The 63,889-nt window shown below is 41.2% G+C and overlaps 2 protein-coding genes across 4 annotated transcripts; one reads left to right on the top strand and one right to left on the bottom strand.

The window, feature by feature from the left end:
- Positions 1-3,391: 3,391 nt before the first annotated feature.
- Positions 3,392-5,121, top strand: LOC135532694 (zinc finger protein 271-like). The gene has a single exon (XM_064960164.1). It carries the CDS (start codon positions 3,476-3,478, stop codon positions 4,712-4,714), a length of 1,239 nt encoding a protein of 412 aa, XP_064816236.1. The 5' UTR covers positions 3,392-3,475; the 3' UTR covers positions 4,715-5,121.
- Positions 5,122-19,810: 14,689 nt separating this feature from the next.
- LOC135532690 (zinc finger protein ZFP2-like) lies at positions 19,811-60,179 on the bottom strand. Of its 3 annotated transcripts, none has more exons than XM_064960160.1 (4): positions 58,873-59,401; positions 51,414-51,659; positions 39,211-39,456; positions 19,811-21,571 (listed from the first exon to the last, which is right to left on the bottom strand). In XM_064960160.1, the coding sequence occupies exons 1-4, from the start codon at positions 58,973-58,975 to the stop codon at positions 20,646-20,648; spliced, it is 1,521 nt and encodes a 506-aa protein (XP_064816232.1). In that variant the 5' UTR covers positions 58,976-59,401; the 3' UTR covers positions 19,811-20,645. The 3 variants fall into 3 exon arrangements, with proteins under 3 accessions (XP_064816232.1, XP_064816233.1, XP_064816231.1); XM_064960161.1 differs by lacking the exon at positions 19,811-21,571 and adding an exon at positions 30,124-30,376; XM_064960159.1 differs by lacking the exons at positions 19,811-21,571; positions 39,211-39,456 and adding exons at positions 44,959-49,092; positions 60,114-60,179 and having other exon boundaries at positions 58,873-59,121.
- Between the last annotated feature and the right edge of the window lie 3,710 nt (positions 60,180-63,889).

Below are 63,889 nucleotides of genomic sequence, written 5' to 3'. Positions count from 1 at the left end.
GATCTCTCTGTATCTTGCTCCTTTCATCTTTCCACTCGATCCTGATTAGTCACCTCCCTGACCAAGGCCCTTCTCCCCCGAGCTCAGTTTGGCCGGACGGCCAGCTCTAGAAAGATTATTGGTGGTTCCAAACTTCTTCCATTTTAAGAATGATTGAGGCCTTTCGATCATATCCTTGGACTAAAATGATTGTCACTCACATGCAAGCCTAACATCATGTGCAAAGGGCCTCTGGGTAACGTAGCACATTATTCAATGGTATCGCTTTTTCTACACAGGCTGTTCATTTCTGATCTTTGATACTTTCTTGGTTTATTAAGGTATCATGGTGTATATATATACTACGTTAACGCTATATATGTATGGACCATTTTGTTACTTAGTATTGTTAGGTTCTAATTCTCAGAGTAAAAACTCAACGGACTCTATGAAAGCTCAAACCAAGTTTATTCTTCCCAGAGGATCAATACAGCTGCATTAGACAAAGACATTGTTCACACAAGCACTGATATTTAACCCTTTCTCCTAGGCTGAGTCTCCTCCTACACATTTAAACAAATATTGTATCTAAACTGCCATGCAGGAAACTAAGTGATACAGACATAAACGTGTCTTTTCCCCTTAAGATCAGATGTTTCATTGATTAGAACATTTGCAGAATGTCGCCCAAAATCCATCTTCTCTCACTGCCAGACATTGGGCTTCCTCTCAATACCCAATACCATATTTGGTAGTGAGTGGAAACACTAAGCAGATGCTTCACATTCCTACATCCAGTGAAATATCTGTCTCGTTGTTCTATCTGTGGCTGCACTGTGGTAGTGGGAGAACAGTAAGTTCCAGGCAGGCACGCACCATTCTTCAGAATAAAGAAAGAGCCAGAACTGTGATGTCAAGAACCTTTGTGTTGGTTTCTATTTATTACTACAGGTATGTAATAGCCGGTTTAAACTTCCTAATATCAAAACAACATGTTATACCATGCTAGGTAACATCTGTTAACGTATTATCTCGTTTGGTAAAGGTTTGATGTGTTGTGTCAAAGTGAGTGAAGAACGTGATAAACTATTTTACAAGTCACATAACTAACGTTAGATACTTTGGGTTTTGTGGTGGCATATTTCTGCTTTACCAAATGAGGAGAGTTAAACTTCACACACAGTCAGAGTTATACTTAAACTACATCTTTAATAATAAGAGCTTTGCAATAGCCTTTGACTTTCAATGATGCGCCATCTCTAATGAACCATCGAAAAGTCACAACAGAAAAGTACAAAGAACTTTTATAGCCAAGATACACCCCTCTCAACTTACATGACAAACCACAGATCTTATGAACAGTTCACAAAGAAAGACTTTTACTTGAGAGAGAGGAGTATCCCATAGCCAGATAGCATTCGCTATTAATTATCGTTCAGTTTGGTCCCTAAGATGAGGTTCTAATCTCGTTCCTGGTACTTCATAGCACAAATACATTACCTCATGTTATCTGTAATGCTCTTTAGGTTTTATCAGAAGGTGAATTCACCAATTTGTAAGTCGCTCTGGATAAGAGCGTCTGCTAAATGACTTAAATGTAAATGTAAATCGCCCAAAGACATTGTAAATCTCCTCTGTCAGTGCTCTATCATAGAGGCCCATCCTCAGTGGAACACACACAATAGTTAACAGAATACTCTATTCTGTCGAATAAAACAACCATTATAGTGCAATACAAGCATTATAACAATCTTGCAATTTTCCACGACAGTTTGTCTGAGGAAATTATGTACATCCATTCAATCAATTTATTTGAGATATCTGAGCTTGTTTAGCATGTTATTGGTTTTGTGTCAAATTCACAAGCTGGTAAAATGGTGGCACCCACTCTGTCTGTGTCAACAGACTTCAGTGCAGGCAGTGTTGGTGCAGAGTCAATTTCACGGTCACACTACAGTTTTAAAGCTGAATGTAATGATGATCAGTTTTCTACATGTGTACTAATATTCAGACACATGAAGATGTTTCTATATCTATAAATGTTACTATGGTGTGAATGTGAAATAAAATTGTTTTTTCATTGAAATAATACAGTAAAGACAAGGTTATTCAGGAAAATAGTACATAGTGATGCCTAAAACATATACTGCAACTTTGTACTAAATGGTTTTTAGTCATTTATGCAAATTTGGGAAACTCTACTCTTGGTTAAGTACATTTACGTTGTGTAGACAAATTTTAAAGCAGGTACTTTGTCTAATTGCAATGAATTCATGTTTTGTTCTAAATGCTTATCTACCAGATCTATTGAAATGAGATCAGTGTTTGACCTGCACCTAAAAATGACCACCTATTTCAGTCCAAGTCCAGCACTGAAATAGATCATTTAACAAGAAGAAATATATATATATTTTTAGAATATAGTGCCAGAACTGTCAAGACAACTTTCTGTCTGTTTCTCAATGTTACTACAGGACAACTGGAATTAAGTCTGAGGCCGGTAACATCAACAGTGAGGACAAACCCAGCCTGCCTCTCTCCTTCCACACTGATTCCAAACCTACTGTCACTGGGTCCTAAATGTGACAGTGGAGCCCAGTTTGCACTGCAGGATCCAGAGATGACATCAGTGAAGCTGGAAGATTGCAGTCAAACACTGGAGCTGAATGTCAACATTAAAGATGAAGAAGAGAAGATTGAGAAATCTCTTTCTCAAGGTAAGAGAATACCAATATTGTGCAATACTGTCATCAAGGCAAAGGGTGGCAATTTGAAGAATCTCAGTTATAATGTATTTTGAATTGTTTAACAACTTTTTGTTTACTACATGATATGTGTTATTTCATAGTTTTGATGTCTTCACTATTATACAATGTAGAACATAGTCAAATAAAGAAAAACCCTTAAATGAGTATGTGTTCTGAAACTTTTGACCTGTAGTGTATATCACACAACTGATTGGTTCTTCTGATGTTGTTCTCACAGGAGACCATGTTGAGACATTCTCTACATCCAGAGAGAAACAGCAGGAAGATCACAGAGCTAAGAGGTCTCACCACTGCCCACATTGTGAGGAGAAGTTTTCAATTCTATCAAAGCTAAAATTACATGTACAAATACACATAGGAGAGAATCTGTTTTCCTGTACTGACTGTGGGAAGAATTTCACAACCTCAAAGGCTCTGACAGTTCATCAGAGAGGACACAGAGGAGAGAAGTCATACCCCTGCTCTGACTGTGGAAAGAGTTTCTCTCAACTGTGCACCTTAAAAAGACATGAACATATACATACAGGAGAGAAGCCTTACTCCTGCTCTGACTGTGGGGCGAGTTTCTCTCAACTGTACAACTTAAAAAGACATGAACGCATACATACAGGAGAGAAGACTTACTCCTGCTCTGACTGTGACAAATGCTTCAAAAGATCAACTGCTCTAAAGGTTCATCAGAGAACACACACAGGAGAGAAGCCTTACTCCTGCTCTGACTGTGAAAAATGCTTCAAAAGATCAACTGCTCTAAAGGTTCATCAGAGAACACACACAGGGAAAAGCCTTACTCCTGCTCTGACTGTGGAAGGAGCTTCTCTAAACTGTACAACTTAAAAACACATGAACGTGTACATACAGGAGAGAAGCCTTACTCCTGCTTTTACTGTGAAAAAATCTTCAGAACATCATCTGATCAAAAAGTTCATCAGAGAACACACACAGGAGAGAAGCCTTACTGCTGCTCTGACTGTGGAAAGCGATACTCTCAACTGGGCCACTTAAAAACACATGAACATATACATACAGGAAAGAAGCCTTACTCCTGCTCTGACTGTGAAAAATGCGTAAAAACATCAGCTGAGCAAAAAGTTCACCAGAGAACACACACGGGAGAGAAGCCTTACTCCTGCTCTGACTGTGAAAAATGCTTCAAAACATCAACTGATCGAAAAGTTCATCAGAGAACACACACAGGAGAGAAGCCTTACTCCTGCTTTTACTGTGAAAAATGCTTCAAAACATCAACTGATCGAAAAATTCATCAGAGAACACACACAGGAGAGAAGCCTTACTCCTGCTCTGACTGTAAAAAATGCTTCAAAAGATCAACTGCTCTAAAAGTTCATCAGAGAAATCACACAGGAGATAAGCCTTACACCTGTTCTGACTGTGGAAAGAGTTTCTCTCAACTGGGCGACTTTAAAACACATGAACGTATACACACAGGAGAGAAGCCTTTCTCCTGCTCTGACTGTGAAAAATGCTTCAAAACATCAACTGAGCAAAAGGTTCATCAGAGAACACACACAGGAGAGAAGCCTTACTCCTGCTCTGGCTGTGGAAAGAGATTCTCTCAACTGGGCCACTTAAGAAGACATGAACTTATACATACAGGAGTGAAGCCTTACTCCTGCTCTGACTGTGGAAAGAGTTTCTCTCAACTGGGCGACTTAAAAACACATGAACGTGTACATACAGGAGAGAAGCCTTACTCCTGCTTTTACTGTGAAAAAATCTTCAGAACATCAACTGAGCAAAACGTTCATCAGAGAACACACACAGGAGAGAAGCCGTACTCCTGCTCTGACTGTGGAAAGAGTTTCTCTAAACTGGGGGACTTAAAAACACATGAACGTATACACACAGGAGAGAAGCCTTACTCCTGCTCTGACTGTGGAAAGAGTTTCTATAAACTGTACAACTTAAAAAGACATGAACGTATGCATATAGGAGTGAAGCCTTAATCCTGCTCTGATTGTGTAAAATGTTTCACAACATCAACTGACCTAAAAGTTTGTCGGAACACACACTGGAGAGAAGCCTTACTCCTGCTCTTAATGTGGCAAGAGTTTCTCCCGATTGGGAAATGTAAAGACACACCAACGGATACATAGTTGACCGAAGCCTTATCAAAGCACTGACTGTGAGAAGATATTCTACAGATCGGGCCATTTAAAAAGACACCAATGTATACATAAAGGAGAGAAGTCTCATCAGTTCTCTCAGACCAGCTAAGATTAGACACTCCACTTAATTCTCATGTCATTAAATAATTGGCAACATTGAATTGGATCAAATGAAGCGTAGAACACTGTATTGTAAAAATAATAAATAAAAAAACATTTAAGGACACCTGCTTTTTCCATAGCAGAATAGGTGGGCTAAGGAATGAAAAGACTGGACGCTGGAGAATTTGAAAAACATACTGCCTGGTCTGATGAATCCCTGTTCCTGCTGTTTCATGCTGATGGGAGGACTGGGGTATGGAGGAAACCACGAGTACATACATCCAGTGGTGGAAAAAGTACCTAACTGTCAGACTGAGTGAAAGTAATGAAACCTTAATAGAAAATTACTGAAGTCAAAGTGAGTCACCCAGTAAAATACTACCTCAGTAAAAGTCTAAAAGCTTTTGGTTGTAAATATAATTATGTATTAAAAGTAATTGCTAAAATATACTCCATCAAAAGTAAAAGTATGAATAATTTCAAATTCCTTAAATTAAACAAACCAGACTGTACAACTGCGTTGTGTTTTTTTAATATTACAGATAGCCAGATAGCCAGGGGCTCAAAACTCAGACATAATTTACGAATGGTGCATTTGTGTTTAGTGAGTCTGCCAGATCAGAGGCAGTAGGAATGACCAGGGATGTTCTCTGTTTAGTGAGTCTGCCAGATCAGAGGCAGTAGGGATGACCAGGGATGTTCTCTGTTTAGTGAGTCTGCCAGATCAGAGGCAGTAGGGATGACCAGGGATGTTCTCTGTTTAGTGAGTCTACCAGATCAGAGGCAGTAGGGATGACCAGGGATGTTCTCTGTTTAGTGAGTCTGCCAGATCAGAGGCAGTAGGGATGACCAGGGATGTTCTCTGTTTAGTGAGTCTACCAGATCAGAGGCAGTAGGGATGACCAGGGATGTTCTCTGTTTAGTGAGTCTGCCAGATCAGAGGCAGTAGGGATGACCAGGGATGTTCTCTGTTTAGTGAGTCTACCAGATCAGAGGCAGTAGGGATGACCAGGGATGTTCTCTGTTTAGTGAGTCCACCAGATCAGAGGCAGTAGGAATGACCAGGGATGTTCTCTTGATAAGTGCGTGAATTGGACCATTTTCTGTTCTGCTAATCATAAAAAATATAACAAGTACTTTTGGGTGTCAGGGCAAATGTATGTAGTAAAAAGTACATTTTGTTTAGGAATGTAGTGAAGTAAAAGTTGTCAAAAATATAAATAGTAAAGTACAGATACTACTAAAACTACTAAAGTAGTTCTTTAAATAATTTTTACTTCAGTACTTTACACTGCATGCATCCATGCCATGTGTCAGCATTTCAGGCTGGTGGTGTGTTTTCAGGGCTCACATTGGGCCCCTTGATAAAAGTTGAGCAATGTTTGAATGCCACGGGATATTGTGAGAGCAAAATTGCAAGATTATGTTATATTTGTTTAATTTTATCAAATGGTTGTTTTGTGCAACAGAATAGAGGGTTCTTATGACTATGGTTTCTGTGTGAACTGAAAAGTGGGCCTCTGGGAGATTTAACACTGACAGAAGATTTACATTGTCTTGGGTTGATAAACCTAACAAGACCGCATTCCATAGCATGAGTTAATGTTTCTGTCCTGAGGTACCAGGGGGAGATTGCTCCAATGTGGAGTTGGGGGGCCAGACCCTGGTCTCTACACAATGAGAAATTAGTATATTTCATACAAATCCTTACCTTGTGGCCCATTTCATAAAGCTGTTGTTTGTAATGAACATCCAGGAGGATGGACTTTGCTATAAAATGCTGTGGCTTTAGTCCTGCTGGTTGGGCTCTCAACGAATCACCTACGGCACGGTCATTGACCAGCTCCATTACTGCAGTAATTAACTAATAAAGTTAGATTGTTTTGAAGAAATGTATAAGTCGCTCCTTTTGATTACAATAATTCCACCACAATATCTAAACATCATTGCCAATCAGGTGCATCCCTTCATGGCGGCAGTTTATCCATCTGCAAATTGATTTTCTTTTCATTAGGATTATGCCACAAGGCTTGTCCAGGAATGGTTCCCAGAACAGCTCACTGAATTCCCTGTAATTGTACATCTGTGGGAGGAGATGGAACGAGCTATTCGGAGAAGATCCACTCCCAGCCAACTTGACACGATTGTAGGAAGCATTGGAGTCAACATGGACCAGCATCCCTGTCGAACGCTCTCAACACCTTGGACAGTCTATGCCCGAAGATTTTAGGCTGACATTCTAGATGATTCTGTGTATCGTAAGTTCAAATAAAGTTCACATAATAATAATTTCTAAAATCTAACAATTTGATGAAATTATATCCTATTTGGTAATGACAGTCATGACACACTTTTTTTTTAAACTGGTGCATTAAATATTTTTAAAGACTTTTGGAAGTGTGATACATAGAATAATGTCAAACGTCTGGGTGTGAGAATGCTTTATAAAATAAAACATTTTAAAAGCTGAAAAAAATAGTGAGGTTATTTAGTATCTACTTAATGGATGTGAGATAAACATATCTAAATTAAAGTCTTCAAGACTATTTACATAATCAACTGGGCATTGCAACAGTCTGACCCTCTATATAGTCTTGGGTATATATTGAGCTCTAACAAAGGTGTGTTGAAATGAATACTGTAGTGGTGTGAGAAAGGTAACAAACTTCTTCTCTGGTTCCATTCCCCAATACTAACTGGGTCATTATTGAATTGCATGGGTAATGCAGTTTCTTGGCTTTGGTACGCTATAAAACACTTATTTAATAAGAAAACACAAGCACTTTATACTGATTAACATCTATTTGTATGCACTGTAGACATTACTGGTGCCTAACGGATGGGCTTGTCACCATGGTGATGTGTAGAGATGTAGTGACATGAATTAAACTAAGACATTCAGTAGATCAATAAAACTGCAGTAGTGTATCTGGTCTCAAAGCTGATGCTGAAAAACCCTGTCAGTACTGAGGTCAAATGTAATGCTCATTTACATTTCCTGTTTCAGCTTCATACAAACAGGAATTATTTAGCTTAAAATAGTTTTTAGTATTTAATGATAGAGAAGAGATTGAGCAGCAGAAATTCATTTTATTTTATATTGTCAGATCAATTAAGTTCAATTGAGTAATTCAATCACGTTCATAATAAAATACAATTGAATAAACATGTAGTCATTTCATAGCCTGTGCATCAATAGTAAAATGTATCTACCCAAACTAGTGGTGAAAACTGATCATCACACCATCTCTGATACATGTAGTGTCTACCAGCTCATTCTCACAGAAAGCTGAAAACAGCATTTCCTATCCACCCTCCCCCAGATCATTGTGACAACTGTAATACAATGACAGAGGGGGATTTCTTCCTTCACCCTCATACCGGAAAGTACATGTATGTCAGGGGTTGAATTTCCTGTAAAACAACACGTGTGGTATATTTCCTGGCCATGTGGTTATTATTTTAGAAGGTATAATACTCCACCCACAGATGAACAACTGGATTGAGATCTGGTGACTCGTCAGGCCACTGCAGTAAACTGAATCCACTGTCATGTTCTTGGGACCATTCCTGGACAAGCGTTGTGGCATAGTCCTGCAAAAAAATATATATATATTTGCAGATGGATACACTGCTGCCATGAAGGGAGGCACCTGATTGGCAGTAATTATTTAGATATCCTGTGGCATTCAAACATTGCTCAACTTTTATCAAGAGGCCCAATGTGTGACCTGAAAACACACCCCAACCATCACACCACCAGCCTGCAAAGATGACACACAGCATGGATACATGTACTCATGGTTTCCTCCATACTCTAGTCCTCCCATCAGCATGAAACAGCAGGAACAGGGATTCATCAGACCAGGCAATGTTTTTCATATTCATTCACCAGTGTCCAGTCTTTTCATTTCTTAGCCCACTGCAACTGCAGTCTTGTTTTCTGCTGAAAGCTAATGGGGATCCATAATAAATCCATAATAAAAACTACATTAAGGATTATAGCTTTCACCTGGGTTCACCTGGTCAGTCTATGTCATGGAAAGAGCAGGCGTCCTACCAGCTCATTCCCACGGGAAACTGCAGAGGGAAGCACTACCACCCAGTCAACCATCGGACTCTATTGTGAGACACCTCACAGAGGATATTCAACCCTAAGGGCAAATCCAAGGTCATCTCAATATCTTTACAGTAGAAGCTAACACACACTGATCAGTAAAGAGAGGCTAACATTCTATAACGCTCCCTTTCCTCTGTACAGTTCTCTCACAGTGAGAAACAATTGGATTACAATAGTGTTCTACACTTTCTTCATTTGATCCAATTCAACGTTGCCAATTATTTTATGAGATTATGAAGTGGAGAGTCCTATCTTAGCTGATTTGAGAGAACTGATGAGGCTTCTCTCCTTTATGTATACATTGGTGTCTTTTTAAATGGCCCAATCTGTAGAATCTCTTCTCACAGTCAGTGCAGTGATGAGGCTTCTCTCCTGTGTGTATACATTCATGTCGTTTTAAGTGGCACAGTAGAGAGAAACTTGATGCACAGTCAGAGCTGATGTAAGGATTCTCTCCTATGTGTGTTGTCATGACGTTGCCCTCTTTGGGTACAGCAAGCCCCACCCCCTCTCCCTGTCTCCTACACCTAGGCTGCTGTGGTCAGAGAGAGTCATAAATTCCTGGAGGAGATTATCTCCTCATGGCCACAGTATAGAGAGAGAGAGGGAGTTTTCATAGAAGAGAACAAAGGAATTTCTTCCACCTTACAGAACTTGAGGTCCGAACAACATATATGTTCTGGAGAAGGTATAAAAGATCGGTGAAGAATCCAGCTACAAACTGGTCCATTTTGTACAATTTGGTGAAACTCATGGGAGCCAACATGGCCACATTACCATAACTCTGTTTATATAATAGCCTCAGATATGAGGTTTACATCTAAGATGAATGGGTGAGGATGATACTGTTTGTAAAATTGTGTAATGTGATTTTGGACTGTTTAATGAAGGAAACTTGAATTCCCTTTTGAGTTTAACTAAATCAGAGGACCGCCCATGAGCACAGTTTTGACCTGGCGTTATGAGACAGCCTTTTTCTGCTCCCCCGAATAAAACCCCCACTTTGAGAATTTCTCAACAGACCATGTTTCCCTCAATTATGAGAGGACAAAGGTTGCAGACCAGCTTACCTCGATAAGAGGGCCAAGGTTTGAGTAGATGGCTGAATCTTTTAACCATACCACGTGCTTAACCTCTTAGACTATCGATACCAACAGAATAAGAACAAGTCTTTGATATTAATTACTAGTCTGCAGCTTGGAATTCAGTATCATTGAACGCGAAGACCGACAACCGCCGAAACATCTATCCATAACGACATGAATGAATGTCACTCTGAACTATCCATTCTAACCACGACAGAGAGGGCGGACAGACTCTCCAACAGAAACAAACTTTTCAACAGAGATCCCAACAACACACTGAGTGTAAATATGTATATTGATTGCAATTGTTCCCGAATTAGTGAGCGTTCATGTGCAAAGGATTAGCATTTCAATTGTTATAATTATCAACTGTGTGTTTTCTTATCTCAGTCAATCCCCACTTCCCTTTTGTACACCAAGCCGCGATAATGGTATATCCCACTAGGGAAACTCTGTTTAATTTCCTTGTAACTATCAACTGTTTGTTTATGCATTTCTCTGAATTTCTTAGTTAGTAAATAAATTATTTAAGACAATTGATGTATGGATGACTCATAGGGAAGACTGGGTTTGTGCAGATAACCAACAATTAACTATGTTTGGAATGAGACTAACGTGAGGTAAAGTAAATAATTCATTAATTCGAAGACTAATTGATCAGATATAAAATATCTGAAAGTTATATTAGGAAAATTATAACTTTGTAATCTGAATATTTTCCTTGGTGCCCCGACTTCCTAGTTAATTACAGCTACATGATTAATCAGAGAATCTTTGATAAAAACTAAAAGTCTTCATTTAATGATAGTAAAGACATGACAACAGCTACAGCACTCACCAGTTTTCTTCCCAGAAGTCCATAGGTCATCCCTGTAGACTGCCCAAAACTAGTGCCTTACAGCTGTAGACTTATCATATAGTTATCAACTTAGGATAGTGCCTAAGCAACACACCAAGTAGGAAAGCCCTAGATATAACATTAGACAATGCCATGACAGGGCCATTTTGCCAAGACCTTGGACGTATATAGAATACAGTCCAATTAGATGATTAATGAGGCATAACTATATTTTGTTTTGTTTATGCTTTCATTCATTTTGTTTCATTTTCTTCGGCACTTAGAAAGTGATAGAGCCATAAACAACTCCCCAATACAACCATCAGTTAGTGCCACAACTCCGCTCGTTTGGGAGGAAATGTAATGATATATTTTGTGTGTGTGTGCGTTGTTAACATCTGCCTAAGTTACTGCCCAGATCTTCTAGTCTGGACGGAACGCCGATCCCAATCCGGACATCCGCTGCCCAGCCATGGAGCGGACTTCTTCATTCACAGAAACCCTACCTGGGTCGACCACCAGAGAGGGGGACTGCAACAGCAATCAACTGGACATCTGCTGCCCTGCCTTGGTGCGGACTTCTTCATTCGCAGAAACCCTACCCGGATCGACCACCAGAGGGAGACCACAACCAGGACAACCCACAGTCATTTTTATGTTGCTTTGCAACGTGCAGGTTAATCGCAAGATTGAACCCAACATGAGAGGACTGTCATGACGTTGGCCTGTGGGTAAGATTTATGACCCCCCACATAAATACATTTCTCTCTTGACTTGACCGAAGGACTCTTGAAAAGCCTTTGTTAAACATTGAGAGTCGGGGAACATCAAAAGGTGGGGGAAAGGGACCATATTTCAGTAATCCAACCAGTTAAAAATATGCGTTGGTACTTCTTATGGCTGCAATCCCGTTAACGGGGTCGATATGATAACAGCCAGTGAAAGTGTAGGGCACCAAATTCAAAACAACAAATCTCAAAATTAAAATTCCTCAAACATACATGTATTTTATACCGTTTTAAAGGTAATCTTGTTGTTAATCCCACCACAGTGTCCGATTTTCCAATATGCTTTACGGCGAAAGCACCACAAACGATTATGTTAGGTCACCACCAAGCCACAGAATAAGCACAGCAATTTTTCCAGCCAAAGATAGCAGTCACAAAAAGCAGAAATATAAAAAGCAGATCAAATGAATCACTAAACTTTGATGATCTTCATCAGATGACACTCATAGGATTTCATGTTACACAATACATGTATGTGTTGTTTGATAAAGTTCATATTTATATAAAAAAACCTGAGTTTACATTGTTCACTAGTTCCAAAAACATCCAGTGATTTTGCATAGCCACATAGATTCAACAGAAATACTCATCATAAATGTAGATGATAATACAAGTTATACACATGGAATTATAGATATACCTCTCCTTAATGCAACCGATGTGTCAGATTTCAAAAAAACTTTATGGAAAAAGCAAACCATGCAGTAATCTGAGACGGCACTCAAAAATAACCAAATTAGCCACCATGTTGGAGTTAACAGAAACCATAAATTACATGATAAATATTCCCTTTGAAGATCATCAGAATGCACTCCCAGGAATCCTAGTTCCACAATAAATGTTTGATTTGTTCGATAATGTCCGTTATTTATGTCCAAATAGATCCTTTTGTTAGCTCGTTTGGTATACACATCCAAACGCTCCTTCAGGTCGAGGATTACTTCGGACAAAAACTTCCAAAAGTTCTATTACAGGTCGAAGAAACGTTTCAAATTAAGTATAGAATCAATCATTAGGATGTTTTTATCATAAATCTTCAATAAAGTTCCAACCGGAGAATTCCTTTCTGTCTTGAGGACTAATGGAACGCAGGTGGATATCATGTGAAATGCACGTGACCAGGAAATGGCTCTCTGCCAGTAACCTGACTCATTCAAATCAAATCAAATGTATTTGTCACATACACATGGTTAGCAGATGTTAATGCGAGTGTAGCGAAATGCTTGTGCTTCTAGTTCCGACAATGCAGTAATAACCAACAAGTAATCTAACTGACAATTCCAAAACTACTGTCTTATACACAGTGTAAGGGGATAAAGAATATGTACATAAGGATATATGAATGAGTGATGGTACAGAGCAGCATAGGCAAGATACAGTAGATGGTATCGAGTACAGTATATACATATGAGATGAGTATGTAAACAAAGTGGCATAGTTAAAGTGGCTAGTGATACATGTATTACATAAGGATGCAGTCGATGATATAGAGTACAGTATATACGTATGCATATGAGATGAATAATGTAGGGTAAGTAACATTATATAAGGTAGCATTGTTTAAAGTGGCTAGTGATATATTTCCGTCATTTCCCATCAATTCCCATTATTAAAATGGCTGGAGTTGAGTCAGTGTCAGTGTGTTGGCAGCAGCCACTCAATGTTAGTGGTGGCTGTTTAACAGTCTGATGGCCTTGAGATAGAAGCTGTTTTTCAGTCTCTCGGTCCCAGCTTTGATGCACCTGTACTGACCTCGCCTTCTGGATGATAGCGGGGTGAACAGGCAGTGGCTCGGGTGGTTGATGTCCTTGATGATCTTTATGGCCTTCCTGTAACATCAGGTGGTGTAGGTGTCCTGGAGGGCAGGTAGTTTGCCCCCGGTGATGCGTTGTGCAGACCTCACTACCCTCTGGAGAGCCTTACGGTTGAGGGCGGAGCAGTTGACGTACCAGGCGGTGATACAGCCCGCCAGGATGCTCTCGATCGTGCATCTGTAGAAGTTTGTGAGTGCTTTTGGTGACAAGCCGAATTTCTTCAGCCTCCTGAGGTTGAAGAGGCGCTGCTGCGCCTTCTTCACGATGCTGTCTGTGTGAGTGGACCAATTCAGTTTGTCTGTGATGTGTATGCCGAGGAACTTAAAACTTGCTACTCTCTCCACTACTGTTCCATCGATGTGGATAGGGGTGTTCCCTCTGCTGTTTCCTGAAGTCCACAATCATCTCCTTAGTTTTGTTGACGTTGAGTGTGAGGTTATTTTCCTGACACCACACTCCGAGGGCCCTCACCTCCTCCCTGTAGGCCGTCTCGTCGTTGTTGGTAATCAAGCCTACCACTGTTGTGTCGTCCGCAAACTTGATGATTGAGTTGGAGGCGTGCGTGGCCACGCAGTCGTGGGTGAACAGGGAGTACAGGAGAGGGCTCAGAACGCACCCTTGTGGGGCCCCAGTGTTGAGGATCAGCGGGGAGGAGATGTTGTTACCTACCCTCACCACCTGGGGGCGGCCCGTCAGGAAGTCCAGTACCCAGTTGCACAGGGCGGGGTGGAGACCCAGGGTCTCGAGCTTGATGACGAGCTTGGAGGGTACTATGGTGTTGAATGCCGAGCTGTAGTCGATGAACAGCATTCTCACATAGGTATTCCTCTTGTCCAGATGGGTTAGGGCAGTGTGCAGTGCGGTTGAGATTGCATCGTCTGTGGACCTATTTGAGCGGTAAGCAAATTGGAGTGGGTCTAGGTGTCAGGTAGGGTGGAGGTGATATGGTCCTTGACTAGTTTCTCAAAGCACTTCATGATGACGGAAGTGAGTGCTACGGGGCGGTAGACGTTTAGCTCAGTTACCTTAGCTTTCTTGGGAACAGGAACAATGGTGGCCCTCTTGAAGCATGTGGGAACAGCAGACTGGTATAGGGATTGATTGAATATGTCCGTTCACCATGTGCAAAACACGCCTATTCCCCTCTTAATCAGTCCCACACCACAGTAGAAGCCTTATTCAACTTTCTAAAGACAGTTGACATCTAGTGGAAGCCCTAGGAAGTGCAACCTCATCCATATCTCACTGTGAATTCAATAGGGCTTGGGTTTAAAATCCCCCAACCTCAGATTTCTCACTTCCTGTTTGGATTCCTTCTCAGGTTTTTGCCTGCCATATGAGTTATGTTATAATCACAGACATCATTCAAACAGTGTTAGAAACTTCCATGTGTTTTCTATCCAATGCTAATAATATGCATATATTAGCAACTGAGACTGAGGAGCAGGCCGTTTACTCTGGGCACCTTTCGTCCAAGCAAACTCAATACTGCAGCCATAAGAAGATAACCTCTATGGGAATGCTGTCCCTAAACTGGGACGGTTGTTGCTTAACGTGTCCTAATGTGACTAGAATGACTGTATACAACAGCCAACTTTCCGGGACAGACATGTCTTTATGTGGGCAAAAAGCTTAAATTCTTGTTAATCTAACTACAGTGTCCAATTTTCAGTGGCTATTACAGTGAAAAAATACCATGCTATTGTTTGAGGAGAGTGCATAACAACAAATAATTATCACGGCAACTTGTTTAATAAATTCCTCTCTGAAGGTAAATAATGTTCTTACATTCAGAATCTCGCTCTGATTCGTCGTCCTGATGGCCTCAGAAATAAAATGTAGCATAGTTTTGTTTGATCAAATCATTTTTATATTAAAATGTAGGAACTGGGTTCTACAGTTTGAACCTCTGACATCTCTGGCCCCACACCCACCCCACCCAGCCATCTAGATGTGTGAAGGTTAGTGTATTTTCTGTAGGGATCCATCGTCTGACATTCCTGGGAGTGTGTAAACTTAACATTTCTTTATTGCCATAGCATTTTTGTATGTTTTCTATAGTTATGTACTTGAAAATGTATCAATTGACCAATCCGGCACATTTGGGCAAACTCCTGACAGACTTGATACAAAATATTGTGTAGTAATGTAGTTCTTCACTGGATCAGTCTGAAACTTTGCAAACACACTGCTACCATCTGGTGGTCAATCTAAATTCCACGTAGAATTCATCACTGGCCTTTCTCTTGCATTTCAAAGAAAATGGAACAAAAACTTCATAGAAAAAGCATGTTTTTTTTGTATGTATTATCTTTTACCAGATTTAATGTGTTATTCTCCTACATTAATTTAGCATTTCCAAAACCTTCAAAGTGTTTTCTTTCAAATGGTATCAATAATATGTATATCCTTGATTCAGGTCCTGAGCTAAAGGCAGTTAGATTTGGGTATGTCATTTTAGGGGGGGGGCGGATAGTATGATCCTTGAGAGGTTTTAAGGGAAGTGTGAGCTGAGACAAAGACAACATCTTTAAAAAAAAGATAAAGATAAAGCTTTAAAAAAAATCAAATCAAAAGCCTTTTCATGTGAAAAACCTGAATCCTACTCATGACTCCAAGTGTTTTGTTTGGAGCCGAATGAGCTTTGGGCTTTGAATGTGGCACCTGGCCAAAAATAAAACGAATGCCATCAACTTTCACCATGTGCAAAACACGCCGATCCGGGAGCCCAGGTAAGATTAATCAAATCCCCTCAATGCCGCTGTGCATACTGTCACAGACACTATAATGACACAGATACAAAGATGAGTCCTCTATCTATCTCTATGGCCGTGTACCATTGTTCAGAATATGTGCTGTGAAGATGATGCTTTTTGTCTCCGTTTCTATTTATTACTACAGGTAGGTAATAGCACGTTTAAACTATTTAAAATCAAAAGAACATGTCATACCATGATAGGTTACAAATCTGTCAAGGGATTGTCAGGTTCAATGTGTGAAAGAGCGGGAAGACTGAGGAACAAAAGGAGAAGCTATGCTATCGTAAATACAGTATCTCATGCATTCTAAATTACCTCCCATTTGAAAAAGGAGAACGCAATAAATATTTACACTGAGCTGCGCTTCGGTAGGTTGGTCGTAGATCCTGGCCGTGTTGCCCAACAGAGATCTTCCTTGTCCACTGAAGGATTTCTTTGGTGGTGGTGTTTGATATTTCAGATCCTTTGTCCGTCCTTTCCTAGCCCACGTTTACAGCAGCTTGGAGGTATCACTTCTGGAGAGAATAAGAGTTCAAAGTTCATACCAAGTTGCCATGCTATAAGCTCATGCTATATTCTGGTTGGTATTGTCAAAATTGAGCCTCCGGGGTGGCGCAGTGGTCTAAGGTGTGCCACCTGAGATTCTAGGTTCGAGCCCAGGCTCTGTTGTAGCTGGCCGCGACCAGGAGGCCCATGGGGCGGCGCACAATTGGCCCAGCATCATCTGGGTTAGGCCGGCATGGATATCCTCGTCTCATCATGCACTAGCCACTCCTGTGTCGGGTTGGGTTGCAGTGCACGCTGATCAGGTCACTGGGTGTACGGTGTTTCCTCCGACACATTGCGGGTTGGATGTGCGTTGTGTCAAAGAAGCAGTGCGGCTAGGTTGGGTTGCGTTTTGGAGGACGCATGGCGTTCGACCTTTGCCTCTCCTGAGTCTGTACGGGAGTTGCAGCAATGAGACAAGACTGTAACTACTACCGATTGGATACCATGAAATTGAACTCGATGCCAATTGCGTTAGGTTCTTGCTGTTTAACTCAGGTCTTTAGGTGATCTGAACCCTTTTGACATCAGGAAGTTACATTATATAGTGGTAGCAGAGAGGGCATGTTTCATAGTTTACAACCAATGTCTCTTCACATGGGTGGGCCACTGAGTGAGCAGGGCTTTAACCTTATGAAGACCCAATTCTCTCATTTGGAAGCTAAAATTACATTTAATCTTTTCAAAAATAGTTTCATATTTCAACATTTAAATTGCACAACAATTCCATGTGAATCTGATAACTATAATGTGTAGACTTTCCTAAATACAGTTTGTCATCCTATCATTAATAAGAATGTCTCAGATGACAACCGAACTGAGATCATATTCATTATGAACCCATTTTGAGATTCATTATTTTATTCTAGAATATAACACTAGAGCTTTGTGTGTGCAATAGTTTGAAGATAAATAAATGGATTCATAAATACAATTTCACGATCTAAATTACACTGATAAAAAAAGACGCTTCGATTATAACGGTATAATTATTATTTTATTAGAATTTTTCAAACTGATGTAAACCACACATACAACTAAACAAAGTGTATATAGTGCATAACACAGCACCAAATTAAACATGTATTAAAATAACTCCATATTCATTGTATTATACAGTAAACGAGTGTTTTTCCAATGTCGTAGCTGGCATAATATGTGCATGTTAGGCTTTGCCATGTTAATGACAATGGATTCGAGATCTACTAGTAGCATACATCTGAAAAGAAGTCTACCAGACATTTTTACAGGCAATTTATAGGTTAAATGCTTTGACATAGCGGTCATCAAAGTATACTGTAATGTCACTAATTTATTTTAAAAACGATAAAGAACGTGGAGATAGATCATGTTGTTATTTAACACTTGTGTACACTCTCGTTAATCAAATACAACAAAAACACATTGTGCGTGTGTGTACTGTGCTTGCATGTCGTAACATTAAACACATTGTTTTAACTCAACATTTGCTAAACAGCACTCCCGTTAGGCTACTGCAGCCTCACTGTACCCATGATGTAGCTATCACCTCCATATGTCCTCCACAGCCTCACTCTACCCATGATGTAGCTATCACCTCCATCTGTCCTCCACAGCCTCACTCTACTCATGATGTAGCTATCACCTCCATCTGTCCTCCACAGCCTCACTCTACCCATGATGTAGCTATCACCTCCATCTGTCCTCCACAGCCTCACTCTACCCATGATGTAGCTATCACCTCCATCTGTCCTCCACAGCCTCACTCTACTCATGATGTAGCTATCACCTCCATCTGTCCCAGCTTTTCGGGCAACATTTTTCCAGGAGGCAAGCCGAAGTCGGCAACCAAAGGGAGGGGGAGGGGGGGTCATTGGTCAGCAGTAGGAATTCTTCAAAGAGTCTTTGTCATTAAACATGAGGAGACTCGTTTTCATGCGGATTTTTGTCAGATGTAAAATTGCACGACAAAAGATCTCCTCGGCAAAACGTCAACATTAATGACAGATTTGTTTCCTTATCTTACTATTTTGTTTATCTGGATATTCTGGAAAGGATCCCAGTCCTTAATAGAAGTCTGGGATCAATGTTTTGTGCATGTCACACCCGCTCCCATTGTACTGTATGTATGAATGCTGTGGTGCTTACTAACACAATAGGAAATGTTGTGGTAGACGTGGGCCATCACAGGAAAGTTCACAGCTCTTTCACTCTGAACATTCATATCAATGACTCACCCTCAAATGGACCATCAATACCAGAGTTCTACAAGATTATTTACATAATCAACTGGGCATTACAACAGTGTGACCCTCATTATAGTCTTGGGCATTACAACAGCGTGACCCTCATTATAGTCTTGGGCATATATTGAGCTCAAAGACAGGGGTGTGGAAAAGGTCTGTTGAAATGAATACTGTAGTGGTGTGAGAAAGGAAACACAAGCTTCCTCTCTGGTTCCATTTCCCCAATAGTAACTGGGTCATTATTGGATTGTGGTGGTAATGCTGTCCCTGGACATTGGTACCTTTTATAAAACATTTATTTAATAAGAAAACACATGCACTTTATACTGATTAACATCTATTTGTATGCACTGTAGACATTACTGGTGCCTAACGGATGGGCTTGTCACCATGGTGATGTGTAGAGATGTAGTGACATGAATTAAACAAAGACATTCAGTAGATCAATAAAACTGCAGTAGTGTATCTGGTCTCAAAGCTGATGCTGAAAAACCATGTCAGTGCTGAGGTCAAATGTAATGCTCATTTACATTTCCTGTTCGTTTCAGCTTCATACAAACAGGAATTATTTAGCTTTAAATACTAGAAACTGTTTTATGATACAGAAGAGAAGAAGAGATTGAGCAGCACAAATTCATTCATTCAATTCTAACTTTATTGTCAGCTCAATTAAGTTCAATGGAGTTATCCAAACACATTCCTCATCAATGACTAAAATAACAAATTTAGTTTTAAAAGAGAATTGAATAAACATGTAGTCATTTTATAGTCTGTGCATCAATAAACAAAAGTCTATGTAGTAAAATATGTATTTACCCAAACTAATGGTGAAAACTGATCATCACATCATCTTGATCTGATACATGTTGGGTCTACCAGCTCATTCCCACAGAAAACTAGAGGGAAGCAGTACCACCCAGTCAACCATCAGACTCACTTGTTTCTAGTGAACAGCACCGATATGGAGAACCATTATCGATAGATTGATTTTTTGAACTTTTTATTTGATTTATTAGGATCCCCATTACGACAAAGGAGAAAGCTAGTCTTACTGGGGTCCAACATATAACAAAAAATACATTAGACACAAACTGATAAGGTGCACACTGATCAGTAAAGAGAGGCTAACATTCTATGATGCTCCCGTTCCTCTGCACAGTTCTTTCACAGTGAGGAACTATAGGATGACTATAGTGTTCTACACTTTCTTCATTTGATCCAATCCACTGTTACCACTTATTTTATGAGATGACAATTAAATGATGGAGTGACTAATCTTAGCTGTTCTGACAAAACTGCTTAGGCTTTTCTCCTTTATGTATACTTTTGTGTGATTTTACGTTGCCCAATTGGGAGAAACTCTGGCCACAGTAAGAGCATAAGTAAGACTTCTATCCTGTGTGTGTTCTTCAATGACCTTTGAGCTCAAATGTTACACAGTCCTTGCATACTTTCAGGTATTTAAGTCGCTCAGTCGAGAGAAGCTCTTTCTTCAGTCAGAGCAGGAGTAAGGCTTCTTTCCTGTGTGTGTTCTCTGGTGAACTTTTAGCTCATTTGATGTTGTGAAGCATTTTACACAATTAGAGCAGGGGTACAGCTTCTCTCCTCTATGTTTACGTTCATGTGTTATTAAGTCGCCTAGTTGATTGAAACTCTTTCCACAGTCAGAGCAGATGTAAGGCTTCAATCCTGTATGTATACGTTCATGTGTGTTTAAGGTATACAATCGAGAGAAACTCTTCCCACAGTGAGAGCAGGAGTAAGGCTTCTCTCCTGTGTGTGTTCTCTGATGAGTTTTTAGGTCAGTTGATGTTGTGAAGCATTTTACACAATCAGAGCAGGAGTAAGGCTTCTCTCCTGTGTGTGTTCTCTGATGAACTATTAGATAGGTTGATGTTGCGAAGTACTTTCCAATGTCCAAACAGGAGAAAGGCTTCTCTCCCGTATGCATACGTTGGTGTATTTGTAAGTTTCCCAGTTGAGAGAAACTCGCCCCACAGTCAGAGCAGGAGTAAGGCTTCTCTCCTGTGTGTGTTCTCTGATGAACTTTTAGCTGATTTGATGTTGTGAAGAATTTTACACAATTAGAGCAGGAGTACGGCTTCTCTCCTCTATGTTTACGTCCATGCGTAATTAAGTTGCCCAATTGATTGAAACTCTTTCCACAGTCAGAGCAGGTGTAAGGCTTCTCTCCTGTGTGTATTCTCTGGTGAACTTTTAGCTTGGTTGATGTTGTGAAGCTCTTTCCACAGTCAGTGCAAGGATTCAGATTTCCCCTTGTGTGTATTTTTAGGTGCCTTTTTAGCTTTGACAGAAATGGGAAAATCTCCTCACAATGTGGGCAGTGATGAGACCTCTTAGCTTTGTGATCTTCCTGTTGTTGCTCTCTGGATGTAGAGAATGTCTCAACATGGTCTCCTGTGTGAACAACAACAGAAGTACCAGTCAGTTGGTGTGATAATACATGTAAATTAAAATGTATTTAATGAAGCCCTTTTTACATTAGCTGATGTCAAAGTTCTTTATACAAAGCCAGCCTAAATCCCCAAAGAGGAAGCAAAGCAGATGCAGAAGCACAGTGGCCAGGACAACTCCCTAGGAAGCAGGAACTAGGAAGAAACGTACCCCGTGATCATTGGTAGGAAAGGTATACCTAATTGTCATACTTGAGTAAAAGTAACAATACTATAATATAAAATAACTCAGTAAAATTCTACCTGAGTAAAAGTCTATAAGTATTTGGTTTTATACTTCAGTATCAAAATTAAATGTAATTGCTCAAACATATTTAAGTATTAAAAGTAGAAGTAAAAATAATTCAAATGTCCTTATACTAAGCAAACCAGACAGCACAATATTCTTGTTTTAAAAATGTACGGATGGCCAGGGGCACACTCCAACACTCAGACATCATTTACAAACCAAACATATGTGTTTAGTGAGTCCGCCAGATCAGAGGCAGTAGGGATGACCAGGGATGTTCTTGGACCATTTTCCTGTTCTGCTAAGCATTCAAAATGCAATGAGTACTTTTGGGTGTCAGGGAAAATGTATGGAGTAAAAAGTACATCATTTTCTGTAGTGATGTAAAAGTTGTCAAATATATAAATAGTAAAGTACAGATACCCCAAAACAACTGCTTAAGTAGTTCTTCAAAGTATCTTTACTTAAGTACTTCACACCACTGTACATGACATATGACTTCATATCTGTAGGCTGGTACTGTATCTATTAACATCTGAAGGCTGGTACTGTATCTATTAATATCTGAAGGCTGGTACTGTATCTATTCATATCTGTAGGCTGGTACTGTATCTATTCATATCTGTAGGCTGGTACTGTATCTATTCATATCTGAAGGCTGGTACTGTATCTATTCATATCTGTAGGCTGGTACTGTATCTATTAACATCTGAAGGCTGGTACTGTATCTATTAATATCTGAAGGCTGGTACTGTATCTATTCATATCTGTAGGCTGGTACTGTATCTATTAATATCTGTAGGCTGGTACTGTATCTATTCATATCTGAAGGCTGGTACTGTATCTATTCATATCTGTAGGCTGGTACTGTATCTATTCATATCTGAAGGCTGGTACTGTATCTATTTATATCTGTAGGCTGGTACTGTATCTATTAATATCTGTAGGCTGGTACTGTATCTATTAATATCTGAAGGCTGGTACTGTATCTATTCATATCTGTAGGCTGGTACTGTATCTATTCATATCTGAAGGCTGGTACTGTATCTATTCATATCTGAAGGCTGGTACTGTATCTATTAATATCTGAAGGCTGGTACTGTATCTATTTATATCTGTAGGCTGGTACTGTATCTATTCATATCTGTAGGCTGGTACTGTATCTATTCATATCTGAAGGCTGGTACTGTATCTATTCATATCTGAAGGCTGGTACTGTATCTATTCATATCTGAAGGCTGGTACTGTATCTATTCATATCTGAAGGCTGGTACTGTATCTATTCATATATGTAGGCTGGTACTGTATCTATTCATATCTGAAGGCTGGTACTGTATCTATTCATATCTGAAGGCTGGTACTGTATCTATTCATATCTGTAGGCTGGTACTGTATCTATTCATATCTGAAGGCTGGTACTGTATCTATTCATATCTGAAGGCTGGTACTGTATCTATTCATATCTGAAGGCTGGTACTGTATCTATTCATATCTGAAGGCTGGTACTGTATCTATTCATATCTGAAGGCTGGTACTGTATCTATTCATATATGTAGGCTGGTACTGTATCTATTCATATCTGAAGGCTGGTACTGTATCTATTCATATCTGTAGGCTGGTACAGTATCTATTCATATCTGTAGGCTGTACAACACAAAAAGGGAAAAAACTTTTCTAAACGTGGGTAAGAGTTGGAAAGCTAAATGGGCAAAAGGAGTGAAAATTATGCACCATATAATCCTCCACTCACTATCACAAGGGTTAGTAACTACAGACTCATTTCATATCATCATCCACTCACTATCACAAGGGTTAGTAACTACAGACTCATTTCATATCATCCTCCACTCACTATCACAAGGGTTAGTAACTACAGACTCATTTCATATCATCCTCCACTCACTATCACAAGGGTTAGTAACTATAGACTAATTTCATAGAACTTTAAAACACAGGCAGTTTGTCTACTTCACTTCTTTAGTCTCCTCTCTGATCACTCCAGACAGCTCAGTGAATAAAACAAATACTGACAAAACTGGTGTCAAGCCATGCAAGTCTCAGTAGCATGAAATAACATCTACCTTCTCATTGAAACAGTTCATCATGAAACAGTTCTACTGCAACTTTTCATACACCGTGGGAAGTCAGAACGAACAACAAACTTAGAACCTGCTCTTACCATGAGAACCAGATGTCCCAATCTCCTCCTCCTCTTCTTCATCTTTAATGTTGACATTCAGCTCCAGTGTTTGACTGCAGTCCTCCAGCTTCACTGATGCCATCTCTGGATGCTGCAGTGCAAACTGGGCTCCACTGTCACAATCAGGACCCAGTGACTGTAGGTTTGGACTCAGTGTGGAAGGAGAAAGGCAGGCTGGGTTTGTCCTCACTATTGATGTTACGGACCTCAGACTTAATTCAAGTCGGCCAGTAGTAATAAAGAGAAAGGGACACAAAATCACACAATGGAAGAGCACTTAATCTATAGTACATTGACTGAATTCACATAAATGACTCAAAAACCATGTAGTACAAGGTGTATTTTAGGCAGAACTATGTAATATTTTCTTGAACAACCGCGTCTTCACTGTATTATTTCACATCAAAAACCAATAGTATTTCCGATCATACCAAAGTAACAGTTATAAAGATAGAAACAACTGAATGTGTCTGAATATTCGTACACATGTAGAAAAAGTATCACGTTCAGCTTCCAAAACAATAGTGCAACGGTAAAATTGTCTCTCTCTGCTGCACCCTCACTGTCTGTACTGAAGTCCGTTGACGCAGAGTGGGCGCCGCCATTGTACCAGCTCGTGAATATTACACAAAACCAATAATGCAAAACGAGCTCGGAAATCTCAAATGAAAACTATGTACATCCAATCAGACAAAACCAACGTCTCAAGCTATGTTACTTGTAAAATATTTTCACGTTCTTCAGTCGGTTTGACACAAAAAAATACATCAAATCTTTACCAAACGTGATAATACCTTAACAGATTTGTTAACTAGCATGGTATGACATGTTCCTTCGCTATTAGAAAATTTGAACTTGCTATTACACGTTTCAATTTATTACTAAAGGTATGTAACGGACACAAAGGTTATCTTCTTGACGACACAGTTCTGGCGCTTGCCAGGAACTTCCTATTCCCGCCTTACAGCGCCACCAAAGATGCTTTATGACTAAACCAAGATATACCACCGCTTGTCGTTTCCAATGGGAACAAATTAGTCATAGAGGACAGACAAAGGAGGTGGGCTGAGCCAAACGCATTCTAGCATAATCTGCATATTTCCATTAGGAAAAGCCTAATCTGTGAAGTGCTCGTGGGCAATAACTCAATATACCTTTGCACTCTTTCTAAACAGCGCAATTGTTTTTTACAACTTTACAAAACTTAGTCCACATTGTATTGAAAAACTGTGTTGAGATCAAATGTTTAATTGATGAGTAAATGTGCAAAACTTCGGCCAAAATCCATATTGTTCTATATTGTTTTCGCTCCTCCCTTGTACTTGATTGATCAATTGAGGTCACTAATTCGTGAGGAACTGCCAAACCTGATTGTCTCGGTTTCAATTGTAAGGAAAAAACAAAAACCTGCAGACACAAGGACCTCCATGGAATACGATTGACATCCCTGGTCTAAATAATATAGCACCTCATCTAGTGTAGCCAGTAAAACCAGATTGGAAGAAATTAAAAAGCTATTAACTGAAATATTCTTTAAGTTTTAATGTATTATTTTTTAGCAGCAGAGGTCAAACATTGAGCAGGCCTTCATCATTTTGATGGATAATGTCACATTGTTGTATTGATTCTTTATTTCTTTACAATCAATCATTATTCGCAATCATTATTTAAAAATATTATTGACAATAATTATTTATATTCCTTATTTACAGTCATTACTCACAATCATTATTACAGTAATTTTCTCCTGTTTTCCACAAGAGCTTCAAAAGAAGGATAATAAACAAAGAAAATCACACCTGTTGATCACAGGAAGCAACCTAACCACAACATCATCTGACCTAACAGTTCACCAGAGAACACACACAGGAGAAAAGCTTTTTTCCTGCTCTGACTGTGGGGGCAGATTCTCTCAGAGCAGTTTAAAAATACACCATATACACACAGCCTTACTTCTGCTCTGACTGGGAAAAGTTTCTCCCTATTGGATACCTTAAAAGCACATGAACGTGTCATACAGGAGAAAAACCTTACTCCTGCTCTGAATGTGGGAAGAGTTTCTCTACAGAGCAGGGAAAATCACACCAATACAGTGCCTTGCGAAAGTATTCGGCCCCCTTGAACTTTGCGACCTTTCGCCACATTTCAGGCATCAAACATAAAGATATAAAACTGTATTTTTTTGTGAAGAATTAACAACAAGTGGGACACAATCATGAAGTGGAACGACATTTATTGGATATTTCAAACTTTTAACAAATCAAAAAATGAAAAATTGGGCGTGCAAAATTATTCAGCCCCCTTAAGTTAATACTTTGTAGCGCCACCTTTTGCTGCGATTACAGCTGTAAGTTTTCAGTTCTTTCCACAGATTCTCGATTGGATTCAGGTCTGGACTTTGACTTGGCCATTCTAACACCTGGATATGTTTATTTTTGAACCATTCCATTGTAGATTTTGCTTCATGTTTTGGATCATTGTCTTGTTGGAAGACAAATCTCCGTCCCAGTCTCAGGTCTTTTGCAGACTCCATCAGGTTTTCTTTGAGAATTGTCCTGTATTTGGCTCCATCCATCTTCCCATCAATTTTAACCATCTTCCCTGTCCCTGCTGAAGAAAAGCAGGCCCAAACCATGATGCTGCCACCATCATGTTTGACAGTGGGGATGATGCGTTCAGGGTGATGTGCTGTGTTGCTTTTACGCCAAACATAACATTTTGCATTGTTGCCAAAAGGTTCAATTTTGGTTTCATCTGACCAGAGCACCTTCTTCCACATGTTTGGTGTGTCTCCCAGGTGGCTTGTGGCAAACTTTAAACAACACTTTTTATGGATATCTTTAAGAAATGGCTTTCTTCTTGCCACTCTTCCATAAAGGCCAGATTTGTGCAATATACGACTAATTGTTGTCCTATGGACAGAGTCTCCCAACTCAGCTGTAGATCTCTGCAGTTCATCCAGAGTGATCATGGACCTCTTGGCTGCATCTCTGATCAGTCTTCTCCTTGTATGAGCTGAAAGTTTAGAGGGTCGGTCAGGTCTTGGTAGATTTGCAGTGGTCTGATACTCCTTCCATTTCAATATTATCGCTTGCACAGTGCTCCTTGGGATGTTTAAAGCTTGGGAACATTTTTTGTATCAAAATCCGGCTTTAAACTTCTTCACAACAGTATCTCGGACCTGCCTGGTGTGTTCCTTGTTCTTCATGATGCTCTCTGCGCTTTTAACGGACCTCTGAGACTATCACAGTGCAGGTGCATTTATACGGAGACTTGATTACACACAGGTGGATTGTATTTATCATCATTAGTCATTTAGGTCAACATTGGATCATTCAGAGATCCTCACTGAACTTCTGGAGAGAGTTTGCTGCACTGAAAGTAAAGGGGCTGAATAATTTTGCACGCCCAATTTTTCAGTTTTTGATTTGTTAAAAAAGTTTGAAATATCCAATAAATGTCGTTCCACTTCATGATTGTGTCCCACTTGTTGTTAATTCTTCACAAAAAAATACAGTTTTATATCTTTGTTTGAAGCCTGAAATGTGGCAAAAGGTCGCAAAGTTCAAGGGGGCCGAATACTTTCGCAAGGCACTGTATATATACACAAGAGAGAAGCCTTACTCTTGCTCTGACTGTAGTAAATACTTCCCAACATCAGCTGCGCTAAATGTTCATCAGAGAACACACACTGGAGAGAGGCTTTACTTCTGTTCTGAGTGTTGGAAGAGTTTCACTCGGCACAGCAGCTTAAAGAATCACCAACGTATACACACAGGAGAGAAGCCTTACTCCTGCTCTGAATGTGGGGCAGAGCAACTTAAGCACACCAATGGATAAAAACGAGCGAAGCCTTTTGCAGATTAATGACGTATTTTTCGCTGGATTGACAATGGACCCCTGTTTAAACTAACCTACCTTTTTGGTAACAAAAGGAGAGAAACTTCATCAGTTCTCTCAGACCAGCTAAGAATAAAGTCACTCCATCACTTACTTCTCATCTCATAAAATAAGTGGTAATAGTGAATTGGATCAAATGAAGAAAGGTTAGAACACTTTATTGTTGTCCTGTTGTTTCTCACTGTGGAGAGATCTGTGAAGAGGAATGTCAGCTTCTCTCTACTTTACTGATCAGTATGCACCCATGTCAGATTTGGTTTTGTTAGCTTCTACTGCAAAACAATATTGAGATGACATGTTGTCTGACAGTTGAAATCATGAATCCACATAATCTTTATGGATATATGCAAAGAAATGTCCATTTAAAAACAGGTCAAAGGAAATTATTCTAGCTTCATGGTTTGATGTGCCTGTTAATTTTAGTTGGCTAGCTAGCAGGCAAGGGATAAGAGTGTTGCCAGACAGGGGATAAGAGTGTTGCCAGACAGGGGATAAGAGTGTTGCCAGACAGCATGACAACGGAACATTTAGAACTGATGGATTCTATTAAAATGTAACATGTTTCAAGTTAAACTGTAGTTAGTGTGTATCCTGTTTAGTGAATGATTACTGTGAGGATTAATGGAGTTTAGGACATGAAACTGTGTGTATGCTAATTTAGAAATGTTGACCCAATCAGAGAAGATGAAATTGCTTAGGATCAGAGAGCAGGGTCAGGCTCAGAACAAAAGATGGAAGGGTTGTGATTCTGACATCTGGCTAAACAAAGAGAGGACCATGGACATTCCACAGGGGAAAAGAGGGAAACTCATTTGGGGCCATAAAATGTATAGCTGGGGAGGTGATGCCTATAAGGGAAGAGTATAAAATGTGTTGTGAGCTTTCTAAATGCATGCACTCAGCTGACTGTATCATTGGTATTAAACACTCTTAAAATTCTCTTGAGCTTTTGGTCTCAATTCCTTATTGCAAAGAGGCTACAATAGCATTTTTCTTTTTAACACTATCAAAGCTAAAAATACACACAGGAGAGAATCTGTATCCCTGCTCTGCCTGTTGGAAGAGCTGCAAAATATCAAGGGATCTGACAGTTCATCAGTCAACACTGGAGAGAAGCCCTACTCTTGTTCTGACTGGAAAAGTTTCTCTCAGCAGAGCAACTTAAAAGGACACCAATCTATAAATGTGAGATTCCTCATCTGTTCTCTGACTGGCTAAGATTAAAATCATCCCATCACTTAATTCTCAATACATTGTTGCACAATCTACTGTAATCCTATTGTTTCTCAGTGTGAGAGAACTGTGCAGAGGAAAAGGAGCATAGAATTTTAGCCTCTCTTTACTTTTCTGATCAGTGTGCACCTTGTCAGTTTTGGTGTGTTTTGTTAGCTTCTACTGTAAAGATATTGAGATGATCTTGGATTTGCCCTTAGGGTTGAATATCCTCTGTGAGGCTGGTTAACTGGGTGGTATAGTGCTTCCCTCTGCAGTTTTCTGTGGTAATGAGCAAGCAGACCCTGCATGTATCAGATAGAGATGGTGTGATTATCAGTTATTACCATTAGTTTGGGGGGAGACATTTTTTACTACATAATCTGTACATCAACAAACAAAAGAACGTGTTTGTTAAATGTTATTTTAAAACTATATTAGTTAGTTGAGCCATTGATGAAGAATATGTTTGGACAGCTCCATTGAAGCCGGCTTAATTGATTTTCCCATGAAAATAAAGTTTGTACGTGAAATTGTACTGGTCAAACAAAAAAAACATATTTTAAGTGAAACATTTTATGTTTTTCTGAAGCTGAACAAGACAAGAAGTTTAAATGAGCATCACAAAGCTAAATCTGACCTATTCTCTAACATGTTTTTGCATCTGAGACCTTTAATTAATGAGTTCACAAGAACAAATTCTTAGTTACAATGATGACTTATACTGGCCAAACCCGGACGATGCTGGGCCAATTGAGCCTGGATTCGAACCACAATGTCTGTAGAGACACCTCGAGCACTGAAATGCTGTGCCTTAGACCGCAGTGCCATTCGGGAGCCCTGCTAGAGAACTGTAACTTTATTGATCTACTGAGTCATTGTAGTTTTTTTTTTTTTTTGGGGGGGGGGGGGATTTTTACAGTAAATATAATGCTTTTGTTTAATTCAAGGCATTCAAAATCATATATATCTGTATTTATCTACTCAATACATGTCACGACACCAGTATACATTGGGACAAGCCAAGTTGCAAGTCACCAATATTCTCTACATCAAATCAAGGATGACTATTTAACAGTCTTGTGGCCTGGAGATAAAAGCGGTTTCATGCTCCTGTCCTGTCTCCGGCTGATGGTAGCAGAGTGAACAGGCCGTGTCTCGGGTGGCGGAGGTTCTTGATGATCTTCTTGGCCTTCCACAGAGATCATCTACAATACATATGTTATGGGTTGAAAAACGTAGACACTAAAACAGACACCACTTTAGTTTTTTAAACCAAGGTTTATTTGTCTCGCTAATCAATCTCACTTTTATATTCTACATGCTTTAGCAGTAGTTAGTCGATCAGTCCAATAGATGTCGCTGTTGTACTGTGGTGGTGGGGGAGGGGGAACCGGAAGTTCCGGTAGGCGCACGCCATTCATTACAGTTAAGAAAACGCCAGCACTGTGCTGTCATTTTGTCTTTATTACTACAGGTATGTAATCGCACTTTTAAATGGTCTACTATCGAAATAACGTTATGACATGTTAGATAACAAACCAATCAAGGTATTATCACGTTTGGGAAAGGTTTTGTGTCAAACCGAGTGAGTGAACGACGTGATAAAAATAAAAAAAATCACACGGCGCGGGGTCCACAACACGTTCATTTGTTAGGCTTTGCAGTTTCGTACTTAGCTCAGTGGGTTTCGCCTGGGGATGTTCAGTACAAAAATGTTGTGGAAAGTTGCAGATAGAAATGCCATGAATAGAATTGAGATGATTCCTTAGAATCAGAGGCATGTTTATTCTACATAATACATTTATATCTGAATGTGGCCAACATCTCCGTCCTCCAGCTGGACATAGGCCTGGAACCCGCTTGTCCCCATATGAAGCTAACCACAATAGTGGATAATGTGGTTCGCACTCAAAATAAAAGTCTCTCTCTGAAAGTGATAAACTGATACAAAATAGTGACATCGAAACGCAAAACATGGTTCCAATGTTACTTAATTTACAAAAAATAAACTGAAAAAAACTGAAATCCCACTGTGGGTGTATTAGACCACATCATTGTATTGGGGGTATTCTAATATGACTTTATGAAACGAGTTGGACTGTGCACCCATGAAACAGGTGACACCAACAGAAAACTATTATCAACAGTTTACACAAATATTATCTTCTTAGCTCTTATTGTATGACTTTGACTGTGGAACACCACCTTCCCAGTCAGTCTATTGCAGGATAACTCCTGATAAAGTTGGGGAGCTGATGGTCCTATTCAGAGCTTAAATAGACAACATGATTAGTCACAGGAACCAGGACTAATAAAGCCAATGCAACTGACTGTTTTACTAACGGTAGGTCTTCCACATGGGTGGACATTCATAGAGTTATAGGCCGACGCTGTAGGATACACCCCAGTACAGTAAACACTGTAGGATACACCCCAGTAAACACTGTAGGATACACCCCAGTAAACACTGTAGGATACACCCAGTGGAAACACTGTAGGATACACCCAGTGGAAACACTGTAAGATACACTCTAATTAAACACTGTAGGATACACCCCAGTAAACACTGTAGGATACACCCCAGTAAACACTGTAGGATACACCCAGTGGAAACACTGTAGGATACACCCAGTGGAAACACTGTAAGATACACTCTAATTAAACACTGTAGGATACACCCCAGTAAACACTGTAGGATACACCCAGTGGAAACACTGTAGGATACACCCCAGTAAACACTGTAGGATATACCCCAGTAAACACGGACCGATGTCTTTTTTGGACTTAGCCCAAACATTAGACCGGACCAAATCTGAACCAATCACTCAGACATCATTAGGCAGGTTTCCATTGACTCAAAGTTCAACGGGCAGATTTTTTTTGTCAATGTTTCTTTATTTCGACGAGAGGATAGAAAGTGTGTTTTTTTAATAAATGATGATTGCTGACTGTATTGTACTTTCCTCTAATGTTCTCCATTAGGGCTGGGTGATATGGGCCAAAAAATCATACAGCTTTATCTTGAGTTTTCAAACTTCTAGGTGATTCCAATGCTTTTCTTTAGGCTTGTTTTGGACCTAAGCTTGTCCCCTGCCTTTCCACCTTTGGGACACCGACTCCCATTGTCAGGGCGGAGACAGCGAGGAAGAGACAGACTCACGTTTTAGCATGGGTCTGTGTCATCCATAGAAATGGAGAGAAGACTCCACCTCTATGTAACCCGTTTTAGGATGGACATTGCCATTGAGGGCTTCTACCATTTTAAAGTAGTCAACTGTGTGGGGATTCCTATGGGTTATGAGCAATCAGCCAATTATCAGAGCATTGCCTTCTTCAAATTGGGTGCTATGGTTTATAAATGTCTTTAATCCCACCATCTAGATTATTCAGGAAAATCGTGATAGTGCTGCCTAAAACAACTGCAACCATGTACTAAATGGTTTTGGAGTCATTTATGTGAATTCGGGAAATCTACTGCAGGTTATGTGCACCTGCGTTGTGTAATTTAAGGTGTGCACTTTGTCTAATGGGAAATTAATAAATGGTCTGTTGTCAAAGTTTAGCGACCTGATCTAACATATTTTTAGAGAATAAAGTGTCATAACTGTCAAGAATAACAGTCCGTTTCTCTTTATTACTACTGGCAGACTCAGATTAAGTCTGAGGCCGGTAACATCAACAGTGAGGACAAACCCAACCTGCCTCTCTCCTTCCACACTGAGTCCAAACCTACAGTCACTGGGTCCTGATTGTGACAGTGGAGTCCAGTTTGCACTGCAGGATCCAGAGATGGCATCAGTGAAGCTGGAAGACTGCAGTCAAACACTGGAGCTGAATGTCATCATTAAAGATGAAGAAGAGGAGGAGAAGAATGGTAAGAGCTTTGAATTCCATGCTGTCACAGTTACCAGCCCTTTCAAGCTTAACATCCTTATCATTTATCGCCCTCCAGGTTCCCTCGGAGAGTTCATCAATGAGCTTGATGCCTTGATAAGCTCCTTTCCTGAGGACGGCTCACCTCTCACAGTCCTGGGCGACTTTAACCTCCCCACGTCTACCTTTGACTCATTCCTCTCTGCCTCCTTCTTTCCACTCCTCTCCTCTTTTGACCTCACCCTCTCACCTTCCCCCCCTACTCACAAGGCAGGCAATACGCTCGACCTCATCTTTACTAGATGCTGTTCTTCCACTAACCTCATTGCAACTCCCCTCCAAGTCTCCGACCACTACCTTGTATCCTTTTCCCTCTCGCTCTCATCCAACACTTCCCACACTGCCCCTACTCGGATGGTATCGCGCCGTCCCAACCTTCGCTCTCTCTCCCCCGCTACTCTCTCCTCTTCCATCCTATCATCTCTTCCCTCTGCTCATATCTTCTCCAACCTTTCTCCTGATTCTGCCTCCTCAACCCTCCTCTCTTCCCTTTCTGCATCCTTTGACTCTCTATGTCCCCTATCCTCCAGGCCGGCTCGGTCCTCCCCTCCCGCTCCGTGGCTCGATGACTCATTGCGAGCTCACAGAACAGAGCTCCGGGCAGCCGAGCGGAAATGGAGGAAAACTCGCCTCCCTGCGGACCTGGCATCCTTTCACTCCCTCCTCTCTACATTTTCCTCCTCTGTCTCTGCTGCTAAAGCCACTTTCTACCACTCTAAATTCCAAGCATCTGCCTCTAACCCTAGGAAGCTCTTTGCCACCTTCTCCTCCCTCCTGAATCCTCCTCCCCCTCCCCCCCTCCTCCCTCTCTGCAGATGACTTCGTCAACCATTTTGAAAAGAAGGTCGACGACATCCGATCCTCGTTTGCTAAGTCAAACGACACCGCTGGTTCTGCTCACACTGCCCTACCCTGTGCTCTGACCTCTTTCTCCCTCTCTCTCCAGATGAAATCTCGCTTCTTGTGACGGCCGGCCGCCCAACAACCTGCCCGCTTGACCCTATCCCCTCCTCTCTTCTCCAGACCATTTCCGGGGACCTTCTCCCTTACCTCACCTCGCTCATCAACTCATCCCTGACCGCTGGCTACGTCCCTTCCGTCTTCAAGAGAGCGAGAGTTGCACCCCTTCTGAAAAAACCTACACTCGATCCCTCCGATGTCAACAACTACAGACCAGTATCCCTTCTTTCTTTTCTCTCCAAAACTCTTGAACGTGCCGTCCTTGGCCAGCTCTCCCGCTATCTCTCTCAGAATGACCTTCTTGATCCAAATCAGTCAGGTTTCAAGACTAGTCATTCAACTGAGACTGCTCTTCTCTGTATCACGGAGGCGCTCCGCACTGCTAAAGCTAACTCTCTCTCCTCTGCTCTCATCCTTCTAGACCTATCGGCTGCCTTCGATACTGTGAACCATCAGATCCTCCTCTCCACCCTCTCCGAGTTGGGCATCTCCGGCGCGGCCCACGCTTGGATTGCGTCCTACCTGACAGGTCGCTCCTACCAGGTGGCGTGGCGAGAATCTGTCTCCTCGCCACGCGCTCTCACCACTGGTGTCCCCAGGGCTCTGTTCTAGGCCCTCTCCTATTCTCGCTATACACCAAGTCACTTGGCTCTGTCATAACCTCACATGGTCTCTCCTATCATTGCTACGCAGACGACACACAATTAATCTTCTCCTTTCCCCCTTCTGATGACCAGGTGGCGAATCGCATCTCTGCATGTCTGGCAGACATATCAGTGTGGATGACGGATCACCACCTCAAGCTGAACCTCGGCAAGACGGAGCTGCTCTTCCTCCCGGGGAAGGACTGCCCGTTCCATGATCTCGCCATCACGGTTGACAACTCCATTGTGTCCTCCTCCCAGAGCGCTAAGAACCTTGGCGTGATCCTGGACAACACCCTGTCGTTCTCAACCAACATCATGGCGGTGGCCCGTTCCTGTAGGTTCATGCTCTACAACATCCGCAGAGTACGACCCTGCCTCACACAGGAAGCGGCGCAGGTCCTAATCCAGGCACTTGTCATCTCCCGTCTGGATTACTGCAACTCGCTGTTGGCTGGGCTCCCTGCCTGTGCCATTAAACCCCTACAACTCATCCAGAACGCCGCAGCCCGTCTGGTGTTCAACCTTCCCAAGTTCTCTCACGTCACCCCGCTCCTCCGCTCTCTCCACTGGCTTCCAGTTGAAGCTCGCATCCGCTACAAGACCATGGTGCTTGCCTACGGAGCTGTGAGGGGAACGGCACCGCAGTACCTCCAGGCTCTGATCAGGCCCTACACCCAAGCAAGGGCACTGCGTTCATCCACCTCTGGCCTGCTCGCCTCCCTACCACTGAGGAAGTACAGTTCCCGCTCAGCCCAGTCAAAACTGTTCGCTGCTCTGGCCCCCCAATGGTGGAACAAACTCCCTCACGACGCCAGGACAGCGGAGTCAATCACCACCTTCCGGAGACACCTGAAACCCCACCTCTTCAAGGAATACCTAGGATAGGATAAGTAATCCTTCTCACCACCCCCCCTTAATAATTTAGATGCACTATTGTAAAGTGGCTGTTCCACTGGATGTCAGAAGGTGAATTCACCAATTTGTAAGTCGCTCTGGATAAGAGCGTCTGCTAAATGACTTAAATGTAATGTAAATGTAAGTTCTATATATCTATAAGTTATCTTCATAAATTAGACCTCAGTAAGTTATGACTCAGTCTATTGACAGGTTGAATTCTGTAATTCTGACATCACACATCCCTGAACAACTGGGTTATCTGGAGTGTTCAGAGAGGAGACTAAAGAAGTGGAGTAGACAAACTGACAGTGTTTTAAAGTCCTATGAAATGAGTCTGTGTAGTTACTAACCCTTGTGATAGTGAGTGGAGGACGATATGAAATGAGTCTGTAGTTAATAACCCTTGTGATAGTGAGAGGAGGATGATATGAAATGAGTCTGTGTAGTTACTAACCCTTGTGATAGTGAGTGGAGGATGATATGAAATGAGTCTGTGTAGTTAATAACCCTTGTGATAGTGAGTGGAGGACGATATGAAATGAGTCTGTAGTTAATAACCCTTGTGATAGTGAGTGGAGGACGATATGAAATGAGTCTGTAGTTAATAACCCTTGTGATAGTGAGAGGAGGATGATATGAAATGAGTCTGTGTAGTTACTAACCCTTGTGATAGTGAGTGGAGGATGATATGAAATGAATCTGTGTAGTTAATGACCCTTGTGATAGTGAGTGGAGGATGATATGAAATGAGTCTGTGTAGATACTAACCCTTGTGATAGTGAGTGGAGGATGATATGAAATGAATCTGTGTAGTTAATGACCCTTGTGATAGTGAGTAGAGGATGATATGAAATGAGTCTGTAGTTAATAACCCTTGTGATAGTGAGTGGAGGATGATATGAAATGAGTCTGTGTAGTTAATAACCCTTGTGATAGTGAGTGGAGGACGATATGAAATGAGTCTGTAGTTAATAACCCTTGTGATAGTGAGTGGAGGATGATATGAAATGAGTCTGTAGTTAACCCTTGTGATAGTGAGTGGAGGACGATATGAAATGAGTCTGTAGTTAATAACCCTTGTGATAGTGAGTGGAGGATGATATGAAATGAGTCTGTGTAGTTAATAACCTTTGTGATAGTGAGTGGAGGACGATATGAAATGAGTCTGTGTAGTTAATAACCCTTGTGATAGTGAGTGGAGGATGATATGAAATGAGTCTGTGTAGTTAATAACCCTTGTGATAGTGAGTGGAGGATGATATGAAATGAGTCTGTGTAGTTAATAACCCTTGTGATAGTGAGTGGAGGATGATATGAAATGAGTCTGTGTAGTTAATAACCTTTGTGATAGTGAGTGGAGGATGATATGAAATGAGTCTGTGTAGTTAATAACCCTTGTGATAGTGAGTGGAGGATGATATGAAATGAGTCTGTGTAGTTAATAACCCTTGTGATAGTGAGAGGAGGATGATATGAAATGAGTCTGTGTAGTTAATAACCTTTGTGATAGTGAGAGGAGGATGAAAATACAAATAATTTTCAGCCCTTTTGCCCCTTTTTGCCTTTGACTGTTGAAAAGCTTTTAGAACTGAGACCCCATTTAATCAACTGGTAGATTGTTTGGTCGATACATAGGCTGTTGGTCAACCAGGCGTTTTTTAGTCAAGCAGTGGCAAATATATATACAGTATATATAAAATATGTATGGCACACGAGTCATCTGTCTGATTCACGGCTGTCTGAGTGGACTAATCCATTGCCTGTCTGAGTGGACTCGTCCATTGTCTGTCTGAGTGGACTAATCCATTGCCTGTCTGAGTGGACTCGTCCATTGTCTGTCTGAGTGGACTCGTCCATTGTCTGTCTGAGTGGACTCGTCCATTGTCTGTCTGAGTGGACTCGTCCATTGTCTGTCTGAGTGGACTCGTCCATTGTCTGTCTGAGTGGACTCGTCCATTGTCTGTCTGAGTGGACTCGTCCATTGTCTGTCTGAGTGGACTCGTCCATTGTCTGTCTGAGTGGACTCGTCCATTGCCTGTCTGAGTGGACTCGTCCATTGCCTGTCTGAGTGGACTCGTCCATTGCCTGTCTGAGTGGACTCGTCCATTGCCTGTCTGAGTGGACTCGTCCATTGCCTGTCTGAGTGGACTCGTCCATTGCCTGTCTGATTGGACTCGTCCATTGTCTGTCTGAGTGGACTCGTCCATTGCCTGTCTGAGTGGACTCGTCCATTGCCTGTCTGAGTGGACTCGTCCATTGCCTGTCTGAGTGGACTCGTGCATTGCCTGTCTGAGTGGACTCGTCCATTGCCTGTCTGAGTGGACTCGTCCATTGTCTGTCTGAGTGGACGCGTCCATTGCCTGTCTGAGTGGACGCGTCCATTGCCTGTTTGAGTGGACGCGTCCATTGCCTGTCTGTGTGGACGCGTCCATTGCCTGTCTGAGTGGACGCGTCCATTGCCTGCCTGTGTGGACGCGTCCATTGCCTGCCTGTGTGGACGCGTCCATTGCCTGTCTGTGTGGACGCGTCCATTGCCTGTCTGAGTGGACTCGTCCATTGCCTGTCTGAGTGGACTCGTCCATTGCCTGTCTGAGTGGACTCGTCCATTGCCTGTCTGAGTGGACTCGTCCATTGCCTGTCTGTGTGGACTCGTCCATTGCCTGCCTGTGTGGACTCGTCCATTGCCTGCCTGTGTGGACTCGTCCATTGCCTGCCTGTGTGGACTCGTCCATTGCCTGCCTGTGTGGACTCGTCCATTGCCTGCCTGTGTGGACTCGTCCATTGCCTGTCTGTGTGGACTCGTCCATTGCCTGTCTGAGTGGACTCGTCCATTGCCTGTCTGAGTGGACTCGTCCATTGTCTGTCTGAGTGGACTCGTCCATTGCCTGTCTGAGTGGACTCGTCCATTGCCTGTCTGAGTGGACGCGTCCATTGCCTGTCTGTGTGGACGCGTCCATTGCCTGTCTGTGTGGACGCGTCCATTGCCTGTCTGTGTGGACTCGTCCATTGCCTGTCTGAGTGGACTCGTCCAGCGAAGTCTGTTTCTACATCCATTGAGATTGACAATAGTTCCTCAACGTAGCCAATTTGAAAATGTCCAACTTTCTCCCTTTTGACAACCACCAAAAATGTCATGCTCTGATCTGGTGGAAACGTCATAAAACAGGCTTACCTAATTACTTCTTATCCTCTGCGCAAAATAGCCTACACCTGTGTCTGTCTGTCTGTCTGGAGCTCACTGTCATGGGAAACTCTAAGGGCCCAAAATATTTTATACAATGTTGCAAGTTTGCTAGCACAGGCCAGACCAAATTAATAGTTAATACAATGTTTCAAGTTTCTTGCAGACAGGCCATGTGTAGCCAATTTGATTCATATGATATTTATTTCATCAGGATATTTTCTATCTGCAGGCTGAGATTGTTTTTATTTGTTGGCTTTATGTAAGCTCGTTTTGGCAATGGCAATAAAGTTACTTTTAGATTTGTATAATTGTAATTTAGATATTAATTTTGATTAACCACATGACATTGATTTGAGATATGAAAATCATAACGCAGCAGCGGGAGGAGGAGAGTCGGTTAGATAGAACCTGTGCTTACCATGAGAAACAGATGTCCCAATCTTCTCCTCCACTTCATCTTTAATGTTGGCATTCAGCTCCAGTGTTTGACTGCAGTCTTCCAGCTTCACTGATGCCATCTCTGGATCCTGCAGTGCAAACTGGGCTCCACTGTCACAATCAGGACCCCGTGACTGTAGGTTTGGACTCAGTTTGGAAGGAGAGAGGCAGGCTGCGTCTGTCCTCACTGCTGATATTACTGGCCTCAGACTTGATCTGAGTCGGCCTGCAGTAACAATGAGAAACAGATAAGTTATTGTCTTGACAGTTCCAGAACTTTCTTTATTCTCCAAAAATATATTATTTATTCTTGTTCAATTATCTAATTCAGTGCTTGACTCCCTGACCAAGGCCCTTCACCCCTCTCACTTTGGCCGGGCGGCCAGCTCTAAAAAAATAAAAAAGTATTGGTGGTTCCAAACTTTTTAAGAATGATGGAGGCCTTTCGATCATATCCTTGGACTAAAATGATTGCACATGATGTTCGGCTTTCACACGGACATCTTGTGCAAAGGGCCTTTGGGTAACGAAGCACATATTCAACGGTATCCCTTTTCCTTACATAGGCTGTTCATTTCTGATCTTTGATATTTTATTCGTTTGTAAACATATCATGGTATACCATGTTAATATTATATGTGAGGGCCTCTTTGTTACTTGGTAGCTACTAGCAAAAGACCCTGTGTTGTGGATCATCTTCAACTATTTTGGACTATCCATACTGTAATATTAGTCTCAGGCTTCACAAACTAGCATTACTGTTTTATGTAAAGCTTTTCTTTCCTACTTTTAAAAAATGAATAGGACGTGATATTTCACATATCATCTTGCTAGATATGCCTTTTGTTTTGCTCGTGAGGAGTAATGGCCGAGAGAAGGCAGTAGACACTTTGTTTTGTTTAGCTTCGTTAGGTTAGACTGCTCCCTTTAATGGATCAGTCGTCCACCAGGCTACGATTAGGGGGAGGTGGGAGGGGAAGCGTTGGGAGTCTCGGTTAGGGAGACAGTGGAATGGGGTTCAGTGTTCTACTGTTAGGATAGATTTATGGTTTGTTTGTTCCAACAGATCTTTACACATTTTTCTCACTACAAAATATTAATGCAGTCCTTCTGGTTACTAAACATATTTTAGATATGTCTTTATGCGATAAATTCCACGTTCACATCTTTGGTTAAATGACTTCAAATGCAAAACTGAAATGTACTTCGTAGAATGTCAGTGGAGTTTGTAAACGATCTAAGCTTAAAACAGGTTATTACTGGGCTTAAACACCTTAATCTATTATTTACCTCTCCATGGTTGCAGAATCTTATCTATTTTTGCTAACTTCCTATTGAAATGATTTGTGGTAAATTAATTTATATTGTTTGAGATGTGAATACCAAGTATGTCTACTTCACCATCTGCCCATTTTACTGGTAAACTACAAGATAGTGTAAACTATTTTTTAATGATCCAATACGTAATATGGTACACGTGTCATAATTAGGTTTTAATCCAGAGAGGCTTGAAAAGTGATCCAGATTGCGTACATTGCATACATTGACACCTTTGTTGTTATCCCCTGGATTTTTAACACCTTGATGTTCTTGTTGGATGTCATTTTAATAGCTAGCATTTAAATGGCCATAATAAATAGACATGGAAACAACGGACAGCCTTGTTTTACTCCTCTTAAAAGCTCAATACTTTCTGAGAAGTAACCACTGTCTACTATTTTACATCTGGGTTTGCTGTACATAACTTTAACCCATTGTATAAGAAATTCCCCAAAATTAAAGTATTCCATGCATTTATATATTAATTCTAATTGTACTTTATCAAACACCTTTTCAAAATCAGCTATGAAGACCAGACCTGGTATCTTCAATGTTTCATAATGTTCAATTGTTTCATATTATCTCCAATATATCGTCCAAGAACCTGTCTGATCAGGATTAACAATATCTGGTATAACCTTTTTTATTCTATGCTATTGCATTTTGCCAGGATTTTCACATCACAACATTGACGTTAGAGGACTCCAGTTTTTTAAATGGACTGGAACTTTGTACTTACCAAATGGGCCCTGTTTTAGTAGTAATGAAATCCGACCTTCTTGTTGAGTACCTCAAAGTCTACCATTTGTATAAAAGTCATTAAAACATGCTAATAATGGATCTTTGAGTACATCAAAAAAGGTCTGATATCCCTCTACTGGTATACTGTCAAGCCCTTGTTTTTACAGACTCAAAATATTTTATTGCCTCAAAATATTTTATTGCCTCAAAATAACTCTTCTGTAAGTTGGCCTTCACACCGGTCTTTCTGTAAATGTGTTAATTTTACATTATTATTATTACTATTCAGTGGAAATGGAGGAGACTAAAAATTAAACATGCTTAAAATATTTTGCTTCCTCTTCCAAAATATCATTTGGTGAATCATGGATAACTCCATTTGTAATGAGTTTCTGTAAATTCTTTTAAGTATAATTTCCGTGTTGTAGATTCAAGAAAAATTGTGTGCATTGTCCATCCAATTCACTTTATTTTTGTAATACATTACACTTGATCGTTCTTGAATAAGTACCTCCACTTCTATTTGATTTTCCTCTAACCTATTTTGTGCCTCTCTACAGTTTCCATCTACCTGCGCTGTTACCTCCTATTTCCTTTATTAGTCTAATCTGTTTTGACCTAAACTGCTATTGTTTTAATGATGAGTATTGTATTGAATGGCCTCTAAAAGTACATTTTGAAAGTGTCCCGTACAATAAGGGGACACTGATATGTGTCAATGTACAACAAGAGTCAATTTCACACCACTAGTATATGGGTGAAAAAGAAAAACCACACACACGCCACTCAACAATAATCCTGCCTATAGCGCGATTGGTGTATGAGTAACTTGCTACACAATTCCTATGGACTGAATTCAACAGTGAGGCCTAATTTATCTTACATTCCTAAGGGGAATCAATATGTTGTGACATATTATTTACTGAATAATTAACTGTTTATGATTACGTGATTAAATTAATCCTGTAACAATTAACTCAGTAACCTGGAGCAGCTACAGGAAAATGTTGTTTCATGAGTTACCGTTTCCCGAATTAACTCAAAGAATATATCGATTTCATAGCAGTCACCAATTCATTCATTTCATCAGTGGCATTCTGAACATCGCATAATTCGGAAATCTGCACAAACCCAGGTCTCACTAATCGTTCCGTACCACACAAATTTAGTTGATTATTTATTTACAAAAAAGCTAAACCATAACATAAGATACATATACACAAACAGTCTAGGTTATTGGTTAGACCATCATACAATGGCAACAGGTCCCTAGTGGACCAACAGAAGATGGTGCTGACCATGCTGGTCATTTATGAACATTTGAACATCTTGGCCATGTTCTGTTATAATCTCCACCCGGTACAGCCAGAAGAGGACTGGCCACCCCACATAGCCTGGTTCCTCTCTAGGTTTCTTCCTAGGTTTTGGCCTTTCTAGGGAGTTTTTCCTAACCACCGTGCTTCTCCATCTGCATTGCTTGCTGTTTGGGGTTTTAGGCTGGGTTTCTGTACAGCACTTTGAGATATCATCTGATGTACGAAGGGCTATATAAATAAATTTGATTTGATGGAGTTTTACAGAGAAATTCCACACTTGGATACATTTCTAAACTATGCTTAGTTTCAGCCCTAACAGCTTGCCCTGAACTGCCCCTGTTATGATTAAAAAAGTGTAATGCATGTATTTATGTCTTGAAGGTCTCTGTTGGGTATCTCTGTGGGTCGAGTTCCACTTAGTGGGAAAGGTTTGGCCAACGCCTTGTTCATTCGTCTTCAGGTGCAAGTCACCGATTCTCCAAACGATGTCAATGTCCTTTCTCATAGTTGTCAGTTTCCTTGCACTCGTTCTGTGAGAGTGGGCTTCCGAGGAGGCTAATCAGGCGTGTCGATGCTCCCGGCGTGGGTAAGAGGGCCATGTAGACAACCGGTGACTTGAAAAGAATAGCCAGATGGTCCTGCTTAAATTCAACTCCCTAGATACAGTACTAAGAATAGCTACTCCACCATAAACTTGATTGTTCAGAGATTTACTTTGTCTTCTACCTCATGTTGCATTTCGGGGTCACGACTAGTCGTAGACCTCAGCTGCAGTGAGTGTTCAACTTAGTCTGATATGTAAATGCTTAAATCATGTTTTATACCCTGGAGTAGAAAGGGGCATTTCCATCTTTATGACACACTCTCTGGGTTCCCTGGGGCGTAGCTAGTTACAAGGCAAGGTATTAGGACAACTAAAATCAGTCTTATCACCATAACATCCTCTTTCATCTGCATATTCTCGACACAAAGTAAGTAAACATCACACATACATTATGAAAACTCTTCAAGGTAATGTTTTCGTTATAACATCCTCAACTAACTTTTAAGAACATCATAAAATAGACATTCCTTTTCATATTCCATCCATCAGTTTCCACCATTTGGTTGATCAAATATACATGTCCCAAAGTCCATTTATTTGATGTTTAGTTTTGGGCTGTAAACTCTTCCTAATCCACACAGACATTCCAGTCTCACACATTAGAGAACAGAGTGGAGTTGGGCTGTTGCCTTATTTATGATGGGTGTGAGGTCATAAACCCCCCCATCAATCCCTCTATACTTCTCCCCCTCTTCGGGAGGGAGAGATCTCTCTGTAAACCGAGATCCACTGTAACCTGATCCTCACAGGACCGTCATGACAGTCCCCCTCTGGTGGGTTCAACTTGGAAGGATCCTGCATCTTGCAACCCACCATAAGAATGACCATCGGACATCAACAAATATATATCCACAGTGTCGGCCATTTGTTTGTGAGAATGTGAATGGGATCAAATTTGGTTTATATATAGACACATTAAAACATTCATTTGAAATTATACAGAGAAGATGTTGCCGAGAACAAATTATTGTACAAACATTATATCAATTAACTTCAACAGTTAGTCAACAGGTCCTGAGCACTCGGTAGCAGGTTCTCATCAAGAATCTCTCTGTACTTTGCTCATTTCAACGTTCCCTCAATCCTGACTAGTCTCCCAGTCCCTGCCGTTGAAAAACATAACCACAGCATGATGCTGCCACCCCCATGCTCTGACATGCACTGTCAAATGTAAGACCTTATATAGACAGGCGTGTGCCTGTTTGAATTGAATTTACCAAGTGGACTCCAATCAAGTTGTTGAAACATCACAAGGATACTTGGTGAAAACAGGATGCACCTGAGAACAATTTCGAGTCTCATAAAAAATGGTATGAAATCTTATTTATTAATACTTATTATTTGCCAAAAAACATGTTTTCAATTTGTCATTATGGGCTATTGTGTGTAGATTGAGGACATTTTTAAAAATGTAATCAATTTTATGACAAAGCTGTAACGTTACAAAATGTGGAAAAAGTCTGAATACTTTCCTTTGGCACTGAGTGAACAAAACATTAGGAACACCCTCCTAATATCGAGTTGCAATGCCTTTTGTCCTCAGAACAGCCTCAATTCGTCAGGCCATGGACTCTACATGGTGTGGAAAGAAACCCACAGGGATGCTGCGCCATGATGACTCCAATGCTTCCCACAGTTGTGCCAAGTTGGCTGGGAGTGAATCTCTTCCCACAGATGTTCAATTGGATCGAGATCTGGTGACACGGCAGGCTACTGCAGTAAGCTGAATTCACTTATGTTCGGGAACCGTCCCTGGACAAGCCTTGTGGCATAATCCTGCTGAAAAATCAATTTGCAGATGGATAAACTGCTGCCATAAAGGAATGCACCTGATTGGAAATTATGTTTAGAAATCCTGTGGCATTCAAATGTTGCTCCACTTTTATCAAGGGGCCCAATGTGTGTCCTGAAAATACACCCCACACCATCACTGCCAGCCTGCAATGCTGACACACGGCATGGATGCATGTACTCATACCCTAGTCTTCTCCATACCCTAGTCATCCCATCAGCATGACACAGCAGAAACCGGGATTATCTAGACCGGTGGATAACAAAATGTTTATAGTCCCGGACCCCTTCAAACATTCAACCTCGAGCTGCGTACCCCCTCTAGCACCAGGGTCAGCGCACTCAAATATTGTAAGCCACCCACACAATAGGATACATTTATTAAACATAAGAAATGAATGTGAGTTGTCGTCACAACCCGGCTCGTGGGAAGTGACAAAGAGCTCTTATAGGACCAGGGCACAAATAATAATACATTTCGTTCTTTATTTAACCATTTTACATATAAAACTTGTTAATTGAAAATGGTGAATAACTCAGCACAGGTTCATGAGAAGGTTGTGCTTGAAAGGATGCACATAGCAATGTTGGGTTGTATTGGAGAGTCTGTCTTAAATCATTTTCCACACACAGTCTGTACCTGTATGTAGTTTCTATGCTAGTGAGGGCCGAGAATTCACTCTCACATAAGTACGTGGTCGCAAAGGGCATCAGTGTCTTAACAGCGCAATTTGCCAAGGCAGGATATTCTGAGCGCAGCCTAATACAGAAATCTGGCAGTGGCTTCTGACTAAATTCCATTTCCACAGATCCGCTTTTTGTAATTTTGATGAGGCTCTCCTGATCAGATATCGGTAAGTGGACTGGAGGCAGGGCAAAATGAGATAACGAATCCAGCTGTTTGTGTCATCTGTTTCGGGAAGGTACCTGTGTAATTGCGCACCCAACTCACTCAGGTGCTTCGCAAGATCACATCTGACATTGTCCATAAGTTTAGGGTCATGTTCACACACAAAAAAATATCATACACTGATGGAAAGACCTGTGTGTTGTCCTTGTTAATGCAGACAGAGAAGAGCTCCAACTTATTAGCCTCAATTTTGTCCCGCACATTGAATATAGCTGCAGTCACTGTAATCCTAGATTCAGATCATTCAGGTGAGAAAAAACATCACCCAGAGAGGCCAGTCATTTGAGGAACTGATCATGAAAGCAGTCAGACAAGTGACAATTATGGTCAGTAAAAAAAACTAAGTACGTCTCTCAATTAAACAAAAAAAACCATGTCAATACTTTGCCCCTTGATGACCAGCGCACTTCTGTATGTTGTAAAAGCGTTGCATGGTCGCTGCCCATATCATTGCATAGTGCAGAAAATGCACGAGAGTTCAGGGGCCTTGCTTCACCAAAGTTAACCATTTTCACTGTAGTATCCAAAACATCTTTCAAGCTGTCAGGCATTCCCTTGGTAGCAAGAGGCTCTCGGTGGATGCTGCAGTGAACCAAAGTAGCATCGGGAGTAAGTGCTTGCACCAGCGTTACCACTCCACTATGTCTCCCTGTCATGGTTTTCGCGCCATCAGTACAGATACCAGCACATCTTGACCACCAAAGTCCATTTGATGTCACAAAGCTGTCCAGTACTTTAAAAAGGTATCCTGTTGTCCTGGTTTCCAGTAGTTTGCAGAAGAGGATGTCTTCCTTAATTGACCCCCCAAAAACGGAACGGACATATACCAGGAGCTGTGCCAGGCCCGCCATGTCTGTTGACTCATCCAGCTGTAATCCATAGAATTCACTGGCTTGTATATGCAAAGCAGTAATTGTATCAAAACATCTCTTGCCATGTCGCCGATGCGGTATAGTTTTTTTGGGCCTTTCCTCCAGCCATATCCACAGAAGCAGGAAGAATGAAGTCCTCCACAATAGTATGGGTCTTGCCTGTCCCAGCCACTCAGTAGCTCACCATATAAGACGCTTCTAGCCCCTTCTTATTAATGGTATCTGTTGCTTTAATAGGTGTCTTACTACTCGAAAGTTGTCTTAATTCTCGCTCAAAAAACTCCTGTGGCTTATTTTTCAATGTGGCATGCGTTTTTCTAAATGTCTGCGTAAGAGTGAAGGTTTCAGTTGTGAGCTATAAACACACTTTGGCTGAGGAAAGGCACTATTCCCAATATAAGTGAACCCCAAATCAATATAGGTCTCTTCATATTTGCACCTCTTCGATGGTCCAACATCCCTGTCTGTTGTTCGGTGCTTTCCCAGGTAAAGGGGCAGTTAGCTCTTCGGCTGCATCAGATTCACAACTGTCAGCAAAATTGCAAAATTGACAAGACGCTCACTGATCATTCCATGACGCTCCCTGTTCTCTGCATTGTTCTCTCACAGTGAGAAACAATAGGACTAAAAGTGTTCTACACGTTCTTCATTTGATCCAATTCAACATTGCAAATTATTTTATGAGAAGAATTAAGTGGAGTGACTAATCTCAGCTGGTCTGAGAGAACTAATGAGGCTTCTCTCAAGTGTGTAGCCGTTGGTGTGTTTTACATTGCCCAATTGCGAGAAGCTCTTGCTACAGTAAGAGCAGAAGGCCACTCTCCCGTGTATATTCTTTGAAGATCATTTAGCTCAGCTGATGATTTAAAACTGTGGAAACTGTCATTGCAGTAGTAAGGCTACTCTCCTTTATGTATACCTTGGTGTCTTTTCAAGTGGCCCAGTTGAGAGAAACTCTTTCTACAGTCAGGGCAGGAGTAAGGCTTCTCTCCTGTGTGTATACGTTTATGATTTTTTAGGTTGCACGGTTGACAGAAACTCGCCCCACAGTCAGAGCAGGAGTAAGGCTTCTCCCCTGTGTGTATACGTTCATGTTGTTTTAAGTTTCCCAGTTGAGAGAACCTCGCCCCACAGTCAGAGCAGAAGTAAGGCTTCTCTCCCGTGTGTGTTCTCTGATGAACTTTAAGCTCAGATGATGTTGTGAAGCATTTTCCACAGTCAGAGCAGGAGTAAGACTTCTCTCCTGTGTGTATACGTTCATGCTGTTTCAGGTGGCTCGATTGAGAGAAACTCTTCCTACAGTCAGAGCAGGAGTAAGGCTTCTCTCCTGTGTGTATACGTTCATGCTGTTTTAGGTGGCTCCGTTGAGAGAAACTCGCCCTACAATCAGAGCAGGAGTATGGCTTCTCTCCTGTGTGTGTTCTCTGATGAACTTTTAGCTCACCCGATGTTGTGAAGCATTTTATACAATTGAAGCAGGAGTAAGGCTTCTCTCCTGTATGTATACGTTCATGTATTTTTAGATCGCCCTGTCGAGAAAAACTCTTTCCACAATCAGAGCAGGAGTAAGGCTTATCTCCTGTATGTATATGCTCATGTGTTTTAAAGTGGCCCCTTCGAGAAAAACTCTTTCCACAATCAGAGCAGGAGTAAGGCTTCTCGCCTGTGTGTACACGCTCATGTTGTTTTAAGTTTCCCAGTTGAGAGAAACTCGCCCTACAGTCAGAGCAAAAGTAAGGCTTCTCTCCTGTGTGTGTTCTCTGATGAACTTTTAGTTCAGATGATGTAGTGAAGCATTTTACACAGTCAGAGCAGGAGTAAGGCTTCTTTCCTGTGTGTATACGTTCATGCTGTTTTAGGTGGCTCAGTTGAGAGAACCTCGCCCTACAGTCAGAGCAGGAGTATGGCTTCTCTCCTGTGTGTGTTCTCTGGTGAATTTTTAGCTCACCTGATGTGGTGAAGCATTTTACACAATTAGAGCAGGAGTAAGGCTTCTCTCCTGTATGTATACGTTCGTGTGTTTTTAGGTCGCCCCGTCGAGAGAAACTATTTCCACAGTCAGAGCAGGAGTAAGGCTTCTCTCCTGTGTGTACTCTCTGGTGAACTGTCATAGCCTTTGATGTTGTGAAATTCTTCCCACAGTCAGTGCAGAAATACAGATTCCCTCCTTTGTGTATTCTTAGGTGTATTTTGAACTTTGATAGAATTGGGAAAATCTCCTCACAATGTGGGCAGTGGTGAGACCTCTTAGCTCTGTGATCTTCCTGCTGTTGCTCTATAGATGTAGAGAATGTCTCAACATGGACTCCTGTGTGAACATCAGAAGAACCAGTCAGTTGGTGTAATATACAGTACCAGTCAAAAGTTGACACACCTACCCATTCAAGGGTTTTTATTTATTTTTGCTATTTTCTACAACATCAAAACTATGAAATAACATATATAGAATCATGTAACCAAAAAATTGTTAAACGAATCAAAATATCTTGTAGTTTGCCTTAAAAGCTTTGCACACTCTTGGCATTCTCTCAACTACCTTCACCTGGAATGCTTTTCCAACCGTTTGAAGGACTTCCCACATATGCTGAGCAATTGTTGGCTGCTTTAACTTCACTCTGCAATCCAACTCATCCCAAACTCATCCCGGGCTGTATAACCGCCTGGTACGGCAACTGCTCCGCCCTCAACCGTTAGGCTATCCAGAGGGTAGTGAGGTCTGCACAACGCATCATCGGGGGCAAACTACCTGCCCTCCAGGACACCTACACCACCCGATGTTACAGGAAGGCCATAAAGATCATCAAGGACATCTACCACCCGAGCCACTGCCTGTTCACCCCGCTATCATCCAGAAGGCGAGGTCAGTACAGGTGCATCAAAGCTGGGACCGAGAGACTGAAAAACAGCTTCTATCTCAAGGCCATCAGACTGTTAAACAGCCACCACTAACATTGAGTGGCTGCTGCCAACACACTGACTCAACTCCAGCCACTTTAATAATGGGAATTGATGGGAAATGATGTAAATATATCACTAGCCACTTTAAACAATGCTACCTTATATAATGTTACTTACCCTACATTATTCATCTCATATGCATACGTATATACTGTACTCTATATCATCGACTGCATCCTTATGTAATACATGTATCACTAGCCACTTTAACTATGCCACTTTGTTTACATACTCATCTCACGTATACTGTACTCGATACCATCTACTGTATCTTGCCTATGCTGCTCTGTACCATCACTCATTCATATATCCTTATGTACATATTCTTTATCCCCTTACACTGTGTATAAGACAGTATTTTAGGAATTGTTAGTTAGATTACTTGTTGGTTATTACTGCATTGTCGGAACTAGAAGCACAAGCATTTCGCTACACTCGCATTAACATCTGCTAACCATGTGTATGTGACAAATTTGATTTGATTTGATTTCTCTTTGCTTATTTGAGCCGGTCTTGCCATAATATGGACTTGGTCTTTCACCAAATAGGGCTCTCTTCTGTATACCCCCCCTACCTTGTCACAACACAACTGATTGGCTCAAACGCATTAAGGTAAGATATTCCACAAATTAACTTAAGGCACTTCTGTTAATTTAAATGCATTCTGGGTGACTACCTCATGAAGCTGGTTGAGAGAATGCCAAGAGTGCAAAGCTGTCATCAAGGCAAAGGGTGGGTACTTTGAAGAATCTCAAATCTATTTTGATTTGTTTAACACCTTTTTTGTTTACTACATGATTCCTATGTGTTATTTCATAGTTTTGGTGTCTTCAATATTATTCTACAATGTAGAAAAAAAATAAAAACCTTTGAATGAGTAGGTGTATCCAAACTTTTGACTGGTACTGTACATGTCAATCAAATTTATTTAACAAAGCCCTTAAAACATCAGCAGTTGAAAAAGTGCTCGACAGAAATCCAGCCTAAAATCGCAAAAGAGCAGATGCAGAAGCACAGTGGTTATGAAACACTGCCTAGAAAGCAGGAACCTTGGAAGAAACGTAGAGGAACCAGGCTCAAAGGGTTGGCCAGTCCTCGTCTGGCTGTCATATTTATTCATATCAGTAGGCTGTACAATACAGGCGAATAAAACTATTCTAAAAGTGGGTAAGAGTTGAAAGCTAAAAAGGGGTGTGTCATCCTCCAATCACTATCACAAGGGTTAGTAACGGGGCGGCAGGGTAGCCTAGTGGTTAGAGCGTTGGACTAGTAACCGGAAGGTTGCGAGTTCAAACCCACGAGCTGACAAGGTACAAATCTGTCGTTCTGCCCCTGAACAGGCAGTTAACCCACTGTTCCCAGGCCGTCATTGAAAATAAGAATTTGTTCTTAACTGACTTGCCTGGTTAAATAAAGGTTAAAAAAAGGGTTAGTAACGACACAGACTAATTTCATAGAACTTTAAAACACTGGCAGTTTGTCTACTTGTCTACTCTCTGAACACTCCAGATAGACCAGTGAATAAAACAAATGTTGGCAATACTGGTGTCAAACCATGCAAGTGTCAGTAGCATGAAATAACATCTACCTTCTTATTGAAACAGTTATACTGCAACTTTTCATACACAGTGGGAAGTTGGAACGAACAACACACTTAGAACCTGTGCTTACCATGAGAAACAGATGTCCCAATCTTCTCCTCCACTTCATCTTTAATGTTGGCATTCAGCTCCAGTGTTTGACTGCAGTCTTCCAGCTTCACTGATGCCATCTCTGGATCCTGCAGTGCAAACTGGGCTCCACTGTCACAATCAGAACCCAGTGACTGTAGGTTTGGACTCACTGTGGAAGGAGAGAGGCAGGCTGCGTCTGTCCTCACTGCTGATATTACTGGCCTCAGACTTGATCTGAGTCGGCCTGCAGTAACAATGAGAAACAGATAAGTTATTGTCTTGACAGTTCCAGAACTTTCTTTATTCTCCAAAAATATATTATTTATTCTTGTTCAACGATCTAATTCAGTGTTTGACTCCTTGACCAAGGCCCTTCTCCCCTGATATCTCACTTTGGCCGGGCGGCCAGCTCTAAAAATAAAAATAAATGTATTGGTGGTTCCAAACTTTTTTAGAATGATGGAGGCCTTTCAATCATATCCTTGGAATAAAATGATTGCACATGATGTTCGGCTTTCACACGATCATCATGTGCAAAGGGCCTTTGGGTAACGAAGCACATATTCAACGGTATCCCTTTTCCTTACATAGGCTGTTCATTTCTGATCTTTGATATTTTATTGGTTTGTAAACGTATCATGGTATACCACGTTAATATTATATGTGAGGGCCTCTTTGTTACTTGGTAGCTACTAGCAAAATACCCTGTGTTGTGGATCATCTTCAACTATTTTGGACTGTCCATACTGTAATAATAGTCTCAGGCTTCACTAACTAGCGTTACTGTTTTAGGTAGAGCTATTCTTTCCTACCTTTCAAAAACGAATAGGACGTGATATTTCACATATCATCTTGCTAGATATGCATTTTGTTTTGCTCGTGAGGAGTAATGGCCGAGAGAAGGCAGGAGACACTTTGTTTTGTTTAGCATCGTTAGGTTAGACTGCTCCCTTTTATGGATCAGTCATCCACCAGGCTACGATTAGGGGGAGGTGGGAGGGGAAGCGTGGGGAAGCGTTGGGAGTCTCAGTTCGGGAGACAGTGGAATGGGGTTCAGTGTTCTACTGTTAGGATAGATTTATGGTTTGTTTGTTCCAACAGATCTTTACACATTTTTCTCACTACAAAATATTAATGTGGTCCTTCTGGTTACTAAACATATTTTAGATATGTCTTTATGCTATAGCTTATTCCACGTTCACATCTTTGGTTAAATGACTTCAAATGCAAAACTGAAATGTACGGTTCCGGTTCCGGTTGGAGCGAGCGGTCGCATCTACACTTCGGTCCGCTTCGGTCCGCAGGTAGTATAACTTTTCATTACATTTCGTTATAGTACAACGGTTTGATTTGTCTAATCTTAGCAATTTCTTCTTAGCTAGCTACATAGCCGTCTTTGTATCAAAGATAATTGCATAATTATCGTATTTCGTCGTCCTAACGTATCTGCCCAGCAGCTAGCTAAGCAGCTTGCTAACATCCACTGTCCACCAGCACTGTAGAAACTATTACACTCAACTGAACGACTCGATTAGCGTAGTGTCAGCTAGCTACATAGTTGTCTTCGCTGTCTTCGTATCCAAGATAATTGTGCAGTTTAGAGTGTGTAGAATTAGAGTGATTATCTTAATTTACCGAGGTTAGCTAGCCAGCTATTTGTCGTCCTTAACGTAGGAGATGCTGCTAGCTAGCTAGCCAACAGCTAGCCAACCTCTACCGAATTGAACTCCAACTACCCGGTCAACATTCCGCGTCGCTCCACAGGTAGTATCACATTTTCATTTCACTTCATTACAGTACAACGGTTTGATTTGTTTGATCGTAGCTAGCCAGCTACATAGCCGTCTTTGTATCTAAGACAATTGTGTAGTCTAGAGCGATTTTCTAGGTTAGCTGGCCAGCTATTGTCGTTCTTTTAACGTAGCTAGCCAGCTAGCCCCCGAATAGCAGCACTGTAGTAACTATTACAGTACAACGGTTTGTTTTGTTTGATCGTAGCTAGCCAGCTACATAGCCGTCTTTGTATCTAAGACAATTGTGTAGTCTAGAGCGATTTTCTAGGTTAGCTGGCCAGCTATTGTCGTTCTTTTAACGTAGCTAGCCAGCTAGCCCCCGAATAGCAGCACTGTAGTAACTATTACAGTACAACGGTTTGTTTTGTTTGATCGTAGCTAGCTAGCTACATAGCCGTCTTTGTATCTAAGACAATTGTGTAGCCTAGAGCGATTTTCTAGGTTAGCTAGCCAGCTATTGTCGTTCTTTTAAGGTAACGTAACGCAATCAACCTGCTAGCTAGCCAGCCAGCCCCCGAATAGCAGCACTGTAGAAACTATTACACTCGACGGAACGACTTGATTAGTGTAGTGTCAACATCGCAGCCACTACCAGCTAGCCTACTCCAGCAGTACTGTATCATTTCAATCATTTTAGTCAATAAGATTCTTGCTACGTAAGCTTAACTTTCTGAACATTCGAGACGTGTAGTCCACTTGTCATTCCAATCTCCTTTGCATTAGCGTAGCCTCTTCTGTACCCTGTCAACTATGTGTCTATCTATCCCTGTTCTCTCCTCTCTGCACAGACCATACAAACGCTCCACACCGCGTGGCCGCGGCCACCCTAATCTGGTGGTCCCAGCGCGCACGACCCACGTGGAGTTCCTGGTCTCCGGTAGCCTCTGGAACTGCCGATCTGCGGCCAACAAGGCAGAGTTCATCTCAGCCTATGCCTCCCTCCAGTCCCTCGACTTCCTGGCACTGACGGAAACATGGATCACCACAGATAACACTGCTACTCCTACTGCTCTCTCTTCGTCCGCCCACGTGTTCTCGCACACCCCGAGAGCTTCTGGTCAGCGGGGTGGTGGCACCGGGATCCTCATCTCTCCCAAGTGGTCATTCTCTCTCTCTCTCCCCTTACCCATCTATCTATCGCCTCCTTTGAATTCCATGCTGTCACAGTTACCAGCCCTTTCAAGCTTAACATCCTTATCATTTATCGCCCTCCAGGTTCCCTCGGAGAGTTCATCAATGAGCTTGATGCCTTGATAAGCTCCTTTCCTGAGGACGGCTCACCTCTCACAGTCCTGGGCGACTTTAACCTCCCCACGTCTACCTTTGACTCATTCCTCTCTGCCTCCTTCTTTCCACTCCTCTCCTCTTTTGACCTCACCCTCTCACCTTCCCCCCCTACTCACAAGGCAGGCAATACGCTCGACCTCATCTTTACTAGATGCTGTTCTTCCACTAACCTCATTGCAACTCCCCTCCAAGTCTCCGACCACTACCTTGTATCCTTTTCCCTCTCGCTCTCATCCAACACTTCCCACACTGCCCCTACTCGGATGGTATCGCGCCGTCCCAACCTTCGCTCTCTCTCCCCCGCTACTCTCTCCTCTTCCATCCTATCATCTCTTCCCTCTGCTCATACCTTCTCCAACCTTTCTCCTGATTCTGCCTCCTCAACCCTCCTCTCTTCCCTTTCTGCATCCTTTGACTCTCTATGTCCCCTATCCTCCAGGCCGGCTCGGTCCTCCCCTCCCGCTCCGTGGCTCGATGACTCATTGCGAGCTCACAGAACAGAGCTCCGGGCAGCCGAGCGGAAATGGAGGAAAACTCGCCTCCCTGCGGACCTGGCATCCTTTCACTCCCTCCTCTCTACATTTTCCTCCTCTGTCTCTGCTGCTAAAGCCACTTTCTACCACTCTAAATTCCAAGCATCTGCCTCTAACCCTAGGAAGCTCTTTGCCACCTTCTCCTCCCTCCTGAATCCTCCTCCCCCCCCTCCTCCCTCTCTGCAGATGACTTCGTCAACCATTTTGAAAAGAAGGTCGACGACATCCGATCCTCGTTTGCTAAGTCAAACGACACCGCTGGTTCTGCTCACACTGCCCTACCCTGTGCTCTGACCTCTTTCTCCCCTCTCTCTCCAGATGAAATCTCGCTTCTTGTGACGGCCGGCCGCCCAACAACCTGCCCGCTTGACCCTATCCCCTCCTCTCTTCTCCAGACCATTTCCGGAGACCTTCTCCCTTACCTCACCTCGCTCATCAACTCATCCCTGACCGCTGGCTACGTCCCTTCCGTCTTCAAGAGAGCGAGAGTTGCACCCCTTCTGAAAAAACCTACACTCGATCCCTCCGATGTCAACAACTACAGACCAGTATCCCTTCTTTCTTTTCTCTCCAAAACTCTTGAACGTGCCGTCCTTGGCCAGCTCTCCCGCTATCTCTCTCAGAATGACCTTCTTGATCCAAATCAGTCAGGTTTCAAGACTAGTCATTCAACTGAGACTGCTCTTCTCTGTATCACGGAGGCGCTCCGCACTGCTAAAGCTAACTCTCTCTCCTCTGCTCTCATCCTTCTAGACCTATCGGCTGCCTTCGATACTGTGAACCATCAGATCCTCCTCTCCACCCTCTCCGAGTTGGGCATCTCCGGCGCGGCCCACGCTTGGATTGCGTCCTACCTGACAGGTCGCTCCTACCAGGTGGCGTGGCGAGAATCTGTCTGTCTCGCCACGCGCTCTCACCACTGGTGTCCCCCAGGGCTCTGTTCTAGGCCCTCTCCTATTCTCGCTATACACCAAGTCACTTGGCTCTGTCATAACCTCACATGGTCTCTCCTATCATTGCTATGCAGACGACACACAATTAATCTTCTCCTTTCCCCCTTCTGATGACCAGGTGGCGAATCGCATCTCTGCATGTCTGGCAGACATATCAGTGTGGATGACGGATCACCACCTCAAGCTGAACCTCGGCAAGACGGAGCTGCTCTTCCTCCCGGGGAAGGACTGCCCGTTCCATGATCTCGCCATCACGGTTGACAACTCCATTGTGTCCTCCTCCCAGAGCGCTAAGAACCTTGGCGTGATCCTGGACAACACCCTGTCGTTCTCAACCAACATCATGGCGGTGGCCCGTTCCTGTAGGTTCATGCTCTACAACATCCGCAGAGTACGACCCTGCCTCACACAGGAAGCGGCGCAGGTCCTAATCCAGGCACTTGTCATCTCCCGTCTGGATTACTGCAACTCGCTGTTGGCTGGGCTCCCTGCCTGTGCCATTAAACCCCTACAACTCATCCAGAACGCCGCAGCCCGTCTGGTGTTCAACCTTCCCAAGTTCTCTCACGTCACCCCGCTCCTCCGCTCTCTCCACTGGCTTCCAGTTGAAGCTCGCATCCGCTACAAGACCATGGTGCTTGCCTACGGAGCTGTGAGGGGAACGGCACCGCAGTACCTCCAGGCTCTGATCAGGCCCTACACCCAAGCAAGGGCACTGCGTTCATCCACCTCTGGCCTGCTCGCCTCCCTACCATTGAGGAAGTACAGTTCCCGCTCAGCCCAGTCAAAACTGTTCGCTGCTCTGGCCCCCAATGGTGGAACAAACTCCCTCACGACGCCAGGACAGCGGAGTCAATCACCACCTTCCGGAGACACCTGAAATCCCACCTCTTCAAGGAATACCTAGGATAGGATAAGTAATCCTTCTCACCACCCCCCCTTAAATGATTTAGATGCACTATTGTAAAGTGGCTGTTCCACTGGATGTCAGAAGTTGAATTCACCAATTTGTAAGTCGCTCTGGATAAGAGCGTCTGCTAAATGACTTAAATGTAAATGTAAATTACTGGGCTTAAACAACTTCATCTACTGTGTTCCTACAAGAAACTCACTTGTTGAAGGACGAGATACTTAAAGTATGCAGGAGATGGTTTCCTGTTTCTCCTCTCATTCTCATGGTGTTATCGTTTTAATTCACAAATGTGTTCCGTTTCAAGTGGATAATATTATAACTGATATAATATTATAACTGATACATCTGGTAGATATATTTTGACACAGGAAACTTTTTTGAATGAGCATATTAATCTAGTTAATGTTTATGGTCCCAATGATGATGTTAAGCCCCACAAATTTGACCCAATAACCCAGAAATGTGTGTTAAATGTAACATGCATTTAGTGGGAATGTGCTGAGATAAACGTTTGAGCTCAGTACTGTGCTAGATCTCTGAGATGACCTCTACCACAATACCACTAATCCCTAAACTATACCTCCTAAATCTTTACCCAGAGAATATCTCTTTACATAGGAGAGAAAAGAAAATGGTTGACTTCTGTCTATTCTAAGCTAGACATTCAATTGCTTTCGACTGGATGCATGTCAGTTCCCCCCTCACTTGGTCATTGGTTAAAATAATTAACGTCAAGTCTGGCTCTTGATGAATATACTTATATAGTGAAAAAGAAGAGTTTCGTAATATTTGAGATCAGTTTTGTGAGTTTTTACAAACCGGTGATATTGTAGCGGTATTGGAACTGTAAATCCTCTATTTTTATTGGCTGTCGTTCTTAGAAGTATCTGCCTTATCTGCATATTACACTTTTTATTTGGAAATGTTTTGGTACCCTTCCCCAGATCTGTGCCTCGACATAATCCTTTCATGGAGCTCTACGGACAATTCCTTCGACCTCATGGCTTGGTTTTTGCTCTGACATGCACTGTCAAATGTGGGACCTTACATAGACAGGTGTGTTCCTTTCTAAAATCTTGTCCAATCAATGTAATTCACTACAGGTGGAATCTCAATCAAGTTGTAGAAACACCTCAAGGATGATCAATGGAAACAGGATGCACCTGAGCTCAATGTCGAGTCTCATAGCAAAGGGTCTGAATACTTATGTAAATAAAGGTATTTTTGTTTTGAATTTAATACATGTACAAACATTTCTATAAACCTGTGTTTCCTTTGAGGTACTTTGATTTATCTTTTTTTAATCAATTTTAGAATAAGGCTGTAACGTAACAAAATGTGTAAATAGTCAAGGGTCTGAATACGTTCCGAATGCACTGTATGTATACATAGAAGAAAGCTGCGCAATACAAAAGGGGAATAAAACTATTCTAAAAGTGGGTAAGATGGGGCTAGTCATCCTCCACTCACTATCACAAGGGTTAGTAACTACACAGACTCATTTCATAGAACTTTAAAACACTACTTCACTAAATAATTGATCACTCCAGATATCTCAGTGAATAAAACAAATGCTGGCAATACTGGTGTCAAACCATGCAAGTGTCAGTAGCATGAAATAACATCTACCTTCTCATTGAAACAGTTCATCATGAAACAGTTCTACAGCATCTTTTCATGCACAGTGGGAAGTTGGAACGAACAACAAACTTAGTTAGGTATGTAACAGTGTAACTTTAGTCCGTCCCCTCGCCGCGACCCGAACTCGAACCAGGGAACCTCTGCACACATCAACAATAGTCACCCACGAAGCATCGTTACCCATCACTCCACAAAAGCCGCGGCCCTTGCAGAGCAAGGGGAACCACTACTTCAAGGTCTCAGAGCACGTGACATCACCGATTGAAACGCTATTAGCGCGCACCACCGCTAGCTAGCTAGCCATTTCACATTGGTTACACATAGAACCTGCTCTTACCATGAGAAACAGATGTCCCAATCTCCTCCTCCTCTTCTTCATCTTTAATGTTGACATTCAGCTCCAGTGTTTGACTGCAGTCTTCCAGCTTCACTGATGCCATCTCTGGATCCTGCAGAGAAAACTGGGCTCCACTGTCACAATCAGGACTGGGTGACTGTAGGTTTGGACTCAGTGTGGAAGGAGAGAGGCAGACTGGGTTTGTCCTCACTGTTGATGTTACCGGCCTCAGACTTCATCTGAGCTGGCCTGTAGTAATAAAGACAAACAGACCCAAAAGTTAGTCTTGACAGTTCTGGCACTTTTTATTCTCAAAAAAATATTGTTTATATTTAGGTGCAGGAGCGCTACAATACTGTTGAACTAATATTCTATAAGAGGAACCTGAGCTCAAACAGTAAACATTTGAGGTGACGGTAATCAGCTCTGGTGAGCTCCTGTCCAAGTCAAGCACTGATCCGATTTCAATAGATCTGATTCCCATTAGACAATGTATACACTTTAAAAATCAGGCTACGCAACTTAAGTGCATTAATGTATAGTAGATGTCCTGAATTCACAAATGCATAAATGACTCAAAAACATTTAGTACAAGGTTACCGTTTGTTTTAGGCAGCACTATGTACTATTTTCCTGAATAACTTTGTCTTCACTGTATTATTTAAATCAAAACAAATAGTATTACCCTTTCACACCATAGTAACATTTATAGATAGACAGAAACAACTGAATGTGTCTGAATATTACTACACATGTAGAAAACTGATGATAATTACATTCAGCTTCAAAACAGTGGTGGAACCGTGAAATTGTCTCTCTGCCTGGACTTTACATGTTTTGTCATTGTATTCACAGTAATGTCCCTGTATTGATGTGTAATAATGTTATTATTGTTGCAATAACAAAAAAAATTAAAAGTCCGTTGACGCAGACCGAATGGCGCCGCCATTTTACCAGCTCGTGAATTTTACATTAAAAAAACAACATGCAACACGAATTCAGAAATCTCAGAAGTAAATAGATTATTTATGAAATGACATTGAGAAAATTATGTACATCCACTCAGACAAACCCTAAAGGCTCTAAATATGTAACTTAGTTATCATGTGCTTCACTCGGTTTGACACAAAAATTACACATTAAACCTTTACCAAACGTGATAATACCTTAACGGATTTATTACCTAAAATGTTATGACATGTTATTTTGATATCAGAACGTTTAAACGTGCTGTTACATACCTGAGGTAATAAATAGAAAAGGACACTTAGCTTATCTTCTTGGTGGGCGCCTGCCTGGAACTTCCTGTTCCTCCGCTAACACCGTCCGTGCTTTCCGGGATCCTTGGGATTGCCAACTCCTCAGTAAGGAAAGTAGGTTTTGGCTGTCCTTTTTTTATTTTTTTATTATTAATAACAAATCAATACATAAAGCACACGAGGGAACACAAGCATACATAGATTACAAACAATAGACAATCGAGCTAGGAGGTACACTATCACATTACAATTACACAAGGACCTTAAGGGTCATGCATATACTTACAATTCTAACAGCTTTTTTGTTAGTAGAGCATTTAACCGTCTTAAAATACAGTTCAAGTTATTTTTGTAGTGTACGAAAATGTGGTTTTCTGTTTGTAAATTTACATTTGTGTATATGAAATTTGGCCAAAAGAATAATGAAATTAATTACATAAAAATGATTCCGCTTATTTCTATTGTATGTAAAGAATTCAAACAGTACATCTCTCCACAATAGTGTAAAATCTTCATAAATGTGTTCAATTATAAACCTACTGATGTCTTGCCACAGTTTTCTTACATGCATACAATGCCAAAAAAGATGCACAACTGGGTGGTCATTACAAAAGGAGCAATTTGAGTTGATGTTTTCCTTAAACTTCTTCATATAGTGGTTGGCAGGATAATATTTATGAATAATTTTAAAGGAAACTTCCTTAATTTTGTTAACAAGTAGGTATGTGTGTGGCAACATCCAAACTTTTTTCTAACATGTATTATCAATAAATCCATTCCAATAAGGCATGACATAAGGTATAGATACAACATCCTGCTGAAACAAGGATCGTATCGCTCTGTTGTTGAATGGACCAAAAGAGAAACAAATCTTTCCTACTGATGAGTCAACAGGGTCAACAGAAGGTAAGCTCTGAGGGTCAGGTCTTGACACGTTCCTGAATAACAGAGCAACACCTGAGGGAATGGCATCTAAAACCATTGCAAAATCTTTAGGTGTTACAGGGACCTTGTAAAGTGATAAGAATTCTTTATAACTGAGTAAAAGACCCTCTGCATTTACCAGTTGGCTCACCAATAGGATATTATTTCGGAACCAATATTCTAAAAACAGAGAGGTATTTTTTATACAATATATCCCGATTATTCCATATATAATATCTGTGTGGAGAAAAATTGTGTTTATAAATTAAGGACCATGACAAGAAAACCTGCCGATGAAAAGCAGAAAGTTTCACTGGAACTTTGTCAATATTATAATTGCAAAACAACATGAAGTTAAGGCCACCAAAAGTAGAGAAGACATGATGAGGAATCAAATTCCAGATAGAAGTGGGTCTTCTTAGGAATTGTTTTATCCAATTGATCTTAAAAGTATTATTTAAAGTAGTAAAGTCCAGAAAATTCAGTCCACCATTCTCATAAATGTTCATTACAACAGTTTTCCTAATGTAATGGGTACGGTTTCTCCACAGAAAGTTGAAAAGCATCTGGTCTATCTCCTTGCTTATTTTACGGTCAAGATATAAAGATAGAGCACCATATGTTAGTCTAGAGATACCTTCAGCCTTGGTTATTAGGACTCTACCTTTTAAAGATAAGTCCCTCTGTAGCCATTGATTTAATTTCTTCTGTTTTTTTTTTAATAAGAGGGTTAAAATTGAGTAAGCCTCTAGACTTCTGATACTTTTTAATGGTTATGCCTAAATGTGTAAGTTCTTCTTTTACTGGAATACCATAATATGAAGGTGTCACACAATCTTTGACAGCTATGAGTTCACATTTATTAATGTTAAGATATAGACCAGACTACTACAGTTTATACTTTTATATAATGGATTTTATATAATTTTATATCATCTTTGTTGTTTTGTCTTTGTCTCTAAATGCTAGGGGGTTACGAAAGTGTGAAGCGCAAGGCCTTATTTTTATTTGCTAAACAATTTCGAACAGATTTTTGCTTTTTTCAAGTTTCACTCAATTTTGGCTGATGCCAACTTCTGGAGGTCACAGTGGGGCAACGATATTTGGCTTTCCCATGGATCTGAATGCCCTGCTGGTGTCACTACAATGACAAATACCTTTGGTGGTAATATTCTACACTCTGAATGTGACCCCTTTGGTGACTTTATTTGTCTTGTGATCAGTTACAATGACATTACACTCATTACTGTAAACTTCTACAGGTACAACACCAAACATGAGAATGATGAGTTGCTTGAATCTATAGAGAAACATATACTTCATTGGTTATCTAAATTTCCCAATTCGTTATTATTGATAGGAGGGGACTTTAACATTACTATAGATAATTCAACTGATAGATGGCCCCCAGGTAGGCCAACCAATCAGAATTTGGGTTTAATACTTTTTATGGAAAAGTTTGATCTTACTGATATATGGAGAGAGAGGTTTCCGACCACAGATCATTCACTTGGAGTAACAAAACAGGTCCCAGACAATCCAGACTAGCTTTTTGGCTTATATCCAAATGTATTGATAGTGAGTGTGTTACTACAAATATTTGTACTACTCCCCTCACAGACCATAAGGCTATTTACATTGATACCAAAATATTTACCCCTGATACGAACCTTGGTAGAGCATCCTACTGGAAGCTAAATCAAATCAAATTTTATTTGTCACATACACATGGTTAGCAGATGTTAATGCGAGTGTAGCGAAATGCTTGGGCTAGCTCATTATTAAATAATGATATAGGATATAGTTACATTTGAGGTTAAAGATCTGCTCTCACACTTTTGGGAAAGGGCTTGTGAAGAAAAATCTTATTGCAAGAACTGGGAGCTCTTTAAATTTGAGGTGTCCAAATATCTTAGAAAATATGGTAGTAATCTTGCTAAGACCAGAAGAGCTGAGGAGGAAAGGTGATCATTAAGATAACTTCCCTTTCTCAGAGGTCCCCAGCCGACCTCTTGGGGGAGGAGAAGATGGAACTAATTGAGTTACAAAATAAACTGGATAATATATATAAATTAAAAGCAGAATGAGCCTTTATTAGATCTAGGAAAAAATGGATTGAGGAGGAAGAACAGAATTCATCCTATTTCTTTAGACTTGAGAAATTTCACTCTAAAAATAACACTATCCATAAGTTAAACATTGATGGTGTTATTACAGATGACCAAAAATTAATCGCTAAATACTGCAGCAATTTTTACAGAAAATTGTATAGCTCTATGTACTGTCAGGAATCCACAGATATGTTTTTTAACTCACTGAATAATGTTCACTCTATCAGTGATATAGAATCTAAACAGTGTGATGAACCCATCAAAGTTGAAGAGATTATAGAGTCTATCAAACATCTAAAGAACAATAAATCACCAGGTGTTGATGGAATTACATCAGAATTTTACAAATTATTTTCTGAACAAGTAGCTCCCTTCCTATTTGAAGTATTTTTAGAGAGTGTTTTTAATAATGTTCTCTCTCCTACAATGAGTCAGGGGTTAATAACACTGATACCTAAACCTAAAAAAGAAGTGCTGCTCATCGATAACTGGCGTCCAATTTGTCTTCTTAATAATGACTATAAGATATTAGCCTCACTACTTGCAAAAATAATTAAAGAAGTCCTGGATGCAATCATTGATGAAACACAGTCTGGCTTCATGAGGAACAGACATATTTCTAACAATGTCAGACTAGTATTAGACGTACTTGACTACTCAGTCCTAATAACTGAGGATAGCTTCATATTATTTTTAGATTTTTATAAAGCATTTGACACAGTA

Source organism: Oncorhynchus masou, unplaced genomic scaffold, assembly GCF_036934945.1.
Source record: "Oncorhynchus masou masou isolate Uvic2021 unplaced genomic scaffold, UVic_Omas_1.1 unplaced_scaffold_1989, whole genome shotgun sequence".
Lineage (NCBI taxonomy): Eukaryota > Metazoa > Chordata > Actinopteri > Salmoniformes > Salmonidae > Oncorhynchus > Oncorhynchus masou.
The sequence above is the reverse complement of the archived record's forward strand: the minus strand, read 5'-3'. Positions and strand labels throughout refer to the sequence as shown.

Excerpts from the sequence above, each read along its gene's own strand:
- LOC135532694 (XM_064960164.1), top strand. The coding sequence starts at position 3,476 with ATGCTTCAAAAGATCAACTGCTCTAAAGGTTCATCAGAGAACACACAC.
- LOC135532690 (XM_064960159.1), bottom strand. The coding sequence starts at position 58,975 with ATGGCATCAGTGAAGCTGGAAGACTGCAGTCAAACACTGGAGCTGAAT. Across the intron at positions 51,660-58,872 it reads TGGGACATCTGTTTCTCATG|GCCGACTCAGATCAAGTCTG; the intron begins GTAAGAGCAGGT and ends TTGTTACTGCAG. Across the intron at positions 49,093-51,413 it reads TGGGACATCTGTTTCTCATG|GAGTCCATGTTGAGACATTC; the intron begins GTAAGCACAGGT and ends ATGTTCACACAG.